Raw genomic sequence first — 72,089 nt, forward strand, 5'->3', positions numbered from 1 at the left:
TTCCAAGGAGGCATATGTCCTCTAGAACTTGATCCAGCCTTTTATCCTTGGCCATCCTCCTATTAAAGGATTCTGGATCATCTTACAGTTGAGGGAGTTTAAGAACTTCTCTCACTTTGTCCAGGCAGAAGTAGATAATCTTCCCTCTAACCGTAGTCTGGAAGGTGTAGAAAGTAGTTCCCTCTAATCTTTGCTTCTCTGTCATCCACAGGTTTGCATAGAATTCTTGTACCATGTTTCTTCCAACAGGTATCTCAGGATTAGCCAGGACTTCACAGCCCCTATTTTGAATCTGCTCTTGGATTTCTAGGTATTCATCTTCTTTCAGGTTGAATCTAACTTCCGGGATCACTGATCTTCTGCATACTATTTTGAGGTAATGGTCTGCATGTTCTTTGGTGCAGAATTTCTCATGCATCCAAAGTGGCTTTGAGTTGCCTTCTTTCTTACCTCTTGAAGTGGTTTATTTTCCTTTGGGAGCCATGAACTTTGTTTGTTTTGGCTTAGGGATCACAAAAATCACACCAAACTTAGTGCTTTGCTTGCCCTCAAGCAAAATAGAAAGAAAGAAGATGAATAGATGGAGAGAAGGATTCCAATGATGAACCAAAAGGGGGTGGCCGAATTTATAAATAAAGGGGAGGGAGGGAATGGGATCGATAAAATAAAAAAAAAAAAGAAAAAGATATGATTGAAAGATATGATTAATAAAAGATAAACATGATATGAAAAAGATGAGATTCTTTTCAAAAATTTAAAAGATAGGAGAAAGATATGAGGAAGTTAATTCTGAATTTTTGTTTATGCATCTAAGAAATAAAAGATAATATGAATGAGTTAAAAAGATTTGAAAAGAACTTGAAAAGATGAATGAAATTTTAAAAAAGAATTGAAAAGATTTGGAGAAGAATTGAAAAGATTTTTATAAGATTATTAATTTTTGAGAATGGAACTTGAAAAATGAATGTTTGTGTTAATTTGATGCAAAAAATTTTGAATTAAAACATGAAAGTTTGAAAAAATTTGAATTGAGAACGAAATTACCTCTCCCCTAGCTGTTCTAGCGTTAAACGCCCAGAATGATATCCATTCTGGCGTTTAACGCCCATCTGGTAGCCATTTTGGGCGTTTAACGCCAGCCAGGGTACCTGGCTGGCGTTAAACGCCAGAAATCCTTCTTCACTGGGCATTTTTCTGAACGCCCAGAATGCTACCTTTACTGGCGTTAAATGCCCAGAATGGTAGCCATTCTGGCGTTTAACGCCCAGATTGCCTCTTTACTGGCGTTTTCACGCCAGTGAGCTCCTTTTCTCTGTGATTTCTCTGTTTTATGTCTTGAACCTCCATTTTCCTGACTTTTTCACTGAAAATACATTAATTAACAAGGAAAACAAAATTAAAAAGACTTATATAACTGTTACAAACATCTAGTTATTGATAATGGTTAGGTTGCCTCCCAGCAAGCGCTTCTCTACTGTCTTTAGCTGGACTTTACTGAGCTTTTAACTTAGTCTCAGCTTTGAGCATTCTTGCTCAACATTGCCTTCAAGATAATGTTTGATTCTTTGTCCATTAACAATGAAATTTTTGTCAGAATCAATATCTTCAAGCTCTACATAGCCATATGGTGACACACTTGTAATCACATATGGGCCCCTCCACCGGGATTTCAATTTTCCGGAGAACAATCTGAGCCTAGAGTTAAACAGTAGGACCTTCTGTCCTGTCTCAAAGAGTCTAGATGATAGCCTTTTGTCATGCCATATTTTTGCTTTCTCCTTATAAATTTTTGCTTTCTCCTTATAAATTTTGCTCATTCTGGTTGCCCAGTAGGCCTTGTGTTCCAGTTTCACTGGCAGATGACAGGCTTTTCAATACACAAGCTGGTATGGAGAGGTCCCTATAGGAGTCTTGAATGCTGTTCTGTATGCCCACAGAGCATCATCCAGACCTCTTGCCCAATCCTTTCTACGGGCATTTACAGTCCGCTCCAGGATTCGCTCTAGTTCTCTATTTGAGACTTCAGCTTGCCCATTTGTCTGTGGATGATATGGAGTTGCCACTTTATGGTTAATTCCATATCGGACTAGAGCAGAGTCAAGCTGTTTATTGCAGAAATGAGTGCCTCCATCGCTGATCAGTATCCTAGGGACACCGAACCTGTTGAAGATATGCTTCTGGAGGAACTTCATCACTGTCTTAGTATCGTTATTGGGTGTTGCAATTACCTCCACCCATTTAGATACATAGTCTACTGCCACTAGAATATAAGTGTTTGAGTATGATAGTAGGAAAGGCCCCATAAAATCAATGCCCCATACATCAAACAACTCAATCTCTAGGATCTCTTGTTGATGCATGGCATAACCGTGAGGCAGATTACCAGCTCTCTGGCAACTGTCACAGTTACGTACAAACTCTCGGGAGTCTCTATAAAGAGTAGGCCAGTAGAAGCCACATTGGAGAACCTTGGTGGCTGTTCACTCACCTCCGAAATGTCCTCCATATTGTGATCCATGGCAATGCCATAGGATCTTTTGTGCCTCTTCTCTAGGCACACATCTACGGATCATTCTGTCTGCACACCTCTTAAAGAGATATGGTTCATCCCACAAGTAGTATTTTGTATCAGAAATCAATTTTTTCGTTTGCACCTTGCTGTACTCCTTAGGTATGAATCTCACAACTTTATAGTTTGCAATGTCTGCAAACTATGGTACTTCCTCAATGGCAAAGAGTTGCTCATCTGGGAAGGTTTCAGAGATCTCAGTAGGAGGGATGGATGCTCCTGCTACTGGTTCTATCTGGGACAGATGATCTGCTACTTGGTTCTCTGTCCCTTTTCTGTCTCTTATTTCTATATCAAACTTTTGCAGAAGCAACACCCATCTTATGAGTCTGGGTTTTGAATCCTGCTTTGTAAGGAGATATTTTAGAACAGCATGGTCAGTATACACAATCACTTTTGATCCTACTAAATAAGATCTGAACTTGTCAATGGAATAGACCACTGCAAGTAACTCCTTTTCTGTGGTTGTGTAATTTTTCTGTGCATCATTTAAAATACAGCTAGCATAGTAAATGACGTGCAGAAGCTTGTTGTGCCTCTGTCCCAATACTGCACCAATGGCATAGTCACTGGCATCACACATTAGTTTAAATGGTAATGTCCAGTTTGGTGCAGAGATAACTGGTGCTGTGACCAGCTTAGCTTTCAGAGTTTCAAACGCCTGCAGACACTTCGTGTCAAAGACAAATGGCATGTCAGCAGCTAGCAGATTGCTCAGAGCTTTTGAAGTTTTTGAAAAATCCTTTATAAACCTCCTATAGAATTCTGCATGCCCCAGAAAGCTTCTGATTCCCTTAATATTGGCAGGTGGTGGTAATTTTTCAATTATCTCTACCTTAGCTTGATCCACCTCTATTCCCTTATTCGAAAATTTGTGTCCAAGGACAATTCCTTCAGTCACCATGAAGTGACATTTTTTCCAGTTTAAAACCAGGTTAGTCTCTTGGGACCTTTTTAGAACAAGTGCTAGATGGTCAAGGCAGGAGCTGAATGAGTCTCCAGAGAAGTCATCCATGAAGACTTCCAGAAACTTCTCTACCATATCAGAGAATATAGAGAGCATGCACCTCTGAAAGGTTGCAGGTTCATTGCACAGACCAAATGGCATCCTTCTGTAGGCAAACACTCCAGATGGATATGTGAATGCTGTTTTCTCTTGGTCTTGAGGGTCTGCTGCAATTTGGTTGTAACCTGAATAGCCATCCAAAAATAAGTAGTATTCATGACCTGCTAATCTCTCTAGCATCTGGTCTATGAATGGTAAAGGAAAATGATCTTTCCTGGTGGCTGTATTGAGCCTTCTGTAGTCAATACACATACGCCACCCTATAACTGTTCTTCTAAGAACCAGTTCATTCTTTTCATTACGAACCACTGTCATGCCTTGATAAACCGTTATTTTATGATTTATATTGTGTTTAATTGTGTGGTTTTATCAAATCTTTACCCACTTATTCATATGATTGGCATGTATTTACAATTCCTTCCCAAAATTATTTATGGTTGAAAACTTACTTCCTATAGACTTTTAATTATGTATTTTAATTCTCCTTTATCCTATTCGATGCCGTGATCCGTGTGTTAAGTGTTTCAGGCTTCATAGGGGATGAATGGCTTGGAAATTGGAGAAGAGGCTTGCAAAAATTGAAGGAACACAAGAAACTAAGGAGATGACCAGCGAGCAATGACGCGAGCGCATAGCCCATGCAAACGTGCGAAATAAAGAATTCGCAATGACGCGGACGCGTGCCTGACGCAAACGCGTGGATTGGAGTCTGCACGCATGACGCGAACGCGTGAGCCACGCGAACGCGTGGCAAGGAAAACACTGAATGATGTGAACGCATGGATGACGCGAATGCGTGGATGACGCGTACGCGTGACCTGCGCGATATGCAAAAAATAGCAGAATACGCTGGGGAAAATTTCAGGCCGCTTTTTGACCCAGTTTTCGGCCTAGAAACACAGACTAAACCTAGGGAACATGCAGAAACTCAGGAGGCATCCACCCACATTGATATTCACACATTAGGATTGCTCTTAGTTTTAGATCTGTGTTTTTAGAGTTGCATTGCATTGATAGTTTATGCTTTTGCTTGCATTTTTGGATGCTGAAAGTCATTACCTCCGTTGAAGACATTACTTTAGTTTGTTTTATTTTTCCTTTATTTTTAATTAGTTAGTCATTGACTCTATTCAATTAAGTATGTTACATTTTGAATTTATTAATATATGAAGTTATTTTTATTTAATTAATTTTAATTCTCTATTTTATTTTAATTAATTATGTCTTCTCATATTTTTATGATTATTAATTTCATGTCAATGGAGTTGAATTTCTACTTGACATGGGGGTTGATTAAGAGGTGATATTTGAGTTGGAATGCTCAAGTGCTTGGTTAAACTGGATGTTGTTGGCTAATTCTATACCTACTAACACTAGACCTCCCCAATGGAGAGGGCTAGGACCTGAGGGTGAAAGTTAGTTCAATCACCATACCTTTCCTCATTTAGTAAGGGAAAATCGAGTGAGAACAACAACCTTTTTACACCACACTTGAGAAGATCCCAATAAGGATAGAAGTTTCACTTAATTATTCCCCCATTCAAGGCCTTTTATTCAGAATATCAATAATTATTTTCAGTTTATTTTTATTGCCTTAGTTCACAATTATTTTAATTACTTATTATCAAACTCAACTTTCTGGGAATTTTTTGATTAATAAATTAGCACTCTTTCCTGCAACTCGTTGGGAGACGACCTGGAACTCATACTCCCAGTATTTTATTTCTAAAATTTGTGACAACCCTTTTTAAATTGGTGAGGCAGATCTTAGCTGGTTAAGAGCTATACGTGCAACGCTATCTCTTAATTGAATTCTCTAAATTGGTTAACTTCTGCCACGCACCAATTTTTGGCGCCGTTGCCGGGGAGTTGCAATAGTGTGCTAAATTATTAATTAGTGTATATATTTTATTTTATTTGCATATTTTATTTTTATTTCTGTTACCATAAGTTACATGTCTCTCTCATTGAATGACGCGTTCATTGCCTGATCCGAGTTTAGTCCCATTTGATCCTGAAATTGAAAGAAATCTTTCACATATTAGACGAACTCGACGTTGGTTAGCCTCCGAGGGTGGTGAAGTGGTTATTATCAATTCACCAGTCTCATCTGAGGGCGAATCTGAACCGCCATCTAAGAGCGAGACAAGCTCATTTACTACTAATCCAGTTGATTTACGTTCAGGAAACATGGCAGCACCTAGGAGGATTACTCTCAAGGAGGCAGGAGCACCAAATCTTACACTGCAGCCATATCAAGTACATCACCCAACTGCAGCTACAGATTTTGAACTAAAAACCGCACTGATCAACTTGATGCCCAAGTTTCATAGCTTACCTGCTCAAGAGCCTATCAAGCACCTTAAGGATTTCCAGACAGCCTGTTCTACTGTTAGGCGTCATGGTGCAGATGAAACTTCTATTCTGTTAACTGCTTTCCCATTTTCTCTTGAGGAAAAGGCGAGGGAGTGGTACTACTCCCAACCTGAAGCAACTGTTACCAACTGGGATACGCTTAGAAGAGAATTTTTGGAAAAATACTTCCCAACTGAAGTCACAGATAAACTGAGAAAAGAGATCTCCTGCATTGTTCAAGGCGAATCAGAGACTCTCTTTGAATATTGGGAGCGCTTCAACAATCTCCTGGACACATGTCCCCATCACATGATTGGTAAACTAGTATTGATCAGTTACTTCACCCAAGGCATGAACCTCCAGGATAAGACTACACTGGAAAGTGCCAGTAATGGTTCTCTGAAAAGGTACAAAACCGCAGATGAAGCATGGCAGCTGATCAGCGATTTAGCTGAGTCCACTAGGAATCACAGACAGAGGCGCAACCCCAAGGCTGTTGTAGAGATTTCCACTAGCAAAGAGACTACTGCTCTCACCCAGAGTATATGTGAAATGACCAACCTACTGAAGCAGATGCAGCTGAATCAACAACAAGCACAACAAGCTCAGCCTTCACCACAACAGAGCCAACAGTTAGTTCCACAAAGAGTATGCGGGATCTGTGCTGATTATAGTCATTATACTGATGAATGTCCGCAGTTCCAGGAAGACAACACTGTGGCAGCCACTCACAACTTTTATGACCGCCCGAATCAAGGATATAATCAACAAGGCGGCAACTACAACCAAGGTGGCAATAATAGCCATGGATGGCAAGACAACTCCAACCAAGGTTGGAGAGATAATTCTAACCATGGCTAGAGGGATAACTTTAACAGAGGAGGCAGAGACAATAATGGAAACCAGAGGTGGAATAGTAATAACAACATATAGCAGAATCAGAACCAACCTTACAGAGCACCTCACCTAAGACAATCACAAGGACCCCAGCAAACCCAACAACAAGTTTCTCAGACTGCTTATTCTAGTTCCTCATCAAATGATGAGATGCTCCGTTCTCTTGCACAAGGACAACAAGACATGCATGCTCAGCTTAACTCTAGTATGAATGGCTTAACTGCCACTTTACAAGCTCTTGTCTCCCGGATGGATTCCTCACTTAATTTCACACATCAACCTTCAAGCTCTAATGGAATTTCTTCTCAACAACTGCCTAATTCCAAGGGTGGCATCAATACCATCACTCTAAGGTCTGGAACCACACTTCAGGAGAGGAACCATAAGGAGCCAAACCCACCAAAAAACGTGCCAACAGAGGATGTGGTGGAAGTGGAAGAAGCTGAAGAAGAAGAGGACGTACAAGACATAGTTGAAGACGAAGAAGCTCAACCACAAAATGAAGCACCAAGGGATGCTGAAGCTACAAATCGCGCCCCTCCTATTCTATTTCCACAACTTGCAAGGAAGCCCAGAAAACAGATGGAACTTGACCCCAAAATGGTAGAAATATTCAAAAAGGTCGAGGTAACTGTTCCCCTTTTTGATGTTATTCAACAGGTACCTAAATACGCAAAGTTTCTAAAAGATTTGTGCATACATAAAGATAAAATCAATGAATTAGAAACTATTTCTTTAGATAGTTCTATATCTGCTTTAATGGGAAATATACCTAAAAAATGTAGTGATCCAGGTCCATGTATGGTTAACTGTACCATTGGAGGTGTGATATTTTCTGACTGTATGTGTGATTTAGGAGCATGTGTTAGCATAATGCCTTTGTCTATATATGATACTTTAAGGTTCTCTCCCTTAAAAAGGTCGGCAGCTCGTTTTGTGTTAGCAGATAAAAGCATTATTACAGTAGTTGGAATTACTGAAGATGTACTACTGAGCATTAAGGGGCTCACGTTTCCCATTGATTTCTACATCCTGGAAATGCCCCCTAATGACTCAGGAAAACCATCATCAATCTTGCTTGGAAGACCATTCCTGAAGACTTCAAAGTTCAAGCTAGATGCATTCTCAGGAACTTACTCTTTTGAGATAGATGGCAAAACAGTGAGTTTCAGTTTAAATGAAGCTATGAAGCATCCTCCGGAAGATCATTCTATCTTCCAATGCGACATTATTAATGAAACTGTAACTGAAGTTCACCAGGAAGAATTAGAAGAAAAGTACATGGAGCAAGGTCCAAGTGTGGGGACACTTTCTGAAAACCATGAGAAGACTTTACCATTATCACCAGCCCCGGATGATCCAGAGCCTAGCTGTGAGTAGAAATTAGAGTTAAAGCCCCTTCCTCCACACCTCAAGTATGCTTACCTTGAGGACAAGCAGAAGTTCCCAGTCATCATTACAAGGGAACTCACTTCTTAACAAGAAGAACAACTACTCAGTGTGCTGAGAAAACATAAGAAAGCAATTGGATGGAGCTTGGCGGATATAGTAGGCATCAGTCCTTAATTTTGCGAACACAGAATATTCTTAGAAGAGGGAGCAAAGCCTGTCCGTCAGCCTCAAAGAAGATTGAATCCCACCATCTTAGAAGTTGTCAAGAAGGAAGTGACCAGGCTACTTGAAGCAGATATTATTTACCTAATTTCAGATAGTGAATGGGTCAGCCCAGTACAAGTAGTGCCCAAGAAGTCTGGAGTCACAACAATAAAGAATGAGCATGGAGAGCTTCTGACAACTAGAGTGCATAATTCATGGAGAGTTTGCATTGACTATAGGCGTCTCAACCAAGCCACTCGTAAGGATCATTACCCCTTGCCATTCATTGATCAAATGCTTGATCGCATGTCAGGTAAATCTCATTATTGTTTCTTAGATGGTTATACAGGATACTTTCAAATTCATATAGCTCCTGAAGATCAAGAAAAGACTACTTTTACATGTCCTTTTGGGACTTATGCTTATAAGAGAATGCCCTTTGGCTTATGCAATGCACCCGCTACTTTTCAAAGATGCATGATTAGTCTTTTCTCTGATCTTATTGAGAACTGTATGGAAGTTTTTATGGATGATTTTAGCATATATGGTGATTCATTTAGCCTTTACTTAGATAGTTTATCTAGAGTGGTAGACAGATGTGTTAGTACAAACCTTGTATTAAATTTTGAAAAATGTCACTTTATGGTCAAACAAGGAATTGTACTAGGACATGTTGTGTCTAATACTGGCATTTCTGTAGATCCAGCAAAGGTGGATGTTATTTCTAGTTTACCTTACCCCTCCTCCATGAGGGAAGTCTGTTCGTTCCTTGGCCACGCAGGTTTTTACAGGAGATTTATTAAGGACTTCAGTAAGGTAGCATTACCTTTATCCAGATTGCTGCATAAGGAAATTGAGTTCGAATTCAGTGAAAGATGTATGCAAGCGTTTGATAAGCTGAAGATCGCCCTGACTCAAGCTCCAATTGTGAGGGGACCAGACTGGAACCAGCCATTTGAAATCATGTGTGATGCTTCCAACCATGCAGTAGGAGCAGCGCTGGCTCAGCGCGAAGGTAAGAACCCTTTTGTAATTACTTATGCATCTAAAACTTTAGATGCTACCCAGTCTAATTACACTACTACTGAAAAAGAGCTTCTTGCTATTATTTTTGCTCTGGATAAATTCCGAGCCTACTTACTTGGTACTAAGGTAGTAGTGTACTCAAACCATGCAGCTCTGAAATATTTATTAGCTAAAAAGGAATCCAAACCAAGCCTAATACGTTGGATACTGCTGTTACAAGAATTTGATTTAGAAATTAAGGACAGGAGTGGTAACCAGAATTTAGTGGCAGACCACCTGAGTCACCTTGAGAACATTAAGGGTGACTCCACTCTTATAAATGATAATTTCCCATTTGACAGCTTACAAGCAGTATCTGAAGTAGTTCCTTGGTATGCACCTGTAGCTAATTATCTAGTTAGCCACACTTTTCCTCCATATTTTACTAAGCACTAGAGAGGCAAGCTGAAAAGTGAGTCCAAATATTATATATGGGACAATCCATATTTATAGAGGTGTGGTGCTGACCAAGTAATTAGACGGTGTGTGCCTCAATCAGAATTCCAGTCCATTTTAGAGGCCTGCCACTCATCTAAGAGTGGAGGGCATTTTGGCCCTCAAAGAACAGCTAGAAAAATTCTAGACTGTGGATTCTGGTGGCCTACTCTTTTTAAAGATGCTGCTGAATTTTGTAAATCTTGTTCCCCATGCCAAAGGTTTGGTAATATATCCAAGAGGGATGAGATGCCTCAACAGCTTATGCTTTTCTGTGAAATATTTGATGTTTGGGGCATTGACTTCATGGGTCTGTTTCCGAATTCTAATGGTTATTTTTATATATTGTTAGCCGTAGATTATGTTTCTAAATGGGTGAAAGTAATTCCTACCCGTACTGATGATGCTAACACTGTTGTTTCCTTTGTTAGAAACGATATTATCTGTCGCTTTGGATCACCACGAGCGATCGTGAGCAATCAAGGTACCCATTTTTGTAACAGAAGACTAACAGGATTACTAAAAAAGCATGGGATAATTCACAAAGTAGCAACAGCTTATCATCCCCAGACCAATGGACAAGCAGAAGTCTCTAACAGAGAGATTAAATGGATTCTGGAAAAGATAGTAAAACCTCACAGGAAGGACTGGAGTGCCAGGCTACAAGATGCACTCTGGGCATATAGAACAGCGTACAAGACACCCATTGGGATGAGCCCCTTCTGCTTGGTATACGGAAAGGCTTGCCACCTCCCCGTGGAGGTGGAACACAAGGCTTTCTGGGCTGTAAGAGAGTGCAACATGAATCTTACGAAAGCTGGTGCTGAAAGGAAGCTACAACTAGCAGAACTAGAGAACCTCCGCCTAGAAGCATATGACAACTCCAGGCGTTACAAGGAGAAAATGAAGGCTGTCCATGACAAGCACATTAAAAGAAAAGAATTCAGACCAGGGGAGTTAGTCCTACTATATAACTCCAAACTGAGGCTCATGCCAGGTAAATTGAGATCAAGATGGGAAGGTCCATATAGAGTAGAAAAGGTAGAGCTATACGGAGTTTTCCACCTGCGTCATCCTGTTAACTCCAAATTTCTTAAGGTTAATGGACATCGCCTAAAGCTTTACCATGGTGAGAAGATGAAGAATCAAAAGGAACTAGAGATCTTCCTCTTGGAAGATCCACCAAGAGAAGCTGAATGAGCCTAACGAGCGTCCAACTTAAGGACGTAAAAGCAAAGTGCTAGGTGGGAGACAACCCACCATGGTATGATCGTTCCGTTTCAGTCTTAGTTTTATTTTTACTTTATTTTTATGATGTTAATGACTCTTCTCATCATCCCTGCATTTAGTTGCATACAGTTTGCATGTGCATTTTGCATAATAGTTTTTCATTTAAAAAAAAAACAAAAACAAAAAGAACACGCGACGCGGCAGCGTCGCTGACGCGTCCGCGTCACCAGTGCATTATGGAGAAAAGAAAGCTGAACAGCGAGTCACGCAAAAGCATGGCTGGAGGCATGCCTTAGGTACAAACATGCCCACACGCCCGCGTCACCCACGCGGCCGCGTCGTTTGCAAAATAGCCTCCCCACGCGTCCGCGTCACCCACGCGAACACGTGGCCTTGTAAAATTGACGTAAATAGGTGTATGGCAGCATGTTGCGATGGAGCTGGGCTGGACTGATGCTAGAAGCACCAGCTACATCATGCGACCGCGTGCCCCATGCGGCCGCGTCGTTTTCAAAACATAACCATTCACGCGATCGCGTCAACCACGCGATCGCATCACCTTAAAAATTTGGCAAAAAGAGTTTGAAACAGAGAGTCGCGCGAACGCACGGCTGCTCTCGCGCCATTCGCACAATTCAAGTCACGCGACCGCGTGACCCACGCGTCTGCGTCACTTGACAAATTCACATGCCACGCGACCGCGTGACTCACGCGTCCGCGTCGCATGCAGCGCACAGAATATCCAGCTCAACCAAAATATCTTATCTTTTCTTCTCCCAAATCCTTATATTTCTTTTCCTTTCTTATTTCTTTCTTCCCCCTTCTTCCTTCTCTATTCATCCTCACTTTTTACCTTCTCCGTCCTTATTTTTCACACCCATCATCAAGGTTCTTTTCTTTCTTTCTTTATTTTTTACTTTCCCTTATCAATTTTATTTATGTTTTAAATTTTTTCTTTTCACCTTCATTATCTATATTTTTCCTTATTTTTCTTTCTTTTTATCCCTTTTTATTGGTGTTGAAAATTTATTTCAGTCTTTATTTTTCATATTTTGCTTGTGGATTATTATGGTTTTGTTTGACAATTATATATTACTTTTCATAAAGGTTGCTTGCATGTTCAAATTTTCTACTCTCAATAACATCTTCATCATGCATGCCAAGTGTTTGTGAAAAAGCCCGTATGGCATTGCACATTATTTTAATTTATTCTATTTCACTACTTTAATGCCTGCTTTTCATAAAACCCCTTTTATATTTTATTGATTAAAATAGAATTGTCCATACAAACAGATTGTTAGTTTGAATGATGTGGTAATCTAACTTGGATATTGAATGCTTGATCTATGCTACGCATGCCTTTGCTGGCATGCCAATAAACATCTTGCATTTAATTGCCATCACATGCATTTACTATCTTACCTTTGATGACCTTTTCACATGTAGTCTAGACCATGTGTTAACGACATCCCTCTTTACCGTGCATTGATTACCACTCATAATATTCGCTCTCATGCTCGAACCCTCAAATTTACATGTACTTACCTCTTTTCTTTTTCAGGATGGCCACCAAGAAGGGCAAAGAGAAAGCTACCCCCAAACCACCAGCAAGGAGAGGAACAAAAAGAACATTAGTGGCAGAGCCATCTTCAACAGCAGTAAAGCGCTCAACAAAAAGAATCAAGAGGATCATCAAGGTCGATGAAAAAGAAAAAGCCTTTCCAGCAAAGGACACTACGCGGTTTCCTAACTGCTACTGTGAGCAGATGTTCCCCATCCTGGCAGAGAGGAATTACAACAATGAATACCTTTTCATCCTCCCAAACCGCATTATTGAATTGGTTGAGCCGAAAATTGAACAAAGACAATGGGAATTCCTACGGAGACAGCCACGGCAGGTTAATCTCTCATGGGTAGTAGAATTCTACTCCAACTTTCACATGCCAACCATGCAGTCTATCTATGTCCGTCAGAAGCAAGTCCCCATAACAGAAGAGGCCATTCAACAAGCTTTAGATCTTCCCCCCGCTCCAGCAGGATTGGACGCATTCCAAGAAGCCTCACTCAAGCGCCAGACATATCAATTTGACTGGGACGCCGTTCTCATAGTTATAGCACAACCTGGCAGCAGATGGATCTACGGATACCATCGATCCCAACCAAAAGGGATATCGGCTTTAGCACTTACCTTGGAGGCTAAAGTATGAGTACAGATCATGTCCCATTATGTCTTTTCGAGCACTCACGAGTCCTCCTTCACTGCAGACATGGCTGTTTTACTCTGGTGTATCCTTACTGGCCAGCACCTAAACTTACCAAGACACATCCGGAATGTAATGGGACACGTACAGATAGCGGGCAACTTGCCTTTTTCCGCCTTGGTTTCATATCTCGTCTCGACAGCCGGAGTCTCCTACAAAGCCGGGGACACCAAAGCCATACTCCCCTGGGATGATCAGTCCGTCCCTAACGGGAAATATATCAGACCACCAGCAGCCACTATAAGCCAACCTACAGAATCGGCTGAAGACATTCCTCCTTCAACACCACAAGCACCTACAACAAACTAACTGCTCCATCAAATACTTGAAAGGATGGATCGGCAGGAACATAAAGCAAAGCTAAGAGAGCGTCGTAACAAGCGCCGATTCACATACCTCAAGGGGCTACTTTTGGGAAACTACAAAGACCCAGATACCTCGGAGTCCACTTTATTTACCAGCACAGGGAGCCATGACGATCCTGATGGTGGAGATGCTGCTACCAGCCCCCCTCTGTTCCTGACAGATGGCACCGAGGACGGTGCAAAGCCTTAAGTGTGGGGAGGTCGGTCAGTACCTGACTTCCAGAGGTAATTTCTTTTCCTTAAACACCAGTAAAATAGGATATTTAGTTAATTTTTCTTTTGTAAAATAAGATAGATTGCATAGAAATAGGTTATTCACATGCATGTTCTACTTGATTGAAAATAATAAATTTCTTCTAAGACCCTACTTTTTGAAAAATTTCACTAATTTAAACCAAAACCTTTGTGTAAACTTGTTTGAAGTTATATTTGGAACATAGTTTAAAAAGCTAAGAACACACAACCTGTGAGATTTGAGCTTAATTACATGGTTACATTTTTTAACCATAAATATTTTATTCTTGTGTGTTTGCTTCTCTATGATTGTAATCTTATTTTGTTTCATCCTATATGTCCAATATTTAATATGTTATATGCATGCATATGATTGAGGCCATTATTTGTTCAGCTCACTTATTCCAAATAAGCCTACCCTTTAAATTACCTTTGTCAGCCACTTTGAGCCTTTTTATCCCATTTGTTCTATATTTTACCACATTACTAGCCTTAAGCATAAAAACAAAATATAAACCCCAAGTTGAATCTTTGGTTAGCTTAAAATAGGAATGGTGTGTTAATTGAGTATGGGAAAATTGTGGGAACAATGGTTAATAAGGGGATGTGTCACGATAAAATAATGGGAATTTGGGTACCTACTCATGTGAGACTAGAAAAATTGAAATTCCATGTGCATTGATAATGTTATGTTTACTTTTACTTTTACAAAAAAAATTATTTATATATATATATATATATATATATTGAATAAATATTTAAATAAATAAGGGGAGAAAATCACCCCAATGCTAAGTTAAGTTTAATAAAGATCAATGCATATGTGATACCAATTAAAGAAAAATTGATACATGAGTATGTAATGCAAAAGTGAAGACTATGGGTAGCTAGGCATGATTCTAGAGTTATATAGAGTGTATGTATATTAGGTGGAAGCTTAGGTTAATTAAAAGATTCAATTTATAAAGCTCACTTAGCCATATACATATACCCTTACCCTTACCTTAGCCCCATTACAACCTTGAAAAGACCTCATGATGTTTGCATTGGTATGTTAAATATTGTTGATTGGTTAGGTGAAGAACAAATTTTAGAAAGCATGACTAGAGAAGAGTAGAGTGATTACCCTATACGCTTGAGAAAATAGAGTGCACATACACCATCAGTGAGAGTTCAGTGCTTAATTCTATGTTCCCTGCTTTCATGAGCTGTCTTCTTACAATGTTACCTGTATTTACTATATGAATTGAGTTAATGAAATCTAATTTATATTTGTCTTGAAGAGCTTACTTACTTTTAACCAAGTAGACAAGAAGCATATAGTTGCATATATATATATATATATATATATATATATATATATATATATATATATATATAGGTTGCATTGCATTTCATGAGTTTTACATGTCCCCACTCATTTACTTTATCTCCTTCAACTAAGCACGAGGACATGCTAATGCTTAAGTGTGGGGAGGTTGATAAACCGTTATTTTATGATTTATATTGTGTTTAATTGTGTGGTTTTATCAAATCTTTACCCACTTATTCATATGATTGGCATGTATTTACAATTCCTTCCCAAAATTGTTTATGGTTGAAAAATTGCTTCCTAGAGACTTTTAATTATGTATTTTAATTCTCATTTATCCCATTCGATGCCGTGATCCGTGTGTTAAGTGTTTCAGGCTTCATAGGGCATGAATGGCTTGGAAATTGGAGAGGAAGCTTGCAAAAATGGAAGGAACACAAGAAACTAAGGAGATGACCAGCGAGCAATGACGTGAGCGCATGGCCCATGCGAACGCGCGAAATAAAGAATTTGTAATAACGCGGACGCGTGCCTGACGTAAACGCGTGGATTGGAGTCTACACGCGTGACGCGAACACGTGAACCACGCGAACGCGTGGCAAGGAAAAACGCTGAATGATGCGAACGCGTGGATGACCCGTACGCGTGACCTGCGCGATCTGCAAAAAAATAGCAGAATACGCTGGGGGCAATTTTGGGCCGCTTTTTAACCCAGTTCTCGGCCCAAAAACACAGACTAAACCTAGGGAACATGCAGACACTCAGGAGGCATCCACACACATTGAGATTCACACATTAGGATTGCTCTTAGATTTAGATCTGAGTTTTTAGAGTTGCATTACATTGATAGTTTATGCTTTTGCTTGGATTTTTGGATGCTGAAAGTCATTACCTCCGTTGAAGACATCACTTTAGTTTGTTTCCTTATTCCTTTATTTTTAATTAGTTACTCATTGACTTTATTCAATTAAGTATGTTACATTTTGAATTTATTAATATATGAAGTTATTTTTATTTAATTAATTTAATTCTCTATTTTATTTTAATTAGTTATGTATTCTCATATTTTTATGATTATTAATTTCATGTCAATTGATTAGAATTTCTACTTGACATGGGGGTTGATTAAGAGGTGATACTTGAGTTGGAATGCTCAAGTGCTTGGTTAAACTGGACGTTGTTGGCTAATTCCATACCTACTAACACTAGACCTTCCCAAGGGAGAGGGCTAGGACCTGAGGGGGAGAGTTAGTTCAATCACCATTCCTTTCCTTATTTAGTAAGGGAAAATCGAGTGAGAACAACAACCTTTTTACACCACACTTGAGAAGATCCCAATAAGGATAGAAGTTCTACTTAATTATTCCCCCAGTCAAGGCCTTTTATTCAGAATATCAGTAATTATTTTCAGTTTATTTTTATTGCCTTAGTTCACAATTATTTTAATTACTTATTATCAAACTCAACTTTCTGGAAATTTTCTAATTAATAAATTAGCACTCTTTCCTACAACTCGTTGGGAGACGACCTGGGACTCATACTCCCAGTATTTTATTTCTAAAATTTGTGACAACCCTTTTTAAATTAGTGAGGCAGATCTTAGCTAGTTAAGAGCTATATGTGGAACGCTATTTCTTAATTGAATTCTCTAAATTGGTTAACTTCTGCCACGCACCATGGCTCCCTTCTTGGGGACAACTTGGACAGGGCTCACCCAGGGGCTGTCAGAAATGGGATAAATAATCCCAGCCTTCAGTAACTTAGTGACCTCTTTTTGCACTACCTCCTTCATGGCTGGATTTAGCCGCCTCTGTGGTTGAACCACTGGCTTAGCATCATCCTCCAATAGGATCTTGTGCATGCATCTTGCTGGGTTAATACCCTTAAGATCACTTATGGACCACCCAAGAGATGTCTTGTGTGTCCTTAGCACTTGAATTAGTGCTTTCTCTTCCTGTGGATTTAAAGCAGAGCTTATGATCACCGGAAAAGTGTCACATTCTCCCAGAAATTCATATTTCAGGGATGGTGGTAGTGGTTTGAGCTCGGGTTTAGGAGGCGTATCCTCTTCCTGAGGAGTTTTCAGAGGTTCTTCCGTTCTCTCTGGTTCCTCCAAATCAGGCTGAACATCCTTAAAAATGTCCTCTAGCTCTGAATCGAGACTCTCAGTCATATTGACCTTTTCTACCAAGGAGTTAATAACATCTGCGCTCAGGCAGTCTTTTGGTGTGTCTGGATGCTGTATAGGTTTGACAGCATTCAACCTAAACTCATACTCATTGACTCTCAGGGTTATCTCTCCTCTTTGGACGTCAATGAGGGTTCGTCCTGTTGCTAGGAAGGGTCTTCCTAGAATGAGAGTTGCACTCTTGTGCTCCTCTATTTCTAGTACTACAAAGTCAGTAGGAAAGGCAAATGGCCCAACCTTGACAATCATGTCCTCAATTATGCTTGATGGGATTTTAATGGAGCCATCAACAAGTTGGAGGCATATCCGGGTTGGTTTAACTTCATCAGTCAAGCCAAGCTTTTTTATAGTGGATGCAGGTATTAGGTTGATACTTGCCCCAAGGTCACACAGAGCTGTCTTGGTATAAGCATCCTCTAATGTGCATGGTATCATAAAGCTTCCGGGATCTTTGATGAGCGGATATTTTATACGCTTTTTGGGGGTATTTTCATATAGTTTTTAGTAGGATTTAGCTACTTTTTAGTATATTTTTATTAGTTTTATGCAAAAATCACATTTTTGGACTTTACTATGAGTTGGTGTGATTTTTTGTGATTTCATGTACTTTCTGGCTGAAATTGAAGGACCTGAGCAAAAATCTGATTCAGAGGCTGAAAAAGGACTGCAGATGTTCTTGGATTCTGACCTCCCTGCACTCGAAATGGACTTTCTAGAGCTATAGAAACCCAATTGGCACGCTCTTAATTGCATTGGAAAGTAGACATCCATGGCTTTCCAGAAATATATAATAGTCTATACTTTGCCCGAATTTCAATGACGCAAACTGGCGTTTAAATGCCAACTTCCTGCCCTATTCTGAAGTTAAACTCAAGAGAGGAGATCTCAAACCAATCGCTAGGGGCTAGCTGGACTTCATTGGGCATTCTATACTGCCCACTAGTAACCACTTTGAGATTACTCTCAAAAGAGCAATAATGATCCACTGTATTTTGCAGGGAAACGAAGTGGAGGTTCAAGATCTGATTTCGTGTGAGCTCTACACAATTGCAAACAAGAACTCCAAGGAGGCCAAATTGGCTTACCCAAGCTTAATATATCTGCTATGCAAGGATGCTGGGGTTAAGATGGGAGTGGATGAGTATATCTCAGTCGAGCACCCATTCACCAAAAAATCAATGGAAGGACAACAAGTGCAAGATAACTCCATCAAAAGGAGCGCACAGGAGTTCCTCCCAGAAATCCCTCAGATTGACTACTGGACCCGCCTAGAGGGTTCTGTCACCAAGCTACAAGAAGTTATGGATGAACTAAAGAAGAACAGCAAGTTCAAAATAGTATGCTCTGCAAACTGCTGAAGGAACATAAGAAGCAAGGGCATGAGCTACAGGTGCTGAAGCGCCAGAAGCTGTTTCTTGAAGGGCCAGACACCCCACAGATTAAAAGAGCATCCATCTCCCAAAATAAAGGTTGTTGAGTCCTAATATTAACTCTGTGATAACTTTTGCTATTAGAGATCTACATTAGGAGTCACATGAATAATAATAATTAATATCTTTATCTTTATTTTTAGTTTTCATTTTATTATCTCCAAGTAAGCTATAATTTATTTTTCTCATCATCATTAAACATGAATAAAATAGCAGATTTTTAGAATAAGGAGGCAGTTTTATTTTCGAGTTCTTAATAAGAAAAATTCGCATTATTTATATGTGGTGGCAATACTTTTGGTCTTCTAAATGAATGCTTGAACAGTGCATATGTCTTTTGAATTTGTTGTTTTTGAATGTTAAAATTGTTGGCTCTTGAAAGAATGATGAAAAAGGAGAAATGTTATTGATAATCTGAAAAATCATAAAATTGATTCTTGAAGCAAGAAAAAGCAGTGAAGAACAAGGCTTGCGAAAAAAAAAGAGAGAGAAGAGAAAGCAAGCAGAAAAAGCCAAAAGCTCTTTAAACCAAAAGGCAAGAGCTAAAAGCCAATAACCCTTTAAACCAAAAGGCAAGGGGTAAAAGGATCCAAGGCTTTGAGCATTAATGGATAGGAAGGCCTAAAGGAATAAAATCCGGGCCTAAGCGGCTAAACCAAGCTGTCCCTAACCATGTGCTTGTGGTGTGAAGGTGTCAAGTGAAAAACTTGAGACTGAGCGGTTAAAGTCATGGTCCAAAGAAAAAAGAGTGTGCTTAAGAACTCTGAACACCTCTAACTGGGGACTTTAGCAAAGCTAAGTCACAATCTGAAAAGGTTTACCCAGTTATGTGTCTGTAGCATTTATGTATTCGGTGGTAATACTGGAAAATAAAGTGCTTAGGGCCACGGCCAAGACTCATAAAGTAGCTGTGTTCAAGAATCAACATACGAAACTAGGAGAATCAATAACACTATCTGAATTCTGAGTTCCTATAGATGCCAATCATTCTGAACTTCAAAGGATGAAGTGAGATGCCAAAACTGTTCAGAAGCAAAAAGCTACTAGTCCTGCTCATCTAATGAGAATTTGAGTTTCATATAAAATTCTGAGATGTTATTGCCTCTTGATTTTCTTTCTATCCTATTTTATTTGTCTAGTTGCTTGAGGACAAGCAACAGTTTAAGTTTGGTGTTGCGATGACCGGATATTTTATACACTTTTTGGGGGTATTTTCTTATAGTTTTTAGTAGCATTTAGCTACTTTTTAGTATATTTTTATTAGTTTTTATGCAGAAATCACATTTCTGGACTTTACTATGAGTTGGTGTGCTTTTCTGTGATTTCAGGTACTTTCTGGCTGAAATTGAGGGACCTGAGCAAAAATCTGATTCAGAGGCTGAAAAAGGACTGCAGATGCTGTTGGATTCTGACCTCCCTTCACTCGAAATGGACTTTCTGGAGCTACAGAAACCCAATTTGTGCGCTCTTAATTGCGTTGGAAAGTAGACATCCAGGGCTTTCCAGCAATATATAATAGTCCATACTTTACCCGAGTTTCAACGACTCAAAATGGCGTTTAAACGCCAACTTCCTGCCCTATTCTGAAGTTAAACTCAAGAGAGGAGATCTCAAACCAGTCGCTAGGGGCTGGCTGGACTTCATTGGGCATTCCATACTGCCCACCAGTAACCACTCTGAGATTACTCTCAAAAGAGCAATAATGATCCACTGTATTATGCAGGAAAAAGAAGTGGAGGTTCAAGATCTGATTTCGTGTGAGCTCTACACAATTGCAAACAAGAACTCCAAGGAGGCCAAATTGGCTTACCCAAGCTTAATATCTCTGCTATGCAAGGATGCTGGGGTAAAGATGGGAGTGGATGAGTATATCTCAGTCGAGCACCCAATCACCAAAAAATCAACGGAAGGACAACAAGTGCAAGATAACTCCATCAAAAGGAGGGCACAGGAGTTCCTCCCAGAAATCCCTCAGATTGACTACTGGACCCGCCTAGAGGCCTCTGTCACCAAGCTACAAGAAGCTATGGATCAACTAAAGAAGAACAGCAAGTTCAAAATAGCATGCTCTGCAAACTGCTGAAGGAACATAAGAAGCAAGGGCATGAGCTACAGGAGCTGAAGTGCCAGAAGCTGTTTCTTGAAGGGCCAGACACCCCACAGATTAAAAGAGCATCCATCTCCCAAAATAAAGGTTGTTGAGTCCTAATCTTAACTCTGTGATAACTTTTGCTATTAGAGATCTACCTTAGGAGGCACATGAATAATAGTAATTAATATCTTTATCTTTATTTTTAGTTTTTATTTTATTATCTCCAAGTAAGCTATAATTTATTTTTCTCATCATCATTAAACATGAATAAAATAGCAGATTTTTAGAATAAGGAGGCAGTTTTATTTTCGAGTTCTTAATAAGAAAAATTCGCATTATTTATATGTGGTGCCAATACTTTTGGTCTTCTAAATGAATGCTTGAACAGTGCATATGTCTTTTGAATTTGTTGTTTTTGAATGTTAAAATTGTTGGCTCTTGAAAGAATGATGAAAAAGGAGAAATGTTATTGATAATCTGAAAAATCATAAAATTGATTCTTGAAGCAAGAAAAAGCAGTGAAGAACAAGGCTTGCGAAAAAAAAATAGAGAGAAGAGAAAGCAAGCAGAAAAAGCCAAAAGCTCTTTAAACCAAAAGGCAAGAGCTAAAAGCCAATAACCCTTTAAACCAAAAGGCAAGGGGTAAAAGGATCCAAGGCTTTGAGCATTAATGGATAGGAGGGCCTAAAGGAATAAAATCCAGGCCTAAGCGGCTAAACCAAGCTGTCCCTAACCATGTGCTTGTGGTGTGAAGGTGTCAAGTGAAAAACTTGAGACTGAGCGGTTAAAGTCATGGTCCAAAGAAAAAAGAGTGTGCTTAAGAACTCTGAACACCTCTAACTGGGGACTTTAGCAAAGCTAAGTCACAATCTGAAAAGGTTTACCCAGTTATGTGTCTGTAGCATTTATGTATTCGGTGGTAATACTGGAAAATAAAGTGCTTAGGGCCACGGCCAAGACTCATAAAGTAGCTGTGTTCAAGAATCAACATATGAAACTAGGAGAATCAATAACACTATCTGAATTCTGAGTTCCTATAGATGCCAATCATTCTGAACTTCAAAGGATGAAGTGAGATGCCAAAACTGTTCAGAAGCAAAAAGCTACTAGTCCTGCTCATCTAATGAGAATTTGAGTTTCATATAAAATTCTGAGATGTTATTGCCTCTTGATTTTCTTTCTATCCTATTTTATTTGTCTAGTTGCTTGAGGACAAGCAACAGTTTAAGTTTGGTGTTGCGATGAGCGGATATTTTATACACTTTTTGGGGGTATTTTCTTATAGTTTTTAGTAGCATTTAGCTACTTTTTAGTATATTTTTATTAGTTTTTATGCAAAAATCACATTTCTGGACTTTACTATGAGTTGGTGTGCTTTTTTGTGATTTCAGGTACTTTCTGGCTGAAATTGAGGGACCTGAGCAAAAATCTGATTCAGAGGCTGAAAAAGGACTGCAGATGCTGTTGGATTCTGACCTCCCTGCACTTGAAATGGACTTTCTGGAGCTACAGAAACCCAATTGGTGCACTCTTTCTGGAGCTTTCTAGCAATATATAATAGTCCATACTTTTCTCAAGTTTCGACGATGCAAACTGGCGTTTAAACACCAACTTCCTGCCCTATTCTGAAGTTAAACGCCAGAAATAGGTTACAAACCAGAGTTAAACGCCACAAACAAGCTGCGACTTGGCGTTTAACTCCAAGAGAAGCCTCTACACGTGTAAAGCTCAATGCTCAGCCCAAGCACACACCAAGTGGGCCCCGAAAGTGGATTTCTGCACTATCTGCACTTAGTTACTTATTTTCTGTAACCCTAGCTACTAGTTTAGTATAAAAGCTACTTTTAGAGACTTACTATGTACCTCATGACATTTTTACACTTCACATTGTATTTCTGACGGCATGAGTCTCTAAACCCCATGATTGGGGGTGAGGAGCTCTGCTGTGTTTTGATGAATTAATGCAATTACTACTGTTTTTCATTCAAACACGCTTGTTTCTATTCTAAGATATTCACTCGCACTTCACCCTGATGAATGTGATGATCCGTGACATTTATCATCATTTTCACCTATGAACGCGTGCCTGACAACCACCTCTGTTCTATCTGCACTAGCTTGAGTGTGTATCTCTTAGCCTCCTGGTTCATGATCAGAGTCTTCGTGGTATAGGCTAGAATTATTGGCGGTCATTCCTGAGATTTGGAAAGTCTAAACCTTGTCTGTGGTATTCCGAGTAGGATCTGAGAAGGGATGACTGTGACAAGCTTCAAACTCGCGAGTGTTGGGCGTAGTGACAGACGCAAAAGAATCAACGGATTCTATTCCAACATGAGTGAGAACCGATAGATGATTAGCCGTGCGATGACAGCGCATTTGGACCATTTTCACTGAGAGGATGGATGGTAGCCATAGACAACGGTGATCCACTAACATACAGCTTGCCATGGAAGGAAACCTGCGTGCGTAAAGAAGAAGACAGTAGGAAAGCAGAAATTCAGAAGACAGAGCATCTCCAAAACCTCAATCTGTTCTCCATTACTGTACAACAAGTATTATTTATTTTATGTTAATTACTCTTCATAAACCTAACCATTTTTATTATTAATTTCCTGACTAAGAATTTCAAAATAACCATAGCTTGCTTCAAGCCGACAATCTCCGTGGGATCGACCCTTACTCACGTAAGGTATTACTTGGACGACCCAGTGCACTTGCTGGTTAGTGGTATGAGTTGTGAAAAGTGTGATTCACAATTCGTGCACCAATCTTTAAGCTTCTCTGGTAAACTTTTCAGAATGACTGCACTGCATTCTTCAGTGAGAAAAACTTTTTCAGTTTCTCTCCAATCCTTCTTATGGCTCAAGATCTCTTTCATGAACTTAGCATAAGAGGGTATTTGCTCAAGTGCCTCTGCAAATGGAATCTTTATTTCAAGAGTCCTGAGATAGTTTGCAAAGTGGGAAAATTGTTTATCCTGTTCCGCTTGGCAGAGTTTCTGAGGATAAGGCATCTTGGCTTTGTATTCTTCAACTTTAGTTGCTACAGGCTTATTTCCTACAGAAGTGGTTGGAGAAGCCTGCTTAAGGGGGTTGTTATCAGCACTTGCAAGTGTCTGACCCCTTTGTGGCGTTTGAACGCCAGAATTGGGGACTGTATGGGCATTTAACGCCAGATTGCCACCCTTTTCTGGCATATGGATGCCAGAATTGGTTGTCCCTTGGGTGTTTAACGCCACTTTTTCACCCTTTTCTGGCGTTTGAATGCCAGAATCATTTCTCTCTGGGCTCTTACTGTCCTCAGAGGGTTTTGGGCAGTGGTTTGGTTATCCTTTTTCAGTTGTTCCTTTCTTGGCTTCCTGCTACCTTGGATTGATACGTTTAGTGTTTTCCCACTCCTTAATTGAACAGCTTGGCATTCTTCTGTTATCTGTTTAGATAGCTGCTGTCTTGTCTGATTCAATTGTGCTTCCATATTTTAGTTAGCATTTTTAGTGTCTTGGAGCATCTCTTTGAATTCTGCGAACTGTTTTGTTATAGTAAGCAATTGCTGTTTGAGTTCAGCAACTTGTTCTTGAGGACTAAGTTCAGTAGATACTACTTTAGCCAGTTCTTTCAGGGAGAACTCACTACTCAAGTATAGATGCTGATTTCTAGCAACTGTATCAATGAGCTCTTGAGCCTCTTCAATTGCCTTTCTCATATGTATAGATCCACCAGTTGAGTGATCTAGAGATATTTGAGCATTTTCTGTAAGCCCATAGTAAAAGATGTCTAACTGCACCCACTCTGAAAACATTTCAGAGGGGCATTTCCTTAGCATCCCTCTGTACCTCTCCCAGGCATTATAAAGGGATTCATCATCCTCTTGTTTAAAGACTTGGATGTCCAGCCTTAGCTGTGTCATCCTTTTTGGAAGGTAATATTGATTCAGGAATTTGTCTGATAACTGTTTCCATGTTCTTATGCTTGTTGTGGGTTGGTTATTTAACCACATCTTAGCTTGATCTTTTATAGCAAATGAAAACAGTAATAATCTGTAGACATCCTGATCCACTTCTTTATCACGTACTGTGTCAATAATTTGTAAAAACTGTGCCAGAAACTCAGTAGGTTCTTTCTGTGGAAGACCGGAATACTGGCAATTTTGCTGCACGATGATAATGAGCTGAGAATTTAGCTCAAAATTGCTTGCTCTGATGGGGGGTATACAGATACTACTCCCGTATGCAGCAGTAATGGGGTTAGAATATGACCCAGAGTCCTTCTGGACTGTTCATTTCCACTTAGGTCCATGATGGAGAAAAGAAAATTGATGTGAATTGCAAATAAAGTATATTTTTATTTTTTTTATTTTATTTAATTAAAAACAATCTGAATGAATAAATAAAAAATAAGATAAAATAAAATAATTGGAAAATAAAACATAAATTTCGAAAACTAAAACAATTAATTAATTAAGAAGATTTGAAAAACTTTGGATATGATTTTTGAAAAAGATTTTGAATTTTGAAATTTTAAAACTAAGATAAGATAAAAAAAATTAAAATTAAAATCTGAATTTTTTAAAGTAAAAATAAGAAATTCAATTAAAATAAAGAGAAAAGATATTTTCAATTTAATGAGGAAAGAGAAAAATAATAAAATGACACCAAACTTAGAATTTTTATATCAAAATAGAGAAAACAAACAAGAAAACTTTGAATGTTAAGATGAACACCAAGAACACTTTGAAGATCAAGATGAACACCAAGAACAAATTTTAAAAAAAATTTAAGAAAATAGAAACACAAAGGACACCAAACTTAAAAATTTTTATATTTTGGACACTAATAATTCGAAAATGTATAAGATAAATAGCAACAGACACCAAACAAGAAATTTTAAAGATCAAATAAGGAAAATAAACAAGAACAACTTGAAGATCAATACAGAACTAAGAACATGTAATTCGAAAAATTGAAAGAAAAATAAAAACATGCAATTGACACCAAACTTAAAACATGAAACTAAACTCAAACAGAAGACTGAATTATGAAGTTATTGGTTTTAAAAATTTTTCGAAAATAATTTAGGAAAAAGAAAATAAGGATTCTAAAATTTTAATCAAAAATAATAATAGAAGACTCAATTTTAGTGACTCTAAACCAAAAAGATAAACTTTTCCTAATTTAAGCAACAAAATAAACCGTCAGTTCTCCAAACTCGAACAATCCCCGACATCGGCGCCAAAAACTTTGTGCACGAAATTGTGATTACACTTTTCACAACTCCGCACAACTAACCAGCAAGTGCACTGGGTCGTCCAAGTAATACCTTACGTGAGTAAGGGTCGATCCCACCGAGATTGTCGGCTTGAAGCAAGCTATGGTTATTTTGTAAATCTTAGTCAGGAGATTAATGATAATAGTGGTTATATTTATGAAAATAAATAACATGAACTAAACAGTACTTGTGATTCAGTAATGGGGAACAGGCTGAGGTTCCGGAGATACTCTGTCATCTGAATCTCTGCTTTCCTATTGTCTTCTTCTCCAAACACGCATGGCCTCTTTCCATAGCAGGCTGTATGATCCTCTCAGATGAAAAATACCAAGCGATGTCACCGCACAGCTAATCATCTGTCGGTTCTCACTAACGTCGGAATAGGACCATTATCCTTTTGCACACTGTCACTGCGCCCAACATTCGTGAGTTTGAAGCTCGTCACAGTCATCCCCTTCCAGATCCTACTCGGAATACCACAGACAAGGTTTAGACTTTTTGGATCCTAAGAATGCTGCCATTGATTCTAGCCTATACCACGAAGGTTCTAACCTCCAGACTCGGTCCGTGGATTAGAAACCCAAGAAATACGCACTCAAGCTGTCGCTCAATGACTACCTTGAGCTCAGATAGAACGGAGTGGTTGTCAAGCACCCGTTCATAGGGTTGAGGATAATGATGAATGTAACGGATCATCATATTCTCCATATTGAAGTACGAGTGAGTATCTTAGAATAGAATCAAGCGTAATTGACTAGAAAACAGTAGTAATTGCATTAATCCATTGAAACACAGGAGAGCTCCTCACCCCCATCTATGGGGTTTAGAGACTCATGCCATCAAAGGTACAATATGAAATGTAAAAATGTCATAAGTTACAAAATAAATCTCTAAAAGTAGTTTTTATACTAAACTAGTAACTTAGGTTTACAGAAAATGAGTAACTAAGTGCAGATAGTGCAGAATTCCACTTCTGGGACCCACTTGGTGTGTGCCTGGGCTGAGCTTTTAAGCTTTCACGTTCATATGCCCAAAGTTGGCGTTAAACGCCACCCTAGGTACCAGAATGGGCGTTTAACGCCAAAAAAGGTGTCAATTCTGGCGTTTTACGCCAGAAAGTTTTAGGCTAACTTTGGACGCTGGTTTTGGCCATCAAATCTCAGGAAAAATATGAACTATTATATATTGTTGGAAAGCCCAGGATGTCTACTTTCCAGCGTAATTGAGAGCGCGCCAATTGGGCTTCTGTAGCTCTAGAAAATCTATTTCGAGTGTAGGAGGGTCAGAATCCAACAGCATCTGCAGTCCTTTTTCAGCTTCTGAATCAGATTTTTGCTCAGATCCCTCAATTTCAGTCAGAAATTACTTGAAATTACAGAAAAACACACAAACTCATAGTAAAGCCTAGAAATGTGATTTTTGAATAAAAACTAATAAAAATATAATAAAAAGTAACTAAAATATACTAAGAACTACCTAAAAACAATGCCAAAAAGGGTATAAATTATCCGCTCATCAGTAGGCATTCATCATATGCATCTATGTGACATTGTTTGGGTATGCATATTATACTTGGTGTGCATATTCATCATATGCATCTATGTGATTGCTAATTGCTCTACTTGATGGAACTGCTTGATTGTCCCTACTTGTGTTTGTGACTGAAATTGGTTGGGTTACAGTGAATTGGATGTTGATTGAGCTGTTTAGGCCTGAAGCCATGTTTAGTTTGTGTTGTGGTTTAGTAAAGTATGAAATATCAAGCTGGTTCAGCATAGACTTAATGAACCCATCCTTGGAACAGGTTGGTCATTCATACTGTTAGAAAACTTTTAAGATCTTTTTACCTGAAAAGTGAGTTTCTAATTTTTGGATAATTAACTGATTTTATTTAAAATTATTTTGAATTTTTGGTGGTTAAACTATCGGTTTTCAAAGGATTCATAAGACAATGATAATCACTGAGTTCCAAAACAATTTTCTTATTAAATATCTTCTTATGACAATTCTGAAAACTCTGTGGTGAGACCGTGTTGTTAGGTTTTCACCCCCTACAGCTTTATCTTTTCAGGAGATGGATGACGAGGCTTATGAAGAGTTTTATTGCGTTTTGTTTATTCGATGTTATTATTTTAGTTATTAGTTACTTTTCCCTCGCCTTTATCTTTACGAGTTTTTATAAGAAGGATAGGGATTTGATTATGTAATGCTTGTAAAATTATTAATATGTTTATATATATGTTTCCTTTGTAAGTATTGATATTTGTATGGATGTATGTTATCTTTTAAAAAGTCTTTTGGGTGGTAATATGATTTAAGTTTTAAACAGGCTCATATTTTAGTATTAAATATTATAAGAGTGGTCGTAATACCCAAGCTATCAGAGTGGCGCAGCCGGAAGCGTGACATTTTGATAGTTAGTGTGTTACATTATGGTATCAAAGAGGTCCTTCTTATAAAGCCTGAGGAATGGACCGACTATTCTTCAATTGCATACTCTAAGCGTCTGTCATGTAATAGGTCTCGTTCAGATAACGAGAATTAGAGCTTTATGCACATGACGGTCTATTGATTAATGCCATTAGTCTTGCATTGCATAATTCCTGGTATTATGTTTGGCAGGCTTAACACTAGTGAATTATGTACATGGAAGTACCAATGGGTTATCATAGAAGATATGCGAGTCATAGATAATGCGAGTCGCAGGTTTTGGGAACGTTAGAAATTATTTCTCGAAGTTACTCGGTTAGGTATCTTGAACTCTGCGAATATCATGTATCTTGTTCCTGCTTGGTATGCTCTAAGGTTTTTGTTTGCGGTTCTTTTCTTGGAATGTGATTGGATTATCTTCCAATCCTGCCCTCTTGTTCACGTGTGCTCTTGTTTGATCCTAACTGCGTATGTCTGCTTAAAACCCTTGGTGTATTTACCTTCTTTATTTAGGCACTTCCTCTTGAGTCATGTATTCTTTGATATACATTTGAACATGTTTTGATGCAGTATACCTTTTTAAGTTCTTATTCCGATTCCTTTGTAAACAAATTGTGATTTAGTTCTCCTCTTATTTGACGATAATTACAGCCATTCTTCGAATCTTAACAAAACCGCTTTTGATTTGATATACACTTCTCTATATAAACTTTGAAAGTTCCTGATACAGTTTAAAACTAATTGTTTTCAATACCTCGCCTGTTCCTTCACTGATTTATGGAAATATATTCACTTTAAATATAACTTGATTTTCTAATAATTTTATTACAATTTTTACGAATATCTTTATTTGATTATGTATTTAGGTATTCTTCAAAAGAAAGATTTTTGCATCTTTTCTGTTGATTTTCATTTGACAAACTTCACTTAATTTATTTTTCATTTGAATTTGGTTTAGCATACTACATTGTTTATGCAATTGTTGTTCTTTTAAAAAAAATGTTGGATTCATGTCTTTCTTCTTATGAATGGACTAATTTCTTTCTTAAGCTTTTCATTTCTGTGGAAAATTCGAACCCTCTCCCGCTTTCTGTGTTCGAATTCTTTTTCTTCTCTTCTACTCACATAAAGGAACCTCTCTACTGTGGCAAAGAGGATCCGTATTATTTTCTGTTTCCTTCTTTTTCATAGGAGCAGGAGCAAGGACAAGAATATTCTTGTTGAAGCTGATCCGGAACCTGAAAGGACTCTAAAGAGGAAGCTAAGAGAAGCTAAAACACAACACTCTGAAGAGGACTTTACTGAAATTTTTGAAAAAGAAGTTGAGATGGCCGAAACATTTAACAATGGTGGAGGTGCAAGGAAGATGCTTGGTGACTTTACTTCACGAAATTCCAACTTACATGGAAGAAGCATCTCAATCCCTACAATTGAAGCAAACAATTTTGAGCTAAAGCCTCAATTAGTTTCTCTGATGCAATAGAACTGCAAGTTTCATGGACTTCCATCAGAAGATCAATTCAGTTCTTAACTGAATTCTTGCAGATCTGTGATACTGTTAAGACCAATGGGGTTGATCCCGAGGTCTACAGGCTTATGCTTTTTCCGTTTGCTGTAAGAGACAGAGCTAGAATATGGTTGGACTCTCAACCTAAAGATAGCCTGAACTCTTGGGATAAGCTGGTCACGGCTTTCTTAGCCAAGTTTTTTCCTCCTCAAAAGCTTAGCAAGCTTAGAGTGGATGTTCAAACCTTCATACAAAAAGAAGGTGAATCCCTCTATGAAGCTTGGGAGAGATACAAGCAACTGACCAAAAAGTGTCCTTCTGACATGCTTTCAGAATGGACCATCCTGGATATATTCTATGATGGTCTGTCTGAGTTATCAAAGATGTCATTGGACCATTCTGCAGGTGGATCCATTCACCTAAAGAAAACGCCTGCAGAAGCTCAGGGACTCATTGACATGGTTGCAAATAACCAGTTCATGTACACTTCTGAACGGAATCCTGTGAGTTATGGGACGCTGATGAGCGGATAATTTATAAGCTTTTTGACATTATTTTTAGTATGTTTTTAGTAGGATCTAGTTACTTTTAGGGATGTTTTCATTAGTTTTTATGTTAAATTCACATTTCTGGACTTTACTATGAGTTTGTGTGTTTTTCTGTGATTTCAGGTATTTTCTGACTGAAATTGAGGGACTTGAGCAAAAATCAAATTCAGAGGTTGAAGAAGGACTGTTGATGCTGTTGGATTCTGACCTCCCTGCACTCAAAGTGGATTTTCTGGAGCTACAGAACTCGAAATGGCGCGCTTCTAATTGCGTTGGAAAGTAGACATCCTGGGCTTTCCAGCAATGTATAATAGTCGATACTTTGGCCAAGTTTAGACGACGCAAACTGGCGTTCAACGCCAGATCTCTGCCCAAATCTGGCGTCCAGCGCCAGAAAAGGATCCAAAACCAGAGTTGAACGCCCAAACTGGCACAAAAACTGGCGTTGAACTCCAAGAAGGACCTCTACACGTGCAACACTCAAGCTCAGCCCAAGCACACACCAAGTGGTACCCGGAAGTGGATTTATGCATCAATTACTTACTTCTGTAAACCCTAGTAGCTAGTTTATTATAAATAGGACCTTTTACTATTGTATTAGGCGTCTTTTTGACCATCTTTGATCAGTTGTATGCTATCTTAGATCACGTTTTAGGGGGCTGGCCATTCGGCCATGCCTGGACCTTTCACTTATGTAATTTTAACGGTAGAGTTTCTACACTCCATAGATTAAGGTGTGGAGCTCTGTTGTTCCTCAAGAATTAATGCAAAGTACTACTGTTTTCTATTCAATACATCTTATTTCGCTTCTAAGATATTCATTCGCTCTTCAAACTGAATGTGATGAACGTGACAATCATCATCATTCCCTATAAACGCGTGCCTGACAACCACTTCTGTTCTACCTTCGACTGAATGAGTATCTCTTAGATCTCTTAATCGGAATCTTCGTGGTGTAAGCTAGAATGATGGCGGCATTCAAGAGAATCCGGAAGGTCTAAACCTTGTCTGTGGTATTCCGAGTAGGATTCAATGAATGAATGACTGTGACGAGCTCCAAACTCGCGATTGCTGGGCGTAGTGACAGACGCAAAAGGATAGTAAATCCTATTCCAGCATGATCGAGAACCGACAGATGAATAGCCGTGCCGTGACAGGGTGCGTTGACCATTTTCACTGAGAGGATAAGATGAAGCCATTGACAAGGGTGATGCCTCTAGACGATTAGCCGTGCCGTGACAGGGCATTGGATCATTTTCTCGAGAGATGACCGAAAGTAGCCATTGACAGTGGTGATGTATCACATAAAGCCAGCCATGGAAAGGAGTAAGACTGATTGGGTGAAGATAGCAGGAAAGCAGAGGTTCAGAGGAACAAACGCATCTCTATACGCTTATCTGAAATTCTCACCAATGATTTACATAAGTATCTCTATCCCTCTTTTATTAATTATTTTCGAAAACCACATTACTGTTTGATATCCGCCTGACTGAGATTTACAAGGTGACCATAGCTTGCTTCATACCAACAATCTCAGTGGGATTCGACCCTTACTCACGTAAGGTATTACTTGGACGACCCAGTGCACTTGCTGGTTAGTTACACGGAGTTGTGAACCATGGTCTTGGCATCATGTTTTTGGCGCCATTTCCAGGGAAAGAAAGAGCAATGAATTTTACATAATTAAAGTGTAATCACGATTCCGCGTACCAAGTTTTTGGCGCCGTTGCCGGGGATTGTTCGAGTTTGGACAACTAACGGTTCATCCTGTTGCTCAGATTAGGTAATTTTCTTCTTATTTTGTTTTCAAAAATTTTTCAAAAATCTTTCAAAAATTTTTCTTGTGTTTTCAAAAAAATTTTAAAAATAAAAATGTTTTCAAAAATATATTTTTCTTCAGAATTTTTAAGAATGAATTCTTGTGTTTCATGAAGCATGTGAAGCCTGGCTGGCTGTAAAGCCATGTCTAAATTCTTTTGGACTGAGGCTTCCACTCATAAGTATATGAAGTTGGATGAAATATCAGCTGTTGTATACATGAGAGGTATCTATGTTTGCTGAAGCTTGGCTGGCCGTTGGCCATGTCTATTGTTTTAGACCGGAGCTTTCATTGAAAGCTTGGCTGGCTAGTGAGCCATGTCTAATTCCTGGACTGAAGCTTTAGACTAAGAATGCAAGATTCCTGGAATTCATATTAAAAATTTTGGAATCCTTATTTTTATTTTTCACAAAAATTTTCGAAAAAAAAAATCCAAAAAAAATTAGAAAATCATAAAAATCAAAAATATTTTTTGTGTTTCTTGTTTGAGTCTTGAGTCATATCATAAGTTTGGTGTCACTTGCATATGCATCTTGTATTTTTCGAAAATTCATGCATTCATAGTGTTCATCATGATCTTCAAGTTGTTCTTGGTAAGTCTTCTTGTTTGATCTTGATGATTTCATGTTTTGTGTCTTTTCTTGTTTTTCAGCATTAAAAAATTCTAAGTTTGGTGTCTTGCATGTTTTCTCTGCATTAAAAATTTTTCAAAATTATGTTCTTGATGTTCATCATGATCTTCATAGTGTTCTTGGTGTTCATCTTGACATTCATGTCATTCATGCATGCATTCATTGTTTTGATTCAAAATTTTCATGCATTGAGTCTTTTTGTTGTTTTTCTCTCTCATCATAAAAAAATTCAAAAATAAAAAAAAATATCTTTCCCTTTTTCTCTCATCAAATTCAAAAATTTGAGTTGACTTTTTCAAAAATTTTTAAAATCAAATTGTCTCTCATGAGTCAAATCAAATTTGAAAATTTGAAAATTTTATCTTTTTCAAAATCTTTTTCAAAGATCAAATCTTTTTCAAAATTCTTAAGTATTTTCGAAAATTCCAAAAATATTTTTCAAAAACTTTTTCTTATTTTTATATCAAATTTTCGAAAATAACAATAACAATTAATGTTTTGATTCAAAAATTTCAAGTTTGTTACTTACTTGTTAAGAAAGATTCAAACTTTAAGTTCTAGAATCATATCTTGTGATTTCTTGTGAATCAAGTCATTAATTGTGATTTTAAAAATCAAATCTTTTTCAAAACTAATTCCTATCATATCTTTTCAAAAATATCTTCTTATCTTACCTTTTTCAAAAATTTGATTTCAAAATATCTTCTCTAACTTCCTAACTTCTTATCTTTTCAAATTTGTTTCAACTAACTAACTAACTTTTTGTTTGTTTCTTATCCTTTTTAAAACTACCTAACTAACTCTCTCTCTCTCTAATTTTCGAAAATATCTCCCTCTTTTTCAAAATTTCTTTTTAATTAACTAATTATTTCAATTTTTAAATCTTAATTTTCGAAAATTACTAATTTTTTTTTTCAAAAACTATTTTCGAAAATCACTAACTCTTTTTTCAAAAATAATTTTCGAAAATTCTCTTCTCTCTCATCTCCTTCTATTTGTTTATTCATCTACTAACATCTCTCCCTCACTCACAAAAAAAAAAAGAGGATCTCTATTATTATTATTTTTCTGTGCCCTCTTCTTTGTCATATGAGCAGGAGCAAGGACAAGAATATTCTTGTTGAAGCAGATCCAGAACCTGAAAGGACTCTGACGAGGAAACTAAGAGAAGCTGAATTACAACAAACCAGCAAGCACCTGTCAGAAATTATCAAACAGGAAAAGAAGATGGCAGCTGAAAATAATAATAATGCAAGGAGAATGCTTGGTGACTTTACTGCACCTCATTTCAATTTACATGGAAGAAGCATCTCCATTCCTGCCATTGGAGCAAACAACTTTGAGCTAAAACCTTAGCTAGTTTCTCTGATGCAGCAGAACTGCAAGTTTCATGGACTTCCATCTGAAGATCCTTTTCAGTTCTTAACTGAATTCTTGTAGATATGTGATACTATTAAGACTAATGGAGTAGATCCTGAAGTCTACAGGCTTATGCTTTTCCCATTTGCTATAAGAGACAGAGCTAGAATATGGTTGGACTCTCAACCTAAAGATAGCCTGAACTTTTGGGATAAGCTGGTCACGGCATTCTTAGCCAAGTTCTTTCCTCCTCAAAAGCTGATCAAGCTTAGAGTGGATGTTCAAACCTTCAAATAGAAAGAAGGTGAATCCCTCTATGAAGCTTGGGAAAGATACAAACAGTTGACCAAAAAGTGTCCTTCTGACATGCTTTCAGAATGGACCATCCTGGATATATTCTATGATGGTATGTCTGCGTTATCAAAGATGTCATTGGATACTTCTGCAGGTGGATCCATTCACCTAAAGAAAACGCCTGCAGAAGCTCAAGAACTCATTGACATGGTTGCTAATAACCAGTTCATGTACACTTCTGAGAGGAATGCTGTGAATAATGGGACGCCTATGAAGAAGGGAGTTCTTGAAATTGATACTCTGAATGCCATATTGGCTCAGAATAAAATATTGACTCAGCAAGTCAATATGATCTCTCAGAGTCTGAATGGAATGCAAGCTGCATCCAACAGTACTCAAGAGGCTTCTTATGAAGAAGAAGCTTATGATCCTGAGAACCCTGAAATAGCAGAGGTGAATTACTTAGGTGAAGCTTATGGAAACACCTATAACTCATCATGGAGAAATCATCCAAATTTCTCATGGAAGGATCAAAAGCCTCAACAAGGCTTTAATAGTGGTGGAAGAAATAGGTTTAACAATAATAAACCTTTTCCATCATCCACTCAGCAACAGACAGAGAACTCTGAACAAAGTACTTCTAATTTAGCAAACTTAGTCTCTGATCTATCCAAGGCCACTGTAAGTTTCATGAATGAAACAAGGTCTTCCATTAGAAACCTGGAAGCACAAGTAGGCCAGCTGAGTAAAAGGATCACTGAAATCCCTCCTAGTACTCTCCCAAGCAATACAGAAGAGAATCCAAAAGGAGAGTGCAAGGCCATTGACATAAGCACCATGGCCGAACCTGTAAGGGAAGGAGAGGACGTGAATCCCAAGGAGGAAGACCTCCTGGGACGTCCAGTGGTCAATAAGGAGCTTCCCTCTGAGGAACCAAAGGACTCTGAGGCTCATCTAGAGACCATAGAGATTCCATTGAACCTCCTTATGCCCTTCATGAGCTCTGATGAGTATTCCTCTTCTGAAGAGAATGAGGATGTTACTGAAGAGCAAACTGCCAAGTTTCTTGGTGCAATCATGAAGCTGAATGCCAAATTATTTGGCGTTGATACTTGGGAAGTTGAGCCTCCCTTGTTCATCAATGAACTAAGTGATATGGATCAACTGACATTGCCTCAGAAGAAACAGGATCCTGGAAAGTTCATAATACCTTGTACCATAGGCACCATGATCTTTAAGGCTCTGTGTGACCTTGGTTCAGGAATAAACCTCATGCCCCTCTCTGTAATAGAGAAACTGGGAATCTATGGGGTGCAAGCTGCTAAAATCTCATTAGAGATGGCAGACAGTTCAAGAAAACAGGCTTATGGACAAGTAGAGGACGTGTTAGTAAAGGTTGAAGGCCTTTACATCCCTGCTGATTTCATAGTCCTGGATACTGGAAAGGAAGAGGATGAATCCATCATCCTCGGAAGACCTTTCCTGGCCACAGCAAGAGCTGTGATTGATGTTGATAGAGGTGAACTAGTCCTTCAATGGAATGAGGACTCCCTTGTGTTTAAAACTCAAGGATCTCCCTCTGCAACCATGAAGAGGAAGCATGAAATGCTTCTCTCAAAGCAGAGTCAACCCAAGCCCCCACAGTCAAACTCTAAGTTTGGTGTTGGGAGGCCACAACCAAAGTCTAAGTTTGGTGTTGAACTCCCATATCCAAACTCTAAGTTTGGTGTTGGAGAGTCTCAACAATGCTCTGAACATCTGTGAGGCTCCATGAGAGCCCACTGTCAAGCTATTGACATTAAAGAAGCGCTTGTTGGGAGGCAACCCAATTTCTATTTATCTAACAATATTTTTCTTAGCTATATGTCTTTATAGGTTCATGATCATGTGGAGTCACAAAATAAACAAAAAAAATCAAAAATGGAATCAAAAACTGGAGAAGAAAAATCACACCCTGGAGGAGCATCTGCCTGGCGTTCAACGCTAGAATAGAGCATGGTTCTGGCGCTGAACGCCCAAAATGGGCAACATCTTGGCGTTGAACGCCCAGAACAAGCATGGTTCTGGCGTTCAACGCCAGAAATGGCAACAAATGGGCGTTGAACGCCCAAAATGGGCACCAACCTGGCGCTGAACGCCCAGAGTTGTGTACAAGGGCATTTTACATGCCTAATGGGTGCAGGGATGTAAATCCTTGACACCTCAGGATCTGTGGACCCCACAGGATCCCTACCTACCTCCACTCACTTTCTTCTCTCTTCTCAATCATCCTCTATTCCCAATAAACACCCTTCCCTATTAACCCTTTACCACTCACATCCATACACCCACTTACCTTCAAAATTCAACATCTCTTTCCCACCCAATCCCACCCATATGGCCGAATACACACCTCCCTGCACCTCCTCCATATCTTCTTCTTCTTCTTCTATTCCTTCTTCTTTTTCTCGAGGGCGGGCAACATTCTAAGTTTGGTGTGGTAGAAGCATAGCTTTTTTTGTTTTTTCCATAACCATTGATGGCACCTAAGGCCAGAGAAACCTCTAGAAAGAGGAAAGGGAAGACAAAAGCTTCTATCAAGGGTCTATAGCTCAGTGGTAGAACATTTGACTGCAAATCAAGAGATCCCTGAGATACCTCAGGGGATACATTTTCTTCCACACAATTATTGGAAGCAACTAAGGGTGGAACATCAAGAGAACTCCATCATCCTTCATGAAATCAGAGAAGATCTAAAAGCAATGAAGGAGGAGCAACAAAGGCAAGGAAGAGACATAGAAGAGCTCAAGGACATCATTTGTTCCTCAAAAAGGAAACGCCACCATCACTAAGGTGGATTCATTCCTTGTTCTTATTTCTTCTGTTTTTCATTTTCTATGTTAAGTGCTTATCTATGTTTGTGTCTTCATTACATGATCATTAGTAGTTAGTAACTCTGTCTTAAAGTTATGAATGTCCTATGAATCCATTACCTCTCTTAAATGAAAAATGTTTTAATTCAAAAGAACAAGAAGTACATGAGTTTCGAATTTATCCTTGAACTTAGCTTAATTATATTGATGTGGTGACAATGCTTCTTGTTTTCTGAATGTATGCTTGAACAATGCATATGTCTTTTGAAGTTGTTGTTTAAGAATGTTAAATATGTTGGCTCTTGAAAGAATGATGACTAGGAGACATGTTATTTGATAATCTGAAAAATCATAAAAATGATTCTTGAAGCAAGAAAAAGCAGCAAAGAACAAAGCTTGCAGAAAAAAACTATAGGCGAAAAAAAAAAATAGAAGAAAAAGCAAGTAGAAAAAGCCAAAAGCTCTTAAAACCAAGAGGCAAGAGCAAAAAGCCAATAACCCTTAAAACCAAAAGGCAAGGGCAAATAAAAAGGATCCAAAGGCTTTGAGCATCAGTGGATAGGAGGGCCTAAAGGAATAAAATCCTGGCCTAAGCGGCTAAACCAAGCTGTCCCTAACCATGTGCTTGTGGCGTGTAGGTGTCAAGTGAAAACTTGAGACTGAGCGGTTAAAGTCAAGGTCCAAAGCAAAAAAAGAGTGTGCTTAAGAACCCTGGACACCTCTAATTGGGGACTTTAGCAAAGCTGAGTCACAATCTGAAAAGGTTCACCCAATTATGCGTCTGTGGCATTTATGTACCCGGTGGTAATACTGGAAAACAAAGTTCTTAGGGCCACGGCCAAGACTCATAAAATAGCTGTGTTCAAGAATCATCATACTGAACTAGGAGAATCAATAACACTATCTGAACTCTGAGTTCCTATAGATGCCAATCATTCTAAACTTCAATGGATAAAGTGAGATGCCAAAACTATTCAAGAGGCAAAAAGCTATAAGTCCCGCTCATATGATTGAAGCTATGTTTCATTGATAGTTTGGAATTTATATTATATTCTCTTCTTTTTATCCTATTTGATTTTCAGTTGCTTGGGGACAAGCAACAATTTATGTTTGGTGTTGTGATGAGCGGATAATTTATACGCTTTTTGACATTGTTTTTAGTATATTTTTAGTAGGATCTAGTTACTTTTAGGGATGTTTTCATTAGTTTTTATGTTAAATTCACATTTATGGACTTTACTATGAGTTTGTGTGTTTTTCTATGATTTCAGGTATTTTCTGACTGAAATTGAGGGACTTGAGCAAAAATCAAATTCAGAGGTTGAAGAAGGACTGCCGATGCTGTTGGATTCTGACCTCCCTGCACTCAAAGTGGATTTTCTGGAGCTACAGAACTCGAAATGGCGCGCTTCCAATTGCGTTGGAAAGTAGACATCCATGGCTTTCCAACAATATATAATAGTCCATACTTTGGCCAAGTTTAGATGACGCAAACTGGCGTTCAACCTCAAGAATTAATGCAAAGTACTAATGTTTTCTATTCAATTCATCTTATTTCGCTTCTAAGATATTCATTCGCTCTTCAACCTGAATGTGATGAACGTGACAATCATCATTCCCTATAAACGCGTGCCTGACAACCACTTCCGTTCTACCTTCGACTGAATGAGTATCTCTTAGATCTCTTAATCGGAATCTTCGTGGTGTAAACTAGAATGATGACGGCATTCAAGAGAATCCAGAAGGTCTAAACCTTGTCTGTGGTATTCCGAGTAGGATTCAATGAATGAATGACTGTGACGAGCTCCAAACTCGCGATTGCTGGGCGTAGTGACAGACGCAAAAGGATAGTAAATCCTATTCCAGCATGATCGAGATCCGACAGATGAATAGCCGTGCCGTGACAGGGTGCGTTGACCATTTTCACTAAGAGGATAAGATGAAGCCATTGACAAGGGTGATGCCTCCAGACGATTAGCCGTGCCGTGACAGGGCATTGGATCATTTTCTCGAGAGATGACCGAAAGTAGCCATTGACAGTGGTGATGTATCACATAAAGCCAGCCATGGAAAGGAGTAAGACTGATTGGGTGAAGATAGTAGGAAAGCAGAGGTTCAGAGGAACAAACGTATCTCTATACGCTTATCTGAAATTCTTACCAATGATTTACATAAGTATCTCTATCCCTCTTTTATTAATTATTTTCGAAAACCACATTACTGTTTGATATCCGCCTGATTGAGATTTACAAGGTGACCATAGCTTGCTTCATACCAACAATCTCCGTGGGATTCGACCCTTACTCACGTAAGGTATTACTTGGACGACCCAGTGCACTTGCTGGTTAGTTACACGGAGTTGTGAACCATGGTCTTGGCATCATGTTTTTGGCGCCATTTCCAGGGAAAGAAAGAGCAATGAATTTTACATAATTAAAGTGTAATCACGATTCCGCGTACCAGACGCCTAAGAGGAAGGGAGTTCTTGAAATTGATTCTCTGAATGACATATTGGCTCAGAACAAAATGTTGACTCAGCAAGTCAATATGATTTCTTAGAGTCTGAATGGATTGCAAGCTGCATCCAACAGTACTAAAGAGGCATCTTCTGAAGAAGAAGCTTATGATCCTGAGAACCCTGCAATAGCAGAGGTGAATTACATGGGTGAACCCTATGGAAACACCTATAATCCCTCATGGAGAAATCATCCAAATTTCTCATGGAAGGATCAACAAAAGCCTCAACAAGGCTTTAATAATGGTGGAAGAAACAGGTTTAGAAATAGCAAGCCTTTTCCATCATCCACTCAGCAACAGATAGAGAATTTTGAGCAGAATTCATCTAGCTTAGCAAATATAGTCTCTGATCTATCTAAAGCCACTCTAAGTTTCATGAATGAAACATGGTCCTCCATCAGAAATTTGGAGGCACAAGTGGGCCAGCTGAGTAAAAAAATCACTGAAACTCCTCCTAGTACTCTCCCAAGCAATACAGAAGAGAATCCAAAAAGAGAGTGCAAGGCCATAACCTTACTTGGTGTGGCCGAACCCAGAGAGGAAGAGGAGGACGTGAATCCTAATGAGGAAGACCTCATGGGACGTCCTCTGAACACTAAGGGATTCCTCAATGAGGACCTGAAGGAATCTGAGGCTCATACAAAGACCATAGAGATTCCATTCAACTTGCTTATGCCCTTCATAAGCTCTGATGAGTATTCTTCCTCTGAAGAGGATGAAGATATTACTGAAGAGCAAGTTGCTAAGTACATTGGTGCAATCATGAAGCTGAATACCAAATTATTTGGTAATGAGACTTGGGAAGATGAACCTCCCTTGCTCACCAATGAACTGAATGCATTGGTGGTATGCGAAATTGTTACTCTGAGGTTGTAAAATTTGTTGCTCGTTCTCTCCCTGGTAATGGCGCCAATAACTGGTGCACAATACCATGGTACAAACATAACTTCACAACTTCGCACAACTAACCAGCAAGTACACTGGGTCGTCCAAGTAATAAAACCTTACGTGAGTAAGGGTCGATCCCACGGAGATTGTTGGTATGAAGCAAGCTATGGTCATCTTGTAAATCTCAGTCAGGCGGATATCAAATGGTTATGGAGTTTTTGAATAATAATAATAGATAAATAGAAAATAACAATAGAAACACTTACGTATATCATTGGTGAGAATTTCAGATAAGCGTATAGAGATGCTTTCGTTCCTCTGACTCTCTGCTTTCCCGCTGTCTTCATCCAATCAGTCTTACTCCTTTCCATGGCAAGCTTTCTGTAAGGGCATCACCGTTGTCAATGGCTACATCCCATCCTCTCTATGAAAATGGTCCAAATGCTCTGTCATGGCATGGCTAATCATCTGGAGGTTCTCGATCATACTGGAATAGGATTTACTATCCTTTTGCGTCTGTCACTAAACCCAGCACTCGCGAGTTTGAAGTTCGTCACAGCCATCCCTTTCCAGAACCTACTCGGAATACCACAGACAAGGTTTAGACTTTCTGGATCTCAAGAATGGCCATCCATGGGTTCTAACTTATACCACGAAGATTCTGATTAAGGAATCCAAGAGATACTCATTCAATCTAAGGTAGAACGGAAGTGGTTGTCAGGCACGTGTTCATAGGGAATGATGATGACTGTCATGATCACCACATTCATGTTGAAGTGCGAATGGATATCTTAGAAGCGGAATAAGTTGAATTGATTAGAAAATAGTAGTACTTTGTATTAAATCATGAGGAACAGCAGAGCTCCACACTTTAATCTATGGAGTGCAGAAACTCTACCATTTGAAAATACATAAGTGATAATGGTCCAGGCATGGCCGAATGGCCAGCCCCCATGCATGATCAATATGATCCCAAGATGAACTAAAAAATCATAAGATGTCTAATACAATAGTAAAAAGTCCTATTTATACTAAACTAGTTACTAGGGTTTACAGAAGTAAGTAATTGATGCATAAATCCACTTCTGGAGCCCACTTGGTGCGTGCTTGCACTGAGCTTGAAGTTTACACGTGGGGAGGTCATTCTTGGAGTTGAACGCCAGTCTGTAACGTGTTTCTGGCGTTCAACTCTGGTTTGTGACGTGTTTCTGGCGTTTAACTCCAGACTCCGGTATAGAACTGGCGTTCAACGCCCTTTTGCGTTGTCTAAACTCGGCCAACGTATGGACTATTATATATTGCTGGAAAGCCCTGGATGTCTACTTTCCAACGCAATTGGAAGCGCGCCATTTTGAGTTATGTAGCTCCATAAAATCCATTTTGAGTGCAGGGAGGTCAGAATCCAACAACATCAGCAGTCCTTCTTCAACCTCTGAAACTGATTTTTGCTCAAGTCCCTCAATTTCATCCAGAAAATACCTGAAATCACAGAAAAACACACAAACTCATAGTAAAGTCCAGAAATGTGAATTTAACATAAAAACTAATAAAAACATCCCTAAAAGTAACTAGATCCTACTAAAAATATACTAAAAATAATGCCAAAAAGTGTATAAATTATCCGCTCATCACAACACCAAACTTAAATTGTTGCTTGTCCCCAAGCAACTAAAAATCAAATAGGATAAAAAGCAGAGAATATACTATAAATTCCAAACTATCAATGAAACATAGCTCCAATCAGATGAGCGGGACTTGTAGCTTTTTGCCTCTTGAATAGTTTTGGCATCTCACTTTATCCATTGAGGTTCAGAATGATTGGCATCTATAGGAACTCAGAGTTCAGATAGTGTTATTGATTCTCCTAGTTCAGTATGTTGATTCTTGAACATAGCTACTTTATGAGTCTTGGTCGTGGCCCTAAGCACTTTGTTTTCCAGTATTACCACCGGATACATAAATGCCACAGACACATAACTACGTGAACCTTTTCAGATTGTGACTCAGCTTTGCTAAAGTCCCCAATTAGAGGTGTCCAGGGTTCTTAAGCACACTCTTCTTTTGCTTTGGACCTTCACTTTAACCACTCAGTCTCAAGTTTTCACTTGACACCTTCATGCCACAAGCACATGGTTAGGGACAGCTTGGTTCAGCCGCTTAGGCCAGGATTTTATTCCTTTAGGCCCTCCTATCAACTGATGCTCAAAGCCTTGGGATCCTTTTTATTTACCCTTGCCTTTTGGTTTTAAGGGTTATTGGCTTTTTGCTCTTGCCTTTTGGTTTTAAGAGCTTTTGGCTTTTTCTGCTTGCTTTTTCTTTTTCTATTTTTTTTCGCCATTTTTTTTTCTTTTCTCTTTTTTTTTCTGCAAGCTTTTGTATTCACTGCTTTTTCTTGCTTCAAGAATCATTTTTATGATTTTTCAGATTATCAAATAACATGTCTCCTTGTCATCATTCTTTCAAGAGCTAACATATTTAACATTCATAAACAACAACTTCAAAAGACATATGCACTGTTCAAGCATTCATTCAGAAAACAAAAAGTATTGTCACCAAATCAATATAATTAAACTAAGTTCAAGGATAAATTCGAAACTCATGTACTTCTTGTTCTTTTGAATTAAAAACATTTTTCATTAAAGAGAGGTGGTGGATTCATATTCAATACTTTAAGGCATAGACACTTAGACACTAATGATCATATAGTGAAGACACAAACATAGATAAACATTTAACATAAAAAATGAAAAACAGAGAATTTAAGAACAAGGAATGAGTCCACCTTAGTGATGATGGCGTTTTCTTCTTGAAGAACCAATGATGTCCTTGAGCTCTCCTATGTCTCTTCCTTGTCTCTGTTGCTTGATCCCTAGTGATTTTGGTGCTCCTATCCTTAGTTGCTCCCAATAATTGTGTGGGGGAAAATGTATCCCCTGAGGTATCTCAGGGATCTCTTGATTTGCAGTCAAATGTTCTATCACTGAGCTATAGACCCTTGAGATGAATCTCTCCATCTCCTATGACTCGGAGATGGAAGATTTTGTCTTCCCTTTCCTCTTTATAGAGGTTTCTCTGGCCTTAGGTGCCATCAATGGTTATGGAAAAACAAAAAAAAGCTATGCTTTTACCACACCAAACTTAGAATGTTGCTCGCCCTTGAGCAAAAGAAGAAAGAATAGATGAAGAAGAAGATGTGGAGGAATCTAGGATTATAAGGAAAGGTGGGGATCCTGTGGGGTCCACAATCTTGAGGTGTCAAGGATTTACATCCCTGCATCAATTAGGCATGTAAAACACCGTTGCATGCAATTCTGGCATTTAAACGCCGAACTGATGCTTGTTCTGGTCGTTCAACGCCCAGATGTAGCATGTTTCTGGTGTTGAACGCCAGCTCCATGCTTGTTTCTGGCGTTCAGCGCCAGCTCCATGCTCTGTTCTGGCGTTGAACGCCAGCCAGATGCTCCTTACTGGCGTTTAAACGCCAGTAAGTCCTTCCTCCAGGGTGTGATTTTCCTTCTGCTGTTTTTTATTCTGTTTTTAATTTTTGTAATTATTTTGTGACTCCACATGATCATGAACCTAATAAAACATGAAAGAACAATAAAAAATAAAAATAAAATTAGATAAATAAAAATTGGGTTGCCTCCCAACAAGTGCTTCTTTAATGTCAATAGCTTGACAGTGGGCTCTCATGGAGCCTTACAGATGTTCAGAGCATTGTTGAGACTCCCCAACACCAAACTTAGAGTTTGACTGTGGGGGCTCTGGTTGACTCTGTTTTGAGAGAAGCTTACTGTGCCTCTTTTTCATGTTTACAGAAGGATGTCCTTGATTTTTAAACTCAAGGGAGTCCCCATTCAATTGAAGGACTAGTTCACCTCTGTTAACATCAATCACAGCTCTTGCTGTGGCTAGGAAGGGTCTTCCAAGGATGATGGATTCATCCTCATCCTTCCCAGTATCTAGGATTATGAAATTAGCAGGGATGTAAAGGCCTTCAACCTTTACTAATATGTCCTCTACTTGTCCATAAGCCTGTTTTCTGGAATTGTCTACCATCTCGAATGAGATTTTAGCAGCTTGTACCTCAAAGATTCCCAGTTTCTCCATTACAGAGAGTTCCATGAGGTTTATTCCTGACCCAAGGTCACATAGAGCCTTCTCAAAGGTCATGGTGCCTATGGTGCAAGGTATTAGGAAATTTCCAGGATCCTGTTTCTTCTGAGGCAGTCTCAGTTGATCCAATGCATTTAGTTCATTGGTGAACAGGGGAGGTTCATCTCCCAAGTCTCTTTACCAAATAAATTGGCATTCAGCTTTATGATTGCACCAAGGAACTTGGCAACTTGCTCTTCAGTAACATCCTCATTCTTTTCTGAAGAGGAATACTCATCAGAGCTCATGAAGGGCGTAAGGAGGTTTAATGGAATCTCTATGGTCTCTAGATGAGCCTTAGATTCCTTTGGTTCCTCAGAGGGAAACTCCTTATTGATCACTGGACGTCCCAGGAGGTCTTCCTCACTGGAATTCACGTCCTCAACCTCTCTTACAGGTTCGGCCATGGTAATTAATTCAATGGCCTTGCACTCTCCTTTTGGATTCTCTTCTGTATTGCTTGGGAGAGTACTAGGAGGGGTTTCAGTGATTCTTTTACTCAGCTGGCCCACTTGTGCTTCCAAATTTCTAATGGAGGACCTTATTTCATTCATGAAACTCACAGTGGCCTTAGATAGATCAGAGACTAGATTTGCTAAGCTAGATGGATTCTGCTCAGAATTCTCTGTCTGTTGCTGAGTGGATGATGGAAAAGGCTTGCTATTGCTAAACCTGTTTCTTCCACCATTATTAAAGCCTTGTTAAGGCTGTTGTTGATCCTTCCATGAGAGATTTGGGTGATTTCTCCATGAGCGGTTATAGGTGTTTCCATAGGGTTCACCCATGTAATTCACCTCTGCTATTGCAGGGTTCTCAGGATCATAAGCCTCTTGAGTACTGTTGGATGCAGCTTGCATTCTATTCAGACTCTGAGAAATCATATTGACTTGCTGAGTCAATATTTTATTCTGAGCCAATATGGCATTCAGAGTGTCAATTTCAAGAACTCCCTTCTTCTGAGGCGTCCCATTACTCACAGGATTCCTCTCAGAAGTGTACATAAACTGGTTATTAGCAACCATGTCAATGAGTTCTTGAGCTTCTGCAGGCATTTTCTTTAGGTGAATGGATCCACCTGCAGAAGTATCCAATGACATCTTAGCTAATTCAGACAGACCATCATAGAATATATCCAGGATGGTCCATTCTGAAAGCATGTCAGAAGGACACTTTTTGGTCAGTTCCTTGTATCTCTCCCAAGCTTCATAGAGGGATTCACCTTCTTTCTGTCTGAAGGTTTGAACATCCACTCTAAGCTTACTAAGCTTTTGAAGAGGAAAGAACTTGGCTAAGAAAGCCGTGACCAGCTTATCCCAAGAGTTCAGGCTATCTTTGGGTTGAGAGTCCAACCACACTCTAGCTCTGTCTCTTACAGCAAATGGGAAAAATATGATCCTGTAGACTTCAGGATCTACTCCATTAGTCTTAACAGTATCACATATCTGCAAGAATTCTGTTAAGAACTGAAAAGGATCTTCAGATGGAAGTCCATGAAACTTGCAGTTTTATTGCATCAGAGAAACTAGTTGAGGCTTAAGCTCAAAATTGTTTGCTCCAATGGTAGGGATGGAGATGCTTCTTCCATGTAAATTGGAATTTGGTGCAGTAAAGTCACCAAGCATCCTCCTTGCATTATTATTATTTTCGGCTGCCATCTCCTCTTCCTTTTCAAAAATTTCTGTAAGGTTGTCTCTGGATTGTTGTATTTTAGCTTCTCTTAGTTTCCTCTTCAGAGTCCTTTCAGGTTCAGGATCTGCTTTAACAAGAATGTTCTTGTCCTTGCTCCTGCTCATATGACAAAGAAGGGAATAACAAAGAAAATATGGAATCCTCTATGTCACAATATAGAGATTCCTTTGTGTGAGTAGAAGAAGAAAAGAATGTAATGTAAAGAAGAATGGATAATCCAAACACAAGGGTGAGGATAGGAGCAGAGATATGAGATGAAGAGAAGTGTTAGTAAGTAATTAAATAAATAGAAGAAGATGAGAGAGAAGTTTTCGAAAATAATTTTTGAAAAGGAGTTGATGATTTTCGAAAATTAAAGGGAAAATAAAATTAAAATTAAAATTTAAAACAATTAGTTAATTAAAATGAAATTTTGAAAAAGAGGGAGGTATTTTCGAAAATTAGAGAGGGATAGTTAGTTAGGTAATTTTGAAAGAGATAAGAAACAAACAAAAAGTTAATTAGTTTGTTGAAACAAATTTTGAAAATCAATTTTTTAAAAGATAAGAAGATAAGAAGTTAGAAGAGATATTTTAAAATCAAATTTTTGAAAAAGATAAGATTTAAAAAGATATGATAGAAAGATATGATTAGAAATAGTTTTGAAAAAGATTTGATTTTTAAAATCACAATTGATGACTTGACTCACAAGTAATCACAAGATATGATTCTAGAACTTAAAGTTTGAATCTTTCTTAACAAGCAAGTAACAAACTTGAAATTTCTCAATCAATCATATTAAATGTTAGTAATATTTTCGAAAATTATGAGATAGAATTAAGAAAAAGATTTTTGAAAAATATTTTTATAATTTTCGAAAATAAATAAGAAAAAAAATGAAAAAGATTTGATTTTTGAAAAAGATTTTGAAAAAGATAAGATTTTTAAATTGAAAATTTGATTTGACTCATAAGAAACAACTAAATTTTGAAAAGTTTTGAAAAAGTCAACTCAAATTTTCGAAAATTTATGAGTGAAAAAGGGAAAGATATTTTTTTGATTTTTGAATTTTTAATGATGAAAGAGAAAAACACAAAATTGACTCAATGCATGAAAATTTTAGATCAAAACATGTGATGCATGCAAGAACACTATGAATGTCAAGATGAACACCAAGAACACTTTGAAGATCATGATGAACATCAAGAACATATTTTTGAAAAATTTTTTGATGCAAAGAAAACATGCAAGACACCAAACTTAGAAATTTGCAAACTTCAGACACTAACAAATTGAAAATGCATATGAAAAACAAGAAAAGACACAAAACAAGAAAATATGAAGATCAAACAAGAAGACTTACCAAGAACAACTTGAAGATCATGAAGAACACTATGAATGCATGAATTTTCGAAAAAAATTTTTAGAAAAAGAAAAATATGCAATTGACACCAAACTTAAAAATTGACTCAAGACTCAAACATAAAATATTTTTTTGATTTTTATGATTTTATGAATTTTTTTTTGGATTTTTGTATATTTTTTTTTTAAAAAACATATAGGAAAAAGAAAATAAGAAATTCAAAAATTTTTAATAAGAATTCCAGGAATCTTTCAATGTTAGCCTAAAGCTCCAATCCAAGGGTTAGACATGGCTTAATAGCCAGCCAGCTTTAGGATATAAATCAGGCATGCAACAGCTGATACTTCATCCAACTCCATATACATGCCTTTTATGCTGACAAGTGGAAGCCTCAATCCAAAAGAATTTGGATATGGCTTTACAGCCAGCCAGGCTTCAACATGTTACCATGAAACTCTAGAATTCATTCTTAAAAATTTTGAATAATTTACGAAAACAAAAGGAAATTTTTTTTTTGAAAGATTTTTGAAGAAAAATTTTTTTGGAAATAAAACAAAAAGAAAATTACCTAATCTGAGCAACATGATGAACCGTCAGTTGTCCAAACTCGAACAATCCCCGGCAACGGTGCCAAAAACTTGGTGTTGTTGCCGGACCAACTTGGCACTGATGTTACGGGACCAAAACTTGCCAAAAACTCGAACAATCCCCGGCAACGGCGCCAAAAACTTGGTATGCGAAATTGTTACTCTGAGGTTGTAAAATTTGTTGCTCGTTCTCTCCCTGGTAATGGCGCCAATAACTGGTGCACAATACCATGGTCCAAACATAACTTCACAACTTCGCACAACTAACCAGCAAGTGCACTAGGTCGTCCAAGTAATAAAACCTTACGTGAGTAAGGGTCGATCCCACGGAGATTGTTGGTATGAAGCAAGCTATGGTCATCTTATAAATCTCAGTCAGGCAGATATCAAATGGTTATGGAGTTTTCGAATAATAATAATAGATAAACAGAAAATAAAGATAGAAACACTTATGTATATCATTGGTGAGAATTTCAGATAAGCGTATAGAGATGCTTTCGTTCCTCTGACTCTCTACTTTCCCGCTGTCTTTATCCAATCAGTCTTACTCCTTTCCATGGCAAGCTTTCTGTAAGGGCATCAACGTTGTCAATGGCTACATCCCATCCTCTCTGTGAAAATGGTCCAAATGCTCTGTCACGGCATGGCTAATCATCTGGAGGTTCTCGATCATACTGGAATAGGATTTACTATCCTTTTGCGTCTGTCACTACGCCCAGCACTCGCGAGTTTGAAGTTCGTCACAACCATCCCTTCCCAGATCCTACTCGGAATACCACAGACAAGGTTTAGACTTTTCGGATCTCAGGAATGGCCATCCATGGGTTCTAACTTATACCACGAAGATTCTAATTAAGGAATCCAAGAGATACTCATTCAATCTAAGGTAGAACGGAAGTGGTTGTCAGGCACGTGTTCATAGGGAATGATGATGACTGTCATGATCACCACATTCATGTTGAAGTGCGAATGGATATCTTAGAAGCGGAATAAGTTGAATTGATTAGAAAATAGTAGTACTTTGTATTAAATCATGAGGAACAGCAGAGCTCCACACTTTAATCTATGGAGTGCAGAAACTCTACCATTTGAAAATACATAAGTGATAATGGTCCAGGCATGGCCGAATGGCCAGCCCCCATGCGTGATCAATATGATCCCAAGATGAACTAAAAAATCATAAGATGTCTAATACAATAGTAAAAAGTCCTATTTATACTAAACTAGTTACTAGGATTTACAGAAGTAAGTAATTGATGCATAAATCCATTTCCGGGGCCCACTTGGTGCGTGCTTTGGCTGAGCTTGAAGTTTACACGTGGGGAGGTCATTCATGGAGTTGAACGCCAGTCTGTAATGTGTTTCTGGCGTTCAACTCTGGTTTGTGACGTGTTTCTGGCGTTTAACTCCAGACTGCAGTGTAGAACTGGCGTTCAACGCCCTTTTGCATCGTCTAAACTCTGCCAAAGTATATATTACTGGAAAGCCCTGGATGTCTACTTTCCAACGCAATTGGAAGTGCGCCATTTTGAGTTCTGTAGCTCCAGAAAATCCATTTTGAGTGCAGGGAGGTCAGAATCCAACAGCATCAGCAGTCCTTCTTCAACCTCTGAATCTGATTTTTGCTCAAGTCCCTCAATTTCAGCCAGAAAATACCTGAAATCACAGAAAAACACACAAACTCATAGTAAAGTCCAGAAATGTGAATTTAACATAAAAACTAATAAAAACATCCCTAAAAGTAACTAGATCCTACTAAAAACATACTAAAAACAATGCCAAAAAGCGTATAAATTATCCGCTCATCAATTGGATAGGCAGAAATTACCTCAAAAGAAACAAGATCCTGGTAAATTCCTAATTCCCTGTAACATAGGCACCATGACCTTTGAGAAGGCTCTATGTGACCTGGGGTCAGGCATTAACCTTATGCCACTCTCTGTAATGGAGAAACTTGGGATCTTTGAGGTGCAAGCTGCCAGAATCTCATTAGAGATGGCAGACAACTCAAGAAAATAGGCTTATGGACTAGTAGAAGACGTGTTAGTAAAGGTTGAAGGCCTTTACATCCCTGTTGATTTCATAATCCTATACACTGGGAAGGATGAGGATGAATCCATCATCCTTGGAAGACCCTTCCTAGCCACAGCAAAAGCTGTGATTGATGTGAACAGAGGAGAGTTGGTCCTTCAACTGAATGAGGACAACCTTATGTTTAAAACTCAAGGATCTCCTTCTGTAAACATGGAGAGGAAGCATGAAAAGCTTCTCTCACTGCAGAGTCAACCAAAGCCCCCACAGTCAAACTCGAAGTTTGGTGTTGGGAGGCCGCAACCAAACTCTAAGTTTGGTGTTGAACCCCCGCATTCAAACTCTAAGTTTGGTGTTAGGAGATTCCAACAATGCTCTGAACATCTGTGAGGCTCCATGAGAGTTCACTGTCAAGCTATTGACATTAAAGAAGCGCTTGTTGGGAGGGAACCCAATGTTATTTAATTATATCTATTTTATTTTTATTGTTATTTCGTGTTTTATTAGGTTGATGATCATGTGAAGTCACAAGAACAACTAAAAATTAAAAACAGAATCAAAAACAGCAGAAAAAATAGCACACCCTGGAGGAAGAGCACTCTGGCGTTTAAACACCAGAAACAAGCATCTGTCTGGCGTTTAACGCCAGAAACAAGCATCAACCTGGCGTTAAACGCCAAAAATAGGATACATTTGGGCGTTTAACGCCAAAAACAGGCAGCAGTCTGGCGTTAAATGCCAGTATTGCATGCTAAGGGCGTTTTACACGCCTAATTGGAGCCGGGATGTTAAGTCCTTGACCCCACTAGATCTGTGGATCTCACAGGATCCCCACCTACCCCACCTCTTCTTCTCTCCTCTTCACCACTCACATCCATCCTCTCTTCCCCAAAAACCCCACCTACCTACAAATTCAAATTCATTTCCCTCCCAAACCCAACCCTAATGGCCGAACCCTAAACCTCCCCCCCACTCCTATATAAACCCCTCATTCCTTCATCATTTTCACACAACACAACCCTTTCTTCTTCCCCTTGGCTGAATACACACCTCTCTCCCTCTCCTCCATTTTTTTTCTTCTTCTCCTTCTTTCTTTCTTCTTTTGCTCCGGGACGAGCAAACATTTTAAGTTTGGTGTGGTAAAAGTATTGCTTTTTGTTTTTCCATAACCATTAATGGTACCTAAGGCTAGAGTAACCTCAAGAAAGAGGAAAGGGAAGGCAATTGCTTCCACCTCTGAGTCATGGGAGATGGAGAGATTCATCTCAAAGGTCCATCAAGACCACTTCTATGAAGTTGTGGCCAAGAAGAAAGTGATCCCTGAGGTTCCTTTCAAGCTCAAAAAGAATGAGTATCCGGAGATCCGACATGAGATCCGAAGAAGAGGTTGGGAAGTTCTCACCAACCCCATTCAACAAGTCGGGATCTTAATGGTTCAAGAGTTCTATGCAAACGCATGGATCACTAGGAACCATGATCAAAGTGTGAACCCGAATCCAAAGAATTGGCTTACCATGGCTCGGGTGAAATACTTAGATTTCAGTCCAGAAGGTTGGACCAAGTCCTCATGGACCTATGTGTAGAAGGAGCTCAATGGAGAGTTGACTCAAGAGGCAAGCCGGTTCAATTGAGAAGACCAGACCTTAAGCCTGTAGCTAGAGGATGGTTGGAGTTTATTCAACGCTCAATTATTCCTACTAGCAACCGGTTTGACGTTACTGTAGACCGGGCCATCATGATCCATAGTATCATGAATGGGGAGGAAGTGGAAGTTCATGAAATTATACCTCAAGAACTCTACAAGGTGGCTGACAAGTCCTCCACTTTGGCAAGGTTAGCCTTTCCTTATCTCATTTGCCGCCTATGCAATTCGGCTGGGATTGACATAGAGGGAGACATCCTCATTGAAGAGGACAAGCCCATCACTAAGAAAAGGATGGAGCAAACAAGAGATCATGGACCTCAACAAGAGCATGAGGAAATTCCTCACCATGAAATCCCTGAGATGCCTCAAGGGATGCACTTCCCTCCACAGAACTATTGGGAGCAAATCAACACCTCCATAGGAGAATTAAGTTCCAACATGGGACAACTAAGGATGGAACACCAAGAGCACTCCATCATTTTCCATGAGATTAGAGAAGATCAAAGAGCTATGAGGGAGGAGCAACAAAGACAAGGAAGAGACATAGAGGAGCTCAAGAGCACCATTGGTTCTTCAAGAAGAGGAAGACGCCACCATCACTAAGGTGGACCCGTTCCTTAATCTCTTTGTCTATTTATTTTTCTCTGTTTTTCGTTTACTATGATTTATGTTTATGTTTGTGTCTTATTACATGATCATTAGTATTTAAGTGTCTATGTCTTAAAGCTATGAATGTCCTATGAATCCATCACCTTTCTTAAATGAAAAATGCTTTAATTACAAAAGAACAAGAAGTACATGAATTTCGAATTCATCCTTGAAATTAGTTTAATTATTTTGATGTGGTGACAATACTTTTTGTTTTCTGAATGAATGCTTGAACAGTGCATATGTCTTTTGATATTGTTGTTTATGAATGTTAAATATGTTGGCTCTTGAAAGAATGATGAAAAGGAGAAATGTTATTGATAATCTGAAAAATCACAAAATTGATTCTTGAAGCAAGAAAAAGCAGTGAATAGAAAAGCTTGCGAAAAAAAAAAGAAAAGAAAATTGGCGTAAAAAAATAAAAGAAAGAAAAAGAAAAAGCAAGCAGAAAAAGCCAAGAGCTCTTTAAACCAAAAGACAAGAGCAAAAAGCTAGTAACCCTTTAAACCAAACGGAAAGGGTAATAAAAAGGATCTAAGGCTTTGAGCATTAGTGGATAGGAGGGCCCAAAGGAATAAAATGCTGGCCTAAGCGGCTAAACCAAGCTGTCCCTAACCATGTGCTTGTGGCGTGAAGGTGTCAAGCCAAAAGCTTGAGACTGAGCGGTTAAAGTCAAGGACCAAAGCAAAAAAAGAGTGTGCTTAAGAACCCTGGACACCTCTAATTGGGGACTCTAGCAAAGCTTAGTTACAATCTGAAAAGGTTCACCTAATTATGTGTCTGTGGCATTTATGTATCCGGTGGTAATACTGGAAAACAAAGTGCTTAGGGCCGCGGCCAAGACTCATAAAGTAGTTGTGTTCAAGAATCAACATACTGAACTAGGAGAATCAATAACACTATCTGAATTCTGAGTTCCTATAGCTGCCAATCATTCTGAACTTCAAAGGATAAAGTGAGATGCTAAAACTATTCAAGAGGCAAAAGCTACTAGTCCCGCTCATCTAATTGGAGCTAAGTTTCATTGATATTTTGGAATTTATAGTATATTCTCTTCTTTTTATCCTATTTGATTTTCAGTTGCTTAGGGACAAGCAACAATTTAAGTTTGGTGTTGTGATGAGCGGATAATTTATACGCTTTTTGGCATTGTTTTTACATAGTTTTAAGTATGATTTAGTTAGTTTTTAGTATATTTTTATTAGTTTTTAAATAAAAATTACATTTCTGGACTTTACTATGAGTTTGTGTGTTTTTCTGTGATTTCAGGTAATTTCTGACTGAAATTGAGGGACTTGAGCAAAAATCAGATTTAGAGGCTGAAGAAGGACTACAGATGCTGTTGGATTCTGACCTCCCTGCACTCAAAGTGGATTTTCTGGAGCTACAGGAGTCCAAATGGCGCGCTCTTAATTGCGTTGGAAAGTAGACATCCAGGGATTTCCAGCAATATATAATAGTTTATACTTTGCCCGAGTTTAGACGACGCAACCTGGCGTTCAACGCCAGCTTTCTGCCCTATTCTGGAGTTAAATGCCAGAAACAGGTTACAAAGCAGAGTTAAACGCCAGAAACAGGTTACAAACTAGAATTTAACTCCAAGGAAGATCTCTACACGTGAAAGCTTCAATGCTCAGCCCAAGCACACACCAAGTGGGCCCGGGAGTGGATTTCTACATTATTTACTTATTTCTGTAACCCTAGTAACTAGTTTAGTATAAATAGAACTTTTTACTATTGTTTTTATATCTTTGGGATCATCTTTTGATCATTTTAGATCTCTAGACCTCCATGGGAGGCTGGCCACTCGGCCATGTCTACCCAATTTTCACTTATGTATTTTCAACGGTGGAGTTTCTACATCCCATAGATTAAGGTGTGGAGCTCTGCTGTTCCTCATGAATTAATGCAAAGTACTATTATTTTTCTATTCAACTCAAGCCTATTTCTTCTCTAAGATATTCATTCGCACACAAGAACATGATGAATGTGATGATTATGTGACGCTCATCACCATTCTCACTTATGAACGCGTGCCTGACAACCACTTCCGTTCTACATGAAAGCAAGCTTGAATGCATATCTCTTAGCCTCCTGATCGTGAGATCAGAGTCTTCGTGGTATACGCTAGAATTATTGGTGGCCATTCTTGAGATCTGGAAAGTCTAAACCTTGTCTGTGGTATTCCGAGTAGGATCTGGAAAGGGATGGCTGTGACAAGTTTCAAACTCGTGAGTGTTGGGCGTAGTGACGGACACAAAAGGATTACTGAATCCTATTCCAGTATGATCGAAAATCGACAGATGATTAGCCGTGCGGTGACAGCGCATTTTGGACCATTTTCACTGAGAGGACGGGATGTAGCCATTGACAACGGTAATGCCCAACATACAGCTTGCCATAGAAAGGAGTAGGAAGGATTGGATGAAAGCAGTAGGAAAACAGAGATTCAGAAGGAACTAAGCATCTCCATACGCTTATCTGAAATTCTCACCAATGAATTACACAAGTATCTCTATCTTTATCTTACGTTTTATTTATCTTTTAATTATTAAAACTCTATAACCATTTGAATCCGCCTGACTGAGATTTACAAGGTGACCATAGCTTGCTTCAAGTCGACAATCTCCGTGGGATCGACCCTTACTCAGATAAGGTTTATTACTTGGACGACCTAGTGCACTTGCTGGTTAGTTGTGCGAAGTTGTGACAAAGAACTAGTATTATGAACGTGTGTATTAAGTTTTTAACGCCGTTACTGATGAGCGGATAATTTATACGCTTTTTGGCATTGTTTTTAGTATGTTTTCAGTATAATTTAGTTAGTTTTTATTATATTTCTATTATTTTTTAAATAAAAATCACAATTCTAGACTTTACTATGAGTTTGTGGGTTTTTCTGTAATTTCAGGTATTTTCTGGCTGAAATTGAGAGAGCTGAGCAAAAATCTGATTCATGCTGAAAAAGGACTGCTGATGCTGTTGGATTCTGACCTCCAATTGGCGCGCTCTCAATTGCGTTGGAAAGTAGACATCCAGGGCTTTCCAGCAATATATAATAGTCCATACTTTGCTCAAGGATAGACGACGTAAACTGGCGTTCAACGCCAGTTCCATGTTGCAGTCTGGCGTCAAACACCAGAAACAGGTTACAAATGGGAGTTGAACGCCAGAAACAGGTTACAACCTGGCGTTTAACTCCAGAAACAGCCTAGGCACGTGAGAAGCTTAAGTCTCAGCCCCAGCACACACCAAGTGGGCCCCAGAAGTGGATTTCTGCACCATCTATCATAGTTTATTCATTTTCTGTAAACCTAGGTTACTAGTTTAGTATTTAAACAACTTTTAGAGGTCTATTTCGAACCTCATGACATTTTAGATCTGAACTTTGTACTCTTTAAAGGCATGAGTCTCTGAACTCCATTGTTGGGGGTGAGGAGCTCTGTTGTGTTTCGATGAATTAATGCAACTATTTCTGTTTTCTATTTAAACACGCTTGTTTCTATCTAAGATGTTTATTCGCACTTCAATATGATGGATGTGATGATCCGTGACACTCATCATCATCCTCAACCTATGAACGCGTGCCTGACAACCACCTCCGTTCTACCTTCGATTGAATGAATATCTCTTGGATTCCTTAATCAGAATCTTCGTGGTATAAGCTAGAATCCATTGGCAGCATTCTTGAGAATTCGGAAAGTCTAAACCTTGTCTGTGGTATTCCGAGTAGGATTTAGGGATTGAATGACTGTGACGAGCTTCAAACTCACAAGGGCTGGGCGTAGTGACAGACGTAAAAGGATCAATGGATCCTATTCCAGCATGAGTGGGAACCGACAGATGATTAGCCGTGCGGTGACAGCGCACCTGGACCTTTTTCACTGAGAGGACGGATGGTAGCCATTGACAACGGTGATCCACCAACACACAGCTTGCCATAGGAGGAACCTTGCGTGCGTGAAGAAGAAGACAGGGAGAAAGCAGAGATTCAGAAGACAAAGCATCTCCAAAACTCCAACATATTCTCCATTACTGCAGAACAAGTATTTAACCCATGCTCTTTTATTCTTCGCAATTCATCTATAACAATATATAATGGGAAAACTTATTTTTGGTGTCCAATTTATTTTTCCATTTTTATCATTTTGAATAACTTACTTTCAGTTACAACATTCTACTACTTCATTTCTATTCACGTTCACGTCAATATAACTTCTCCCGTTAATTTCTCTCACATCACGTTATTGCATCAGTTACAGAATTCTACTACTTAATTCCCACAACTGCATCAGTTAATTTCTCTGACATCAGTTACTGCATCAATTATATTATTCCCAATTTTTTCTCTTAATCTCTCTCACTTCACTGGTTACTCCATATCTTCTCTCCATAATAGAAAAAATTTCCTTCATTTCTCCTCCATCTTCTCCTGCATTCTTCTTACTTCGCCTAAATATAATGTAAAATCTACTGTAATTTATTTTTCGTCATTAAATAAAAGTGTAGAACTGTTTTTATATGTTTCTTTGGTTAATTATAGTTGACAACATACCAATGGAAGATTCACGTGGAAGTGGTCGACGAACTCGGCAAGACTATGCCAGACAACGAAGACAAAATATGAGTGAAGAACAGAGGCAGCAACACCTTGCCAGAAGGCGTGCCAGTTACCGAGAGAGTATTAGACGAGAAAAATAAATCAATACATCAAGTGGACCATTACAAGATATCACAAATATAGCTCCTCAACAATACTCTATATCAGGTACTCTAAGTTATACTTCTCATTAATACATTTAATATGAATTATTTTTTACGATATATCTATGTTGCTGGACTCTTAGTACGTACCAATTATGTATAATTTATTTCTTGAGTGTATCCTTAAATTATCAAATTACATTATTTTCATCTTAATAATGAATTTTTTACATATACAGATACTCACAATAACACCGGAGCTGGTTCAAGCAATATAGCATACGGTCCAAATATGGGTAGGAATCCTATATATTTATATTTATTTAATTAATAATAATTTATTTTTTCTTAAATTTTGATTCAATAAATCTTTTATTATTGGCCTAAATAATATTATCATAGATATTATTATATTGTCTTAAATGTACTTTACATCATTATAATCTCAATTATTAAATAGTTTAATAATTTTTTAATATAATATCATACAAAAATAAAATTTTTATGAGTGTATCTATAATTTATAACAATATATAATGCCAAAACATGGGAGTTTGGTGTCCAATTTTTTATTTCCTATTTTAACCCTACTAACATAATTCAAAAATATTTTACGGTTACTTATTTCATTAACAAATTTCACTAACAGTTACAAAAACTCACGCATAACTTCTATTCAATTCTGTACTCCCACAATTTCTCTTTTTTTTGCTTTTTATTTTTTATTTTTTTCTGATTCTCCTTTATCTTATGAACTCTTCTCTTTACGGAATAATTATTTAAATAAGTTTTTGTGACATCTTAAACTAAGTAAAGATGATGTCAAAAAGTATATTTTCGTGACCATATATGAAATGAGAAAAAGAATAATTAGAAGCCAACAAGTGTTTAACCAGTGGTGATAAATAGTTTTTCGTATAGATCTTATTATATTGAGGTATTCATTTAAATTATGTTTTGTTTAATTTTATGTTAGTCTTTGTTTGTATAGTGTTGTTTTGAGTATATTTGTGAGTACTGTATTTTGATGGTCTGACCACCAGTTTAGCCTCATTCTAATTATTCTATTAGAATTTTTTTTGTAATCATAAAAAATATATCTTTTTTATTTTTTTTATAGTTTCATCCATTCTACTGCTTTTTTTTTACTTCTCAATACACTTTGTTATATGTCTCTTGCTGCCATTATTTTTTTACCTTCAATACCATCGATTTTAATTTTCATCACATTCATCGTTACAAATTTCATTTAGTTTTATTGCAGTTACTACATTCACATATAACTTCCACTTAAATTTTTTTTCTCTTTAATTTATTTACCTAATTAATATTTTCATCATTCTTTTACCTTTTTAATTTGTCCCCAATATTTTACGTACAAAGATAGTGTTCTATCTTTTTCTATTACTAAGGAAGAACTAATTTTTTTCATCTTATATGTATTCTTTATTTTTTTAAATATGTTTGTACTTATCAATGATGAATTGAAAAAGTCTAATATTTTGTTAAATTCATTTTTTTTCTTTTTTAAATTACTTCATATGGGATAATATTATTTTTTAATTTTTAATTGATTAATTATACAAAGTATTATATTTAAAATTTGAGTACATAAATTTTTATTTTTAAATTAAACTAAAATAAATGGATTATATTATAAAAATATAATTTATTTTGACTTCTATAATATCATTTATTTGGCATATGGCACTGGTTATTTGATTAACATATAAAAAATGTAACATCTAAATACTTAGTGATAATTAATTACGGTGGCATGAAGAGAAGAAAAAAACGAGAAAGAACAAAATAATATAATAATGGCGATTAGACAATGACAAGTTTGTGTATAGAGAATAATAATAAGAGAAAGAAGAGTGTTTGATATAGTAAGGGGATATAATAAAAATTATAAATTAATAATTTTGAAAAATAATGAAATTAAAAAAAATTTAAAAATTAAATAAAAAATTAAAAAAAGAAAAATAAAATATTTTTTATCAATTAGAATTATGCATGAAGATAAAGAGTCCTTTGAATATAAATTTTTATATCGACTTCAAATTAAATACTATTGAAAATAAATAATTAAACTTAATAACATTTATAAATAGTTAATTTGTAAATAATGTTTCTAAATTTTTATTTTGATTTGGTTATCCATAATAACAGCATAATAAATTTGTTTAATATCTTATTTAATTTAAATTTATAAATTTTATACATTCTAAAAGTTAATTTGATAATTTGGGTAAAAATTTTAAATGCTTTGTGTCTTACTTTTTTTAGCGAAACTTCAACAACTCATAAAAGTTAACCGAATAATCTTGAAGGGTTTATATATTTATTTTTATGGTTAATAATTCTGACAGTTTTTCAAGCCTAAAGAAGTTATTGATAAGAAGATGTATGATGAATTATGAAGAATTTTTTCCAGATACACAATTTTTATACTCTCCTATTTTTTTATTAATTATTCTTATATTTTGATATTTAAAAACGAAAAAAATAAGCATTCTCATTTATTCTATTTTTCACTATTTATAAAAAAATGAAGACCACTTCGTATTTAGATTCATATTTTGGCCTACTACTTAAAAAAGATGAAGACAAATATGAATATCCATGATATTTAAGTAAAAATTATCTTTTGTAAATAACTAACATGTATTTTGATTTTTTTTTGGGTGACTAACATGTATTTTGGTTTATATATACTCTTTTTGAATCAGAATAATGTTATTATCATTATTTTTTGAATTATATTTTGGTTTGTAGTAATTTTAATTTTAATAAAATATGATATAAATAAAGTCACATCAACATTCAAATAAAAAATATTTATCTAATAAATTTAAAGAGTGAATGATATATTAACAAAAAAATAAAATTAATTTCTTAAAAATAATAGAAAAGCGGCTGAACAGGCACGTTAGTGCCTGTTGAGCCGCTAGTACTGATAATTATAATTGATTTCCTGACTATGATTTACAAGATAACCATAGATTGCTTTAGACCAACAATCTCCGTGGGATCGACCCTTACTCACGTAAGGTATTACTGCTGGTTAGTGGTACGAGTTGTAAAAAGTGTGATTCACAATTCGTGCACCAAGTTTTTGGCGCCGTTGCTGGGGATTGTTCGAGTTTGAACAACTGACGGTTCATCCTGTTGCTTAGATTAGGAAGATTTTGTCTTTTGGGTCAGAGTCTTTTACTTTCTTTTCAAAAATCTTTCAAAAGATTTTTATTTTTCTTTATTAATCTGTGATTTATCTTTGAGTCTTTTATTATTGTTCTTGTTAAAATTTTAGAATCCTTATTTTCTTTTTCAAAAATAATATTTCGAAATTTTATTTTTTTTACTAATAATTGAATTTCTCTGTTTGAGTTTAGTTTTATATTTTAAGTTTGGTGTCAATTGAATGTCTTTATTTTCCTTCAAAATTTTTGAATTAGTGTTCATTGTTCTTTCTTGATCTTCAAGTTGTTTTTGTTTATTTTCCTTGTTTGATCTTTAGTTTTTCTTGTTCTGTGTCTTTTCTTGTTTTTCTTGTGCTTTTTTCAAAATATCAGTTTCCAAGGAAAATTTTATTTTTTTATACAATATTAAAATACATTAAATTTATAGCTCAATTGGCTAGAGCGTTGTGGTTATGTTCTTGGTAATTGGCTATCTTCTTTTTAAACTTTTTTCTAAATAATTTTTCTTTGATCAAATCTTGTGCCAAACTTTAAGTTTGGTGTTTTCTTGTTAGCTTTTCTTTTGTTTTCGAAAATTTTATGTAAGTTTTCTAAAAATTTTAAGTTTGGTGTTCTTTCTTCATGTTCTTGTTGTTCTTGTGAGTTTTCAAGGTGTTCTTGAGTTTTCCTTGTGTCTTGATCTTAAAATTTTCAAGTTTAGTGTTCCTTGGTGTTTTTCCTCCAAAATTTTCGAAAACAAGGAGCATTAGATCTAAAAATTTTAAATCTTGTGCTATTTTATTATTTTTCTCTTTTCTCATTAAATTCAAAAATATCTTTTCTCTTTATTTTAAAGCAAACTTTCGAAATTTACTTTTAAAATTCAGATTTTTATTTCAAAATTTAAAATCTTTTTCAAAAAAAATCATATCTAAAGTTTTTCAAATCTTCTTAATTAAGTAATTATTTTAGTTTTAAATTTTTGTTCTTAATTTTCGAAATTTATATTTAATTTCTAATTATTTTATTTTATTTTATTTATTTTTTTATTTATTTATTCGTTTTTTTTAAAATAAAAAAATGTTTAAAATATATTCTATTTGCAATTCACATCAATTCCCTTTTCTCCATCATGGACCTAAGTGGAAGTGAACAGTCCAGAAGGACTCTGGGGTCGTATGCTAACCCCACTACTGCTTCATATGGGAGCAATATCTGTATACCCTCCATTGGAGTCAGTAGCTTTGAGTTGAATCCTCAGCTCATTATCATGGTGCAGCAAAGTTGCCAGTATTCCGGTCTTCCACAGGAAGAACCTACAGAGTTTCTGGCACAGTTTTTACAAATTGCTGACACAGTACATGATAAAGAAGTAGATCAGGATGTCTATAGATTATTACTGTTTCCATTTGCTGTAAAAGATCAAGCTAAGAGGTGGTTAAATAACCAACCTAAAGCTAGCATAAGGACATGGAAACAGCTGTCAGAAAAATTTCTGAATCAATACTTCCCTCCAAAACGGATGACACAGCTAAGGCTGGACATCCAAGGCTTTAAACAAGGAGATAATGAATCTCTTTATGATTCCTGGGAGAGATACAGAGAGATGCTAAGAAAATGCCCCTCTGAAATGTTTTCAGAATAGGTGCAGTTAGACATCTTCTATTATGGGCTTATAGAGAAAGCTCAGATTTCTCTAGACCACTCAGCTGGTGGATCTATACACATGAGAAAGACAATTGAAGAAGCTCAAGAGCTCATTGATACAGTTGCCAGAAATCAGCATCTGTACCTAAGCAGTGAATCTTCCATGAAAAAAGAGGCTAAAACAGTAACTGCTGAACTCAGTCCTGCAGAACAAATTACTGAATTCAATCAGCAATTAAATTTTCTAACAAAACAGCTGGCCGAATTCAAGGAGATATTACAAGATACAAGAATGGCTAATATAAATATGGAAGTACAGTTGAAGCAAACAGAACAGCAATTATCAAAACAAATAACAGAAGAGTGCCAAGCAGTTCAATTAAGAAGTGGAAAAACATTAAATACCTCACTTCAGGGCAGCAGGAAGCCAAGAAATGAACAAACTGCTATTCAAAATCCCTCTGAGGATAGTAAGAGCCCAGAGAGGAATAACTCTAGCGTTCAAACGCCAGAGACAGGCAAGGATTTGGCGTCAAACGCCCAATGGAAGCTCAGTTCTGGCATTAAAATGCCAGGAACAAGTAAGGAGTTGGCGTCCAACGCCACTCCAGCTTCTAACTATGGCATTCAAATGCCAGTGAGGGATTAGACACACACACGTGCTGATAACAACCCCTCTAAAAAGGCTCCCCCAACCACCTCTGTAGGAAATAAACCTGCAGCAACTAAGGTTGAGGAATACAAAGCCAAGATGCCTTATCCTCAAAAACTCCGCCAAGAGGAGCAGGATAAGCAATTTGCTCGCTTTGCAGACTATCTCAGGACTCTTGAAATAAAGATTCTGTTTGCAGAGGCACTTGAGCAAATACCTTCTTATGCCAAGTTCATGAAAGAGATCTTGAGTCATAAGAAGGATTGGAGAAAAACCGAAAGAGTTCTCCTCACTGAAGAATGCAGTGCATTCATTCTGAAAAGCTTTCCAGAAAAGCTTAAAGATCCCGGGAGCTTTCTGATACCATGCATATTAGAGGGTAATTGCACCAAGACAGCTTTATGTGATCTTGAGGCAAGCATCAACCTAATACCTGCATCCACTATCAGAAAGCTTGGTTTAACTGAAGAAGTCAAACCAACCAGGATATGTCTCCAACTTGCTGATGGCTCCATTAAATACCCATCAGGCGTGATTGAAGACATGATTGTCAGGGTTGGGCCATTCGCCTTTCCCACTGACTTTGTGGGCTGGAAATGGAAGAGCACAAGAGTGCTACTCTCATTCTAGGAAGACCTTTCCTAGCAATTGGACGAACTCTCATTGATGTGTAAAAAGGGGAAGTAACCCTGAGGGTCAATGAGGATGAGTTCAAGTTAAATGCTGTCAAAGCCACGCAGCATCCAGACACACCCAAAGACTGCATGAAAGTTGATCTTATTGACTCCTTGGTAGAGGAGGTTAACATGGCTGAGAGTCTCGAATCAGAGCTGGAAGACATCTTTAAAGATGTTCAGCCTGAGCTGGAGGATTCAGAGGAACTGAAAGAACTTCTGAAACTTCCTCAGGAAGAGGAAACACCTCCTAAACCCGAGCTCAAACCATTACTACCATCCCTAAAATATGCATTTCTGGGAGAAGGTGACACTTTTTCGGTGATCATAAGCTCTGCTTTAAATCCACCGGAAGAGGAAGCACTAATTCAAGTGCTAAGGACACAAGACAGCTCTTGGGTGGTCCATAAGTGACCTTAAGGGCATAAGCCCAGCTAGATGCATGCACAAGATCCTATTGGAGGATGATGCTAAGCCAGTGGTTCAACCACAGAGGCAGCTAAATCCAGCCATGAAGGAAGTGGTGCAGAAAGAGGTCACCAAGTTACTGGAGGTTGGAATTATTTATCCTATTTCTGATAGTCCCTGGGTGAGCCCTGTTCAAGTTGTCCCCAAAAAGGGATGTATGACAGTGGTTCATAATGAAAGAAATGAACTGGTTCCTACAAGAATAGTTACAGGGTGGCGCATGTTTATTGACTACAGAAGGCTCAATACAGCCACCAGAAAGGATCATTTTCCTTTACCATTCATAGACTAAATGCTAGAGAGACTAGCAGGTCATGAATATTACTGCTTTTTGGATGGCTATTCAGGTTACAACCAAATTTCCGTAGATCCTCAGGACCAAGAGAAAACAACATTCACATGTCCTTCTGGAGTGTTTGCTTATAGAAGGATGTCTTTTGGTCTGTGTAATGCACCTGCAACTTTTCAGAGGTGCATGCTCTCTATCTTCTCTGATATGGTAGAGAAATTTCTGGAAGTCTTCATGGATGATTTTTCAGTATTTGGAGACTCATTCAGCTCCTTCCTTAACCATTTAGCACTTGTTCTGAAAAGATGCCAAGAAACAAAACTAGTTTTAAACTGGAAAAAATGTCACTTTATGGTGACTGAAGGAATTGTCCTTGGGCATAAAATTTCAAACAAGGAAATAGAGGTGGATCAAGCTAAAATGGAAGTAATTGAAAAATTACCACCACCTGCTAATGTTAAGGCAATCAGAAGCTTTCTGGGGCATGCAGGATTCTACAGGAGGTTTATAAAGGATTTTTCAAAAATTGCAAAACCCCTGAGCAATCTGCTAGCTGCTGACACGCCATTTGTGTTTGACACAGAGTGTCTGCAAGCATTTGAGACTCTGAAAGCTAAGCTGGTCACAGCACCAGTTATTTCTGCACCAGACTGGACATTACCATTTGAACTAATGTGTGATGCCAGTGATCACGCCATTAGTACAGTACTGGGGCAGAGGCATGACAAGCTTCTGCATGTCATTTATTATGCTAGCCGTGTTTTAAATGATGCCCAGAAAAATTACACAACCACAGAAAAAGAATTGCTTGCAGTAGTTTATGCCATTGACAAGTTTAGATCATACCTGGTAGGATCAAAGGTGATAGTGTACACTGACCATGCTGCTCTTAAATATCTACTCACAAAGCAGGATTCAAAACCCAGGCTTATAAGATAGGTGTTGCTTCTGCAAGAGTTTGATATAGAAATAAGAGACAGAAAAGGGACAGAGAACCAAGTGGCTGATCATCTGTCCTGGATAGAGCCAATAAAAGGGGCGTCCCCCCCCCCTTTTGAGATCTCTAAGACCTTTTCGGATGAGCATTTGTTTGCCATTCAGGAAACACCATGGTTTGTAGATATTGCAAACTATAAAGCTGCAAGGTTCATACCCAAGGAGTACAGCAGGCAACAAAAGAAAAAATTAATTACCGATGCAAAGTACTACTTGTGGGATGAACCCTATCTCTTTAAGAGATGTGCAGATGGAATAATCTGTAGGTGTGTGCCTAGAGAAGAAGCACAGAGGATCTTATGGCATTGCCATGGATCACAATATGGAGGCCATTTCGGAGGTGAGCGAACAGCCACCAAGGTCCTCCAATGTGGCTTCTACTGGCCTACACTCTATAGAAATTCCCGAGAATTTGTACGTAACTGTGACAGTTGCCAAAGAGCTGGTAATCTGCCTCATGATTACGCCATGCCTCAACAGGGAATCTTGGAGATTGAGTTGTTTGATGTATGGGGAATTGACTTCATGGGACCTTTCCCACCATCATACTCAAACACTTATATTCTGGTGGCAGTCGACTATGTATCAAAATGGGTAGAGGCCGTTGCCACACCCACCAATGATACTAAAACAGTGCTGAAGTTCCTCCAGAAACATATCTTCAGCAGGTTTGGTGTCCCTAGAGTACTAATCAGTGATGGGGGCAATCACTTCTGCAACAAACAGCTTTACTCTGCCATGGTCTGGTATGGGATTCGCCACAAGGTGGCGACTCCATATCATCCACAGACAAATGGGCTAGCTGAAATTTCTAACAGAGAACTAACAAGAATCCTGGAATGGATTGTAAGTACCCGTAGAAAGGATTGGGCAAGAAGCTTGGATGATGCTCTGTGGGCTTACAGAACAGTATTCAAGACTCCTATAGGGACCTCTCCATACCAACTTGTGTATGGTAAGGCCTGTCATCTGCCCGTAGAACTGGAACATAAGGCCTACTGGGCAACCAGATTCCTAAACTTTGATGCCAAATTAGCTGGAGAAAAAAGATTGCTCCAGCTGAATGAGCTAGAGGAATTCACACTCACTGCTTTTGACAATGCCAAGCTTTATAAAGAGAAATAAAAAAGGAGGCATGACAGAAAGCTGTCATCTAGAGTCTTTGAACCAGGACAAAAGGTTATGTTGTTTAACTCTAGGCTCAGGCTATTCCCCGGGAAACTGAAATCCCGGTGGAGGGGACCATATGTGATTACAAGTGTATCACCATATGGTTATGTGGAGCTTCAAGACGTTGATTCTGATAAGAAGTTCATTATTAATGGACAGAGAATCAAGCACTATCTTGAAGGCAATGTTGAGCAAGAGTGCTCAAGGCTGAGGCTAGATTAAAAGCTCAGCAAAGGTCCAGCTAAAGACAATAAAGAAGCGCTTGCTGGGAGGCAACCCAGCCATTAGCAAAATTTTTTCTGTTATTTTATTTTATTTTATTCCTCATTTTATTTATATGAGATTAATATTAACAAGGTAAAGAATCAATTGCATAAGTCCACAGGGTTACAGAAGAATTCAGAGCACAAAACAGGAAAAAGGAGCTTACTGGCAAGAAAACGCCAGTAAGAAACACAACTGGGCGTTAAACGCCCAAAAGAAGCATCTACTGGGCGTTTAACGCCAGCAAAGATAGCCATCTGGGCATTAAACGCCAGAAAGAAGCAACTTCTTGGTGTTTAATGCCAGATTTACAGCATCCTGGGCGTTCAGAAAAACGCCCAGTGACAAAGGGGTTTCTGGCGTTTAACGGTAGCTAGAAGCAACAGCTGGGCGTTAAACGCCCAAACCAAGCAGCAACTGGGCGTTAAACACCCAAAACATGCAGCAATTGGGCGTTTATCCACAGTCTAAGATTTTTCTAGCCGTTCTTTGAGGGCCAATGATGTGCAGAAAACGATCCGACACAAAACTCACCGGCAAGTGCACCGGGTCGCATCAAGTAATAAAACTCACGGGAGTGAGGTCGATCCCATAGGGATTGATGGATCAAGCAACTTTAGTGGGAGATTAGTTTAGTCAAGCTAACATAGAGTGATTTGATTGACAATTGAAGCCAACAGAATGTAAATTTGCCGGAATTATAAAGTGCAGAAAGTAAAATTGCAAGTAACTTAAAGAGCAAGAAATGTAAATTGCAAGAATCTTAAATTGCAAGAAATGTAAATTGCATGAAATTGAAGGGGAGTGGGTGCTGAAAATTAAAGAAAGCAATAAAGCAAGCAATCAAAGAGATCTTGAGAATAAGTGACAGGAAATTTAAAGTGCAAGAAAATTAAATTCAGATCACAGTAGCTCAAATGTAAAATACAGAGGAACAAAAGTGCAGGAAATTCAAACAGAAGTAGAGAGTCACTTGAAGGATCAAAACAGAAAGTAGCTTAGCTCAACTGTGAAATTTGAAAAAGACAAGTAAAGATCTCAGGGAATCAATGAGACTAGAAAACAAGTCTAGATCTCAATTCCTTCCTTGATCCGCTAGCAAACAAGATGCAGGAAAATTAAAGATGAAAGCGATGAAACGAACTTTGATTCAAATCACAATTCACTTGAAAGTTTGCAGAAGAAGAAAACAGAGAGAATTCTCAAGGTGAGATTGAAACAGAATTTCTTCAATTCTTAACCCAAGATTCAAAACAAAAAGAAAAACTAAAGAGAGAGAGTTCTGTATTCCTAATGCTCCCTAGTGGAGCTCGCTCCCCTTAATAAAATGAAACAGATACCTATTTATAGGCATTTTTACAAAATGAAAATGAAATTCAAAACAAATTACAATTAAAATGAAATTTCTATTCTAACTATCTCTTGTGCCTTTGAGTGGTGTCAATTGGGCCCTTGCTCTTGATGGAATTGGGTTGATAGAGGCCTTGGTTGATTGCTCTTGGAGTTGGAGAGAGAACCAATGTGAACCGGGTTGTGAATCTTAAAAGCTTGAGTAAAAGTTTGAGTAAAAGTTTGAGGCAAACTTTTACTCAAACTTTTTACACTAGCTGCCCCATTCTTGCTGCTACCAACGTTTGAGCCAAAGTTTGGGGTCAAACTTTTGCTCAAACGTTGGCCCCCTAGTGCATATATGTTGCGCTACTTTGTCCTCTTGTCAACGTTGCCAATTTTATGCCCAATATAGACTATTATATATGGTTGGAAAGCTCTGAATGTCAGCTTTCTAACCCAATTGGAATCACCTCAATTGGACATCTACAACTCAAGTTATGCTCCTTTGAAGAGGACAGGGTCGCTGGCCTTGGTGTGCAGCGTTTGAGGTAAAGTTTGCCTCAAACGTGGTCGAAAACGCCAGTTCTGGAGGCTGACACATATTGTCCACCCCATACAATTATACATTGTTGGAAAGCCCTGAATGTCTACTTTCCAATGCGTTTGGAAGCGCATCAATTGGAGCTCCACAGCTCGAGTTATACTCCGTTGAAGGTGCAGAGGTCAGTTGGCCTCACTGCAGGTTGCCACCATGTTCGTTTATGCACATTGCGGGGCAGTTTTCTCCCTCAATTTTAGTGTCCACCATGCAGTGCCATATATGCTTGGAAAGCTCTCGATTCCTACTTTCCATTGCTTTTGGAATCACCTCATTTGGAGCTCTGTAGCTCAAGTTATTCTTGTTGGAAGTATACCCCCTTCAGGCTGTGAGGTGTGTGGCGCCAACGTTTGCCAAAAAGCTTGAGGCAAACGTTGGCGCAGGCTTTTGCTCCAGGGTGTTTGTTTTGTTATGCCAACGTTTGCCAAAAAGTTTGAGGCAAACGTTGGCTCAAGCTTTTCTCCCAAAAGTTTGAGCTAAAGTTTGAGGCAAACTTTGGCTCAAACTTTTTGTCCTCTCTTGCTCTTTGCTTTGAGCCACGCTTTTCTTCCTTTGGGCCACGCTTCTCTTCCTTTGGGCCACGCTTCTCTTCCTTGATTTGGTCATGGGTCACGCTTTTAGAAGCGTGGCCTAAGCCTCCAAAGTGTGCTCCAACTTCAAAGTGTGCCCAAAATTCCTCTTTTCTTCTTTTTAGCTTATTTTGTGCTCTTTTTGCTTCTTTTTCTTCTTATTTCCTACAAAGTTTATCAAATCAAAAGATCAAAGAAATATACCATTTAAGCACCAAAGAATGTAATGTTTAAGCACTAATCATAAATTTCTTGTATGAAAAAGCATAGAAAAACATGACATGGTGACATGTCATCACAACACCAAACTTAAACCTTGCTTGTCCCCAAGCAAGAAAAGAATCATGCATTTAAAGATTGACAATCCAAGGTAAGAAGAGTAGCAACTCAATTTTCATGGTAAGCTAGTTTTCTAAGCATGCTACAATCGCAAAAGAGATGTAAATGATTGATGTTTCTATCTAGCTCAATTTATGAAATCTTTCTCTTATATTTCTTCCTTGAAACAAGCTTTTGATTTTTCTTATTAGCTTCTCCTTTTGGGTGCTTTGCCCCATGAGTTGATAACAAAGTTACGACTTCTAAATGCTTTGTTTTCAAGTATTACCACTTGATACATAAGCACCACAAGCATTTGATTAGAGGACTTCATTAAGCTCATTTTTTTTCTTTTCTTTTCTTGACTCTCTAATCATTGATGCTCAGAGCCTTGAGCTTTGAGGGAGTGCTTTTGCACTTTGAGCCTAACCTTGACTTCTAAATATTTTGTTTTCAAGCATTTGGCTTGATACATAAACACCACAAGTACTTAGCAAATAAATTGCCATTGGTACTCAGAGCCTTCAGCTTTCTCATTCTTTCCCTTTTTCTTTTCTTGCTTTAATTGTATTTGCCTCTTCAAGGTTTTCATGATTTTCAAAAGATTTCACAAAATGTACTAGATGAAAACTTCAATTAAATAAAATCCAATGCAATTGAGCAACAATTAATCATACTAGCTTTCCAATACTTTTATGCATATGCTAAACTCTTCTTTAATTCCTTGTTTGTTTATGATCATGATACTTTACTGCTTTAAGCTTTACAAAACTCAAGTTAGTAGTCATAATGGCATGGCAACATGTTATAAATCAATATTCAAGCTATGCTTTATTCATACACACATGTAAATAGAAAAGATGAAGACAATCATGCATTTTAAGCACTGGAAACAAATGAGGAGAAAAGGAACTCTACAGCCTTGTAGTTCATCCTCATTATTGTTGTCCTTTTTCCTCTATTCTTCCTCCTTCCCTTGCCAAACTCAGAATGCTTGCTCATCCTCAAGCAACAATTAGAACAATGGCTATGGGGCTAAGATGGATCATGAATGTCTTACACAATGAAAAGTTAGTAGTACATGTGCTCTAAACAAGCAAAATTAAAGATAATAATCAAGGCACAAGAGACAGAGACATTGTGATTGCAAACTTAATAAGGTGAGCATAATACTTTGCATAAAGAATAAGTGGCACACCAAACTTAGTGTGACACTTTCACTTAGAATTGATGCAAGTATCTTGTAAGGATTAGAACCAAATTTTGTTGCATAGCAACTCCAAACTTAGAATGCAACCACATGTCAATTTATTTGAAATAAAACTAAATGAAAGAAACTGTTATATGTTAAATACAATCACCGTGTAAAGAATATGTCATGAATAAGGGTCTCTTGGTGATGTATTAACAAAAATAGTTAATAAAAGAAAGCACTAAAAACAAGTAAATGAATAGAGCAGAGAGAGAAACTAAATTATCCAAAATGACACTGCAAGGGGCATTATGATTATGCAGACAAGTAGTATTGCTTGAATGAATTGCATAGAAAATAAGTGGCACACCAAACTTAGAATCTTGGTGTGTCACTTTCATTTTTTTGATTTGATGCAATCATCCAAAAAGATTGAAAACAATTTGTTGCAAGGCAACACCAAACTTAGAATGTAACCATATGCCAATTTATTGAAATTTAAACAAAGCAAGGAGAAGAAATGTACCTACTGTCTACCTGTTCTTTACTTTCTTCCTCTTCTTCCAATTTGTTAAGAGAAATGACTTCAAAGGAGGAGAAGTTTCAGCTACTGTCCCTTGCCTTGGCCTTTCCTCAGCAAGCTTCCTTTTGCAAATGGCTTGATTGATCTTGCTTGCTGGATCAGGGACAGGATTGGTGCTCTTGTTAGTTGCCTTCACTTCTTTGAATCCA

At 37.9% G+C, this 72,089-nt stretch overlaps 4 non-coding genes across 4 annotated transcripts; 1 reads left to right on the forward strand and 3 right to left on the reverse strand.

Annotated features, from left to right (window-relative positions):
* Positions 1-6,197: 6,197 nt before the first annotated feature.
* LOC148567965 (small nucleolar RNA R71) lies at positions 6,198-6,305 on the reverse strand. Its single transcript, XR_015882518.1, has one exon. It is a non-coding gene; the product is annotated as a small nucleolar RNA R71 (small nucleolar RNA).
* A 24,212-nt stretch (positions 6,306-30,517) lies between these two features.
* On the reverse strand, positions 30,518-30,625 carry LOC148567966 (small nucleolar RNA R71). Its single transcript, XR_015881729.1, has one exon. It is a non-coding gene; the product is annotated as a small nucleolar RNA R71 (small nucleolar RNA).
* Positions 30,626-34,918: 4,293 nt separating this feature from the next.
* On the reverse strand, positions 34,919-35,026 carry LOC148567967 (small nucleolar RNA R71). The gene has a single exon (XR_015882626.1). It is a non-coding gene; the product is annotated as a small nucleolar RNA R71 (small nucleolar RNA).
* Positions 35,027-46,511: 11,485 nt separating this feature from the next.
* Positions 46,512-46,619, forward strand: LOC148567968 (small nucleolar RNA R71). The gene has a single exon (XR_015882651.1). It is a non-coding gene; the product is annotated as a small nucleolar RNA R71 (small nucleolar RNA).
* Positions 46,620-72,089: the final 25,470 nt, after the last annotated feature.

This window comes from Arachis ipaensis, chromosome B4 (assembly GCF_059453495.1).
Source record: "Arachis ipaensis isolate K30076 ecotype BB chromosome B4, ASM5945349v1, whole genome shotgun sequence".
NCBI classification, from domain to species: Eukaryota; Viridiplantae; Streptophyta; class Magnoliopsida; order Fabales; family Fabaceae; genus Arachis; species Arachis ipaensis.